This window comes from Pelodiscus sinensis, chromosome 1 (genome assembly GCF_052426305.1).
Source record: "Pelodiscus sinensis isolate ZL-2025 chromosome 1, ASM5242630v1, whole genome shotgun sequence".
Taxonomy (NCBI): domain Eukaryota; kingdom Metazoa; phylum Chordata; order Testudines; family Trionychidae; genus Pelodiscus; species Pelodiscus sinensis.
Window position 1 is genome coordinate 94,804,969 of NC_143052.1, and position 55,691 is coordinate 94,860,659.

The 55,691-nt window shown below is 52.3% G+C and overlaps 3 protein-coding genes across 6 annotated transcripts; all 3 read left to right on the top strand.

Annotated features, from left to right (window-relative positions):
• Positions 1 to 7,541: 7,541 nt before the first annotated feature.
• On the top strand, positions 7,542 to 18,402 carry RAC2 (Rac family small GTPase 2). 3 transcript variants are annotated; one of them, XM_006118914.5, is made up of 7 exons: positions 7,548 to 7,783; positions 11,379 to 11,450; positions 13,053 to 13,170; positions 15,096 to 15,158; positions 15,956 to 16,115; positions 17,320 to 17,456; positions 17,553 to 18,402. In XM_006118914.5, exons 1-6 carry the CDS (start codon positions 7,749 to 7,751, stop codon positions 17,448 to 17,450), a joined length of 579 nt encoding a protein of 192 aa, XP_006118976.1. In that variant the 5' UTR covers positions 7,548 to 7,748; the 3' UTR covers positions 17,451 to 17,456; positions 17,553 to 18,402. The 3 variants fall into 3 exon arrangements, with proteins under 3 accessions (XP_089637526.1, XP_006118976.1, XP_006118975.1); XM_006118913.5 differs by having other exon boundaries at positions 7,549 to 7,783; positions 18,085 to 18,402; XM_089781400.1 differs by lacking the exon at positions 17,553 to 18,402 and having other exon boundaries at positions 7,542 to 7,783; positions 15,956 to 16,119; positions 17,320 to 17,395.
• A 134-nt stretch (positions 18,403 to 18,536) lies between these two features.
• SSTR3 (somatostatin receptor 3) lies at positions 18,537 to 34,012 on the top strand. The gene is made up of 2 exons (XM_006118912.5): positions 18,537 to 22,254; positions 25,633 to 34,012. Exons 1-2 carry the CDS (start codon positions 22,236 to 22,238, stop codon positions 26,895 to 26,897), a joined length of 1,284 nt encoding a protein of 427 aa, XP_006118974.2. The 5' UTR covers positions 18,537 to 22,235; the 3' UTR covers positions 26,898 to 34,012.
• A 1,240-nt stretch (positions 34,013 to 35,252) lies between these two features.
• Positions 35,253 to 44,142, top strand: C1QTNF6 (C1q and TNF related 6). 2 transcript variants are annotated; one of them, XM_006118911.5, is made up of 3 exons: positions 35,253 to 35,397; positions 38,143 to 38,392; positions 39,691 to 44,142. In XM_006118911.5, exons 1-3 carry the CDS (start codon positions 35,380 to 35,382, stop codon positions 40,236 to 40,238), a joined length of 816 nt encoding a protein of 271 aa, XP_006118973.3. In that variant the 5' UTR covers positions 35,253 to 35,379; the 3' UTR covers positions 40,239 to 44,142. The 2 variants fall into 2 exon arrangements, with proteins under 2 accessions (XP_006118973.3, XP_075793661.2); XM_075937546.2 differs by lacking the exon at positions 35,253 to 35,397 and adding an exon at positions 36,730 to 36,941.
• The last annotated feature ends 11,549 nt before the right edge of the window (positions 44,143 to 55,691 follow it).

The window sequence follows — 55,691 nt, forward strand, 5'->3', positions numbered from 1 at the left end:
AGATCCTCTTGCAGGGCAGGGGGCTCCCAGGGCTCATTGTAGAAGTGATCTGGTGGCCTGAGCACAGGATTCTTCTCACTTACTCTGTCAGGCTCATGGCTGAGGCCAGTAAGACAACACCGCCCTTCCTGAATCTGAGTGCAACGTGGCAGGTGTTTGACAGGCTTCCCTTCTACCTACCCTCCAGCCTTGGCAGAGCACTTCGCTCCTGACGTGCAGTACTCCCTCTGTCTTCAGTTCTGCCCCCCAATTCTGCCTGTGCCCCTTGCTCCAGCCTTGCAGCACTCCCTGCTATTCTCATCCTGTGCGCACCCCTGCTCTGCCTATGCACCTCCCTGCTGCATGCTGTGCTATTCCAGTTCTGCCCCCCACCAACTGTGCCCTTGCCCCTCAGTCCAAGAGCACCCCCTGCTACTGCCATAACATTAACTCTCCTGAGCAGCCTGCAGAACCATATTCCCAATTCCTGCCTCCCCTACTCACCTCACTGTGTACAGGGCAGGCCTTAGGGTTATGGGGAGCAACCCCTTCCCCAGCCCCGGAAGGTTGAACACTTCCCCTTGAAGTAATATTTGCATTGAGTTGCCACGTCTATTGTACACGTCTATTGTCCTCGTCACAAAAAAAAGACACTAGCATTAGAAAAGGTTCAGAGAAGGGCAACTAAAATGATTAGGGGTTTGGAATGGGTCCCATATGAGGAGAGATTAAAGAGACTGGGACTTTTCAGCTTGGAAAAGAGGAGACTAAGGGGGGATATGATAGAGATCTATAAAATCATGAGTGGTGGGGAGAAAGTGAATAAGGAAAAGTTATTTACTTGTTCCCATAATATAAGAAGTAGGGGCCACCAAATGAAACTAATGGGCAGCAGGTTTAAAACAAATAAAAGGAAGTTCTTCTTCACACAGCACACAGTCAACCTGTGGAACTCCTTGCCTGAGGAGGCTGTGAAGGCTAGGACTATAACAGGATTTAAAAGAGAACTAGATACATTCATGGAGGTTAAGTCCATAAATGGCTATTAGCCAGGATGGGTAAGGAATGGTGTCCCTAGCCTCTGTTTGTCAGAGGGTGGAGATGGATGGCAGGAGGGAGATCGCTTGATCATTGTCTGTTCGATTCACTCCCTCTGGGGCACCTGGCATCGGCCACTGTTGGCAGACAGGATACTGGGCTGGATGGACCTCTGGTCTGACCCAGTATGGCCGTTCTTATGTTCTTATGTTCTTAATGCTCCCTCTAATATTTTCCATCCATGTGTGGAATTATTTTATGTGCACCATCAGGAGAAATACAAACCTAGCTGTGGGCACTCTGCTAATCAGCTGGGCAGCATTTACATTTCTCCTGAGTGGCTGCATAAGCACCCAGCTTTTGGGGAACATTGGTGAGGAGGGTTTGGAAGCTGATTCCATGGGGCAATCTCAGAGCTAACTGACTCATTTTATATAAAACAAGCAGAATGGAAAGCTCCTCAGGTCACCCTTGGCCTCCTGTGGCACAGCCACAGGCTGGTCACTTGGGTGGATTCTGTGCACAACCACCACCATCTAGAGGGCTAGCCCTCTGACACATTTTATCCTCTACAACAGTTTTTCAAGGGACATATCTCCCAGTGCACTGAAGGACTGGGGGTTAGTGAACTTGTAGCAGGCCAGGTGGCATCTGGGGTCCCACCCAAAATCCAAAACCCCACAGCTGTGCACTACAGGCACCCCAAGGCTAAATCCAAGCAGCCAGAGAATTGGGGGTGGGGGAGGGAGGATCATGAGTAATCTATGATTTTTAGGAAGAAGCAGTGACAAATCCCCTTCCTCAAGTTTACATGTTCAAGGCCGTTTTTCATCAGGAAAAAAGCTAGAAACATAGGGTATGTCTAGACTGCATCCATCTGTCAGCAGAGGGATGCAGAGTAGGCAGGTCAACATTGCAAATGAGGCAGGGATTTAAACATCCTGTGCCTAATTTGCATAAAATGGCCGCCACATTTTGCCGACTCAGCACTTTGTCGGCAAAAAGTGGCAGTCTAGAGGGGGATCTGTTGAGAAAGAAAGCCCTTATGCCTCCAGCAAGGAGGTTTACAGGACCCGTCGAAAAAGGCTTGCTTTCTCGACAGATCCCCCTCTAGACTGCCATTTTTTGCCAACAAAGTGCTGAGTTGGCAAAATGCGGCGGCCATTTTATGCAAATTAGGCACGGGATATTTACATCCCTGCCTCATTTGCAATATCGACCTGCCTAATCTGCATCCCTCTGCCAACAGATAGATGCAGTCTAGACATACCCTTACTGTTTGTAGATGTATTAAATTCAAGCTGAGATTTCTAGGACCCCCAAAACAAGGGTGGAAACCCTGCGTGAGACCCACACATCACAGGACGCTGTTCAGGGGATGACACTGAAGTAGCAGGGAAGGGCAGGGATGACAGTTGGGCAGTGGAGCAGAGTGACATCTGGCATAGCAGGAAAGGGAGCAACGGGGTAATTCAGGTTTCTCCTCTCCCTGGGATTTGCAGGCTGGGAAAGCCTCCTAATTTGAACACCATCTTCTCCCTCTGACACCTGCTCCCTTTTGGGTTCAGTAGCAGTCCCGCCTCCCATGGGTCACTAAGCTGTGGAGATAATAAAGCAAGGCCTTGATGAGCCTGTCCACATTCCTTCCTCTTCCTTTTAGCTTCTTCCTCAAACTCTGTGAGAGGAACAAGACGTGTACCTCACTCACATACAGGGCAGCAAACCCTGGCCAAGAGCACCCCGTGGTGGCTAGAGAAAGGCAGAAGGCAAAGCACAGCTGGCTGACGATACTAGGTTGTAAGCCTTTTTCGCCTGTGGGCCTCCAAACTCCAGGCAACTGTGTTAGTAGGTCTCCAGACAGTGGATGCCACCAGTTTCTCCTAGTTGAGTGTTGGCCTGTCTTAACACTGCAGTGCTTGACTTTGCAACCTTAATGGTCTTCTAGCAGATTTTTCAGGATGTAATATGCTAAGTTTTTTCAACATTTAAAAGCCAATAATTTCATCCCATGGAACTGCATTGGCTTCCGTCCCCACCACCTGCTCTGTCATCAGCAGGGCTGGGATCTTTAGCTCCACAGCCCAGTCCTCCACCCCTGGAATTAATGGCAGCAGCAACAGGCAGTTGTCTTCTCTGTGGACCTGCCACCAGAGGGGGATGGAGACACCTACTTTGTCACAGGGTTTCACAGCTGTTTGCTAGACCACAGCAGGATGCTGAAACTCTAGACTCCAGGGTTCTGTTGAACTTTCCTGTTCTGCAGAGGAGTGTGCTGGTTGCTTTCCATATTTTCTATTCTTTTGCATATTGGGATGGATAGCAGTGTGGCCAAAACGTGGCCTGTGAATGGTATATGGCAATTTTACCATTAAAATGTGGCTTGTGGAGCCTCACACGCCCAACCCCATTCTCCACCTACCAGACTTAGGGTACGTTTACACAGCAACACTATTTCAAAATAACTAGTGCTATTCCAAAATAACTTAGCCTATGTCTACACAGAAGGCGGTTATTTCGAAGTAGTGTCAAAATACTGTCAAGCTACAGGACTTCTTACTCCGACTTCTGTAACCCTTATTGTACGAGGAGTAAGGGAAGTAGGAGGAAGAGTGCTCTATGGCGGAATAAGTGATGTGTAGACACTCTCTATTTCGAAATAAGATACACAATTAATGTAGCTCAATTTGCGTAGTTTATTTCGCAGTAAGCCCTGAAATGTAGATGCATCCATTGGGTGTGTCTACTCAACAATGTTATTTCGGAATAACAGCTGTTATTCCAAAATAACTATGTGAGCGTCTACACAGCAATTCCATTATTCCAACTTCTGTAAACCTCATTCTATGAAGAATAACACCTATTTTGAAATAAGGTATGTGAAGATCGGGTATGTCTACACACAATTTTTATTTCAGGAGAAGGATGCAAATAGCTCTGCGTATTTGCAAACTTCCTCCGGGTTTTTTTTTCGGAAGATGCTCTTCCGGTATTTACCCATGTCTACATGCGTCCAGATTTCAAAATAAACCCCTATTTTGAAAGACCCCTGTAAAGCTCATTGTAGGAGGAATAAGGGATCTTTTGAAATAGGATTTTATTTAGAAATAGGAGTTTATTTAGAAATTTAGACACATGTAGACGCGGTTAAATACTGGAAGAACGTCTTCCAAAAAAAAGAAAAAACCCTGGAGAAAGTATGCAAATGCGCAATGCTATTTGCACCCTTCTCCCAAAATAAAAATTGTGTGTAGATATACCTGATGCTCCACTTCTGTTATTTCGAAATAGCCCCTCACCAGAGCCACTCTAAGTTATTCCTCCTAGGGCTCTAAATTGAGATAACACGTCTATATTAGGGAAGCCTGCCTCGGACTAATTTTGAGGCTTCCCTGCAGTGTAGACATGTTATTTTGAAATAAGCTATTTTGTAATAACTATTCTGGAGTAGCTTATTCCAAAATAACTGTGCAGTGTAGACGTAGACATAGTAATTTAGTTGGAGTCGGTCCTGGTTTTGGTAGGGGGCCGGACTTGATGACCTCTTGAGGTCTCTTCCAGCCCTAGGATTCTATGAGACTGGGATGTGGGGAGCTAGGGGCTTCTGCCTTGTGGGGAAAGTAGTCTTGGGCCTTCAGCTCTGCAGGAGACACCTGCTGCGGCTTCAGCAGGACTGTAGCTGAAACTGCAAGCCCTGCAGGCCTGTAGCCCCACGCACTGGCTGGCGTGTCCCACAGACACTACTAGCCCTGAGCCCCAGCTGGTGCACCCAGCTCTCACACTTCTGAAGATTTTTGTATTCAGCTAAGAGATCAGTAAGTTTGGCCAACCCTGTTATATAGCTAGTGAACTGCTATCTCCTTCTCTATTTGGTTTGTTATATTTTCTCTGAATGGCTCATAGTCTGGCCATCCATGGCATGTGCGTGTTTCCCAGATTAAGCTGCTTTTCCCTTTTGTTATATAACCACATCCCTACCAGCCAGCTGAGGGTCCCATGGTTAAGAAGAATGCGGGCTGATTGGGTGGAAGGGAGGCCATCTGCTCAGGAGTGCAAGGCAAATTGGCTGGAAGGAGTCTGTAATGATCTGTGTGTGCTTGCATTTATGCTGTTCTGCCACTAGATGTCTCTGTGGATTGCATAAAGTTCCAGGCAGGGGGTGATCCCTGAAAACCAAGGAGACAAAGCTGGGACTCAAGCTGTGCGGAAGCCTGGTTGTCCTATAGTTGTAACTGACTTGTTTAATAATGTCACCAGTTTAAGATGGACTGATACTCCATATGGTATGAAACCAGCCAAGGAGGCCCTTCAATCCCACAGTGACAGGCAAAATATAAGAACGTAACTGGGACACATAGATCTTCCTTTAGGGAGGGGTTGTCAAACTGTGGGTCAGGATCATATTTTAATGGGGCTGACAAGGCTGGCTTAGACTGGCTGGGCCCCACGGCTGAAGCAGAAGCCCTTAGGCTTTGGCTCCCCATGTGGAGTGGTGAGACTTGGGCAAGCTCAGGCTTTCATCTCTGCTCTGGGGGTTGTGCAGTAATTTTTGTTGTCAGAAGGAGGTTGCAGTGCAATGAAGTTTGAGAGCCCCTAGTGTAGGGGAAAGGAGATGAATAGGACTTTTCAGGCTGGGGCACCTCTTCTTCCTCCATCAAGGGCTGTGCCTGCTGGTCCCCTACTTGTATATCTGAACATATATGGCTACATCTACACAGCTTCCCTCTTCTGCAAAAGCCTATGCAAATGAATCGTACATTAGCATATTGCTGTGCTTCATTTGCATAATTAATTAGGAGCCGTTTTTGCAGAAGAGGTTTTTGCGCAAGAGCCGTTCTTCCTCATTTTTTCAAGAAGAATGGCTCTTGCACAAGAGGGGGGTTTTGTGCAAAAAGGTGCTGTGTACATGGTGCCTTTTTGTGCAAAAACAGTGCCTAATTAATTATGCAAATGAAGAGGGGCAATATGCTAATCCATGCTTCATTTGCATAAGCTTTTGCAGAAGAGGGAAGCTGTGTAGCTGTAGCCTGTGTGTTGTTTCTTCACAGCACCAATCTGGGCAGGAGTGGAGAGCGGGGAAAGGTCTTCTAGAGGCAGAAGCCATGCAGAGGGAGAAGCAGAGTAGCAGCAGAGATAATGCTGCTTTCCTGATTCTAAGAAAGTTCCTTGTTCAGCTGTCTCTGAGTTTATTGCTCACACCTGACACCAGGAAGGCTGGGAGGCCCTGCAACAAATCAGTCAGGAGCCCACTCCTCTTCTGCACTCATAGCAGATTGCCCTGCCTAGGGAGTGCTCACTGCACCTGCCTGAAAGAAAGGGGGCTCTGGGGAAGCCGGAATGCAAAGGGGACCCCTCCCTTTGCAAAGATGAGTGAGTGTTGTCCCCTCCTTCTCCTCCTTAATGTAACCCCTGACTGGAAGCAGCACAGCACCCCCTGCTGCTCAAAGGGGGACAGAAGGTGTAGAAAAAATTGCTTAGGTCATCAGGACATGAAACTGGTTTTTAAACTGCAGGTGCATTAGGGCTGCCAGGTGTCTGGTTTGCAGCTGGGATGTATAGTGAGAAGGGAACCTGGCAGCCTGCCGTCCGCAACTGGCCTCCACCACGGGGGAGGGGATATGGAAAAAGCAGCAGCTGCAGCTGGAGGCACATGGAGGCGCTGCTCTCTGCTCAGTGGCTGATGCCTGATAGAGAGCAGTGGCTGGCTTCCAGATCTGGCTCCAAGAGGTAGAGGAGGATCCGGTCTGCTCACCCCTCCCTCCCCCAACTGTTACTTGCACAAAATGTGGTCAGCCTCACACTCTAGGGACACCCACTCTTCTCTGTTTCTATGGCTCAAGAATTACCTTCCACTATAGGCACCCATCCTCAGCCTTCCATGGGCTCCGGCATAACCTAACACTCTGTGGGTTCGCAGGGTCTTTTATCCATGGAAGAGCCTCACACAGTACTATCCTATTTAACAGTCCTACAGTAAGACAGATCAACTTTTCCTGTTGGCCAAGCAGGATCAGGTCCGAAGCTCCCCCTAAGCAGCGCAGCTGTGCACTTTCCCATTAAGCCCCACTCATATCCCACTATTTTAATGTAATTTGGGCGGAATGAGGATGTGACTTCCTGCGTCTTAGCTAATGGCTGCTGCTCTTTCCATCTGGCTGCAGATGAGGGCTGTAGGCCTTACAACATGGCTACAGAAAAAGGCCTTGTTCTTACATTTACACTGCCCTGCTGTGCCCGCATTGCCCTGGCCCCTCACTATGGGGATGATCCCTGCTGAGCCCCAGGCAGGCTGCATTTTAGTTTCTCCCAGTCTCACTCTGCGAGCAGCAGGTAAGTCCCAGAAGAGGTGGGACTGAGCTGGGGGTGGGGAGTGGAGAGCGAGTGGTAGAGGGAGGCGGAAGAGCAGTGAGCAGGGGCGGGGTCTCAGGAAGAGGAGGGGTGGGGCTTTAGGGAAAGAGGTGGGGCAAGCAATTAAAAAGTCGGCAGTCTTAACACTGGCACAGGCCCCGCCTTTTTAGCTGTAGCCTGAACTACTGGGTGGAGGGGGGACTGACGTGGAGGGTTAAGTAACATTCTATCTATCTTCCACTTCCTCCCTCCTCACAATCTGCTGCTTCCTTCACGCTAGGTTTGACATTACATTTGTACAGGTCTTTCCTCTGGTCACCTGAGAGCATTAAGTCTGCCTGACTTCTCCTGCCCCAGGAGCCATCCTCCTCCGTGAGGCCTGAGAAATGCAGGCCATCAAGTGTGTGGTGGTGGGAGATGGGTATGTACCTTCTTTTGTGGTGGAGGGGGGGGCAAGAAGGGGGAAGGTTGGTTCTTAGTGAAATGTCACCTTCTTTGCTTTCGATTTCCTCTGAACGGCTTTCCCTTTTTCTGTCAGGTAGGGTGTATGGGGGGAGAGGAGGGGGCAGCCTGTGATGGAGGTTGTGCATTATGTCCGGGTTGGGGAAGGGCACTTTTCAGAGCAGGTGGAAAAGAGCCGCAGAAAGACAACCTATGTGGCTATTCTCCCCTAGATGAAGGTGCCCCCTTTACAGTGTCTCCTCCTCTGCGGCTATTGATGGTGGAAGGGGAGCCAGGTTTAAAATAAGGTGGGGGAGACTAGTTTCCCTTCTACTGGGCCACACCACACATGACTGGGGAGGGCACCGACACATGGTGGCAGTGGTGAATGGAGAGCGCTGTGGGTCCCCTCCTGTGGATCTGAGTTCCCATGCCTTCTCTGGGGGGGGGGGGGGGGTCCAAGGGGGCACTCTGGGGAATTTCCATGGATACAGCAGCAAGATGTTCCTTTCCCTTTTGCCGCTGAGGGGCACAATGTGCTCCGTCTGCCTGGGCTGTGCGAGGCGATGAAACCCAGGCAGCTGAGCATAGCATAATCACCTGATTTATCCACTGCTTGGGCAGCATGTATGTGGCCTTGCCAAGGCCTTCAAGAGCAGCAGCTTCCTCAGGGCAGTACCCAGAGGGCTGCTGCCCCTGGGCAGGGAAACAAGCAGCCAGGGCCCAGGAGAGTGTCTGTGAGACCGGAGTCACGTCTGGCGCTCAGAGTGAAGCCAGTTTCAGGCGGGGAGCTGTTTTGATGCTGTTATCTGGGGCAGATGAAGTGACATTGTTAGAGGCCCTGCACCCCACAGTCACTTCCTCCTTCCCACTGGCCACAGGAGGAAGTTTGCAGACAAGTGATTAAATTTTAGAAACCACCTCGGAGGCGGAGGCAGGGGCAGGCAGCAAGGGTGGAGGAAGGGCAGAGAACTACAGTACAAAGAAAACCCCAAACAAATATTGCTATGGGTCAGGAAAGTACCATAAAGATCAGAAACTAAGGATTATGGAGCTGTACCTGAAACAACTCGCACAGGAAACACCCTGGGACTAACCCCACAACTGCCCCCACCTCCTGTCCCTTAACCCTGCTAACCTCCAACACAACAGCAGTATTCTTCCCCAAAGCTCTACCAGCCCCAGAGCCCCCTCCAAAACTGCTATCCCCATAAACTCACCATAGCTCAATGGCTGTATCCCCGTAATCAGTCCCCAGCACAATCACCCGTAACTCTCCTTCCGAACTGCTAATTCCATCACTTCCTCCACTACTGGCACTCTGCTAACCTCAGAGCCTCCCCCACACCTCTGCTTTCCCTCCCCTCCGGAGAGCCTCACTGGCCCTATAAACCTCCCATCCCTTTCTGCTGAGAGGCTGGAGCCAGGCATACAGTGATGGAGAGTGTGGGAGAGATTGAGGAAAGGGAGAAGAGAAAGGTAGCAAAAGTAGAAAGGAGGAAATGTACGGGAGAGGCACAAGAGGCACTCCAATTCCTCCTGAGTCTGCACAATGCAGCAATGGGGGCTGTAACCCTGTGACTCATGCCTGCTCTCTCTTGCCCTCCAGGCCACCTTGCAGGGGCAAACACTAGGGCTGGGTAGAAAGTCTTAGAAAGATTTTGTCGATGAAATTGGCATATGCTAAGCAGTGACTCACGTATCCTGTGTGGAGAGAGCAAGCCAGCCTTCCTCCCTTACCTAATAACCAGATCTGATTTCTCATCAGCTTCTTGCAGGACTTCATGGTGCTGCCTCCCACCAGATCAGTATTGTTATCTCCATTTTACTGATGGGGAAACAGAGGCAGGATAAGATTGAATGACTTGCCCTACATCCCTTTAGCTTTCCTTGTTTGTCTTGGCTGTGATTCCTGGTCCTCTCTTTTTTCCTTCATAGTTGGTTCCCTGGCTCTCCACTATATATGGTTGGAAACTTTTCCATGAAACTTTTTTTTTTTGGACAGAAAATGTCAATGCATTGAGATGGTGTCTCGGGTCCACAATGAAATTTCTGGATACGGAGAACATGCCTTGGAGCACTCAGTTTGACTGTGGGGGACACAGGTTTAAATCCCTGCTCTCCTGGCATTTCTTTGTAGTGCCTTTGGCCTGGTCTCTCACACACTAGTTAGTGTCTTCTTCTCGTGATTAGAATGTGTTCCTGTTCTGCCCACCATGGTCCACTGAAAGCTGGGTGGTGGTGGTGCTAGTCACTTCGGAGTGTTTGTCTGCACAGCAAAGAAAAACCTGCTTGCTGTGGGGCTGTTTCATTGCTGTTTAGATAGCTGGAGCCCAGGCTCTGGATTCTGCCACTCTGAAGGATTGTAGAGTCTGGCTCCAGCCTAAGCCCGGAAGCCTACCTAGCAATGAAACAGCCCGACTCAGTGAGCCTGGCATGGGCCAACCACAGGTGTCTAGTTGCTGTGGTGACATACCCTGACATACAGGAAGTCAGAGTAGATGATCTGGTGGCTTTTCTGACCTTAAACCTTATGACTCTGTGAGATGTGCAGAGAAGGAGGGTGAAGAGAACTTTGACTGTCAGGAGCAGCCTCACTGCAGGCAGCCTGGCTCGGAAGTGCCATTTCAGCTGGAAGGAGTGTGTGGTGACTATGAGGCTATGTCTACGCTGCTGGCTTTTGCCGGCAGAGGGTATGCTAATGAAGCGCTCATTAGCAGTGGTTGCACTGTCATTTGCATATTCTCTGCTGATGCTTTTTGTGCAAGAAGTTTTTGTGCAAAAACAAGCAGTGTCGACGGGTCCGTTTTAAGCTGAAAACTCCTTTTGTGTAAAATCCTTATGCCTCAAAAAGGAGGTATAAGGATCTTGCGCAAAAGGGGTTTTTTTTGCGCAAAACAGACCCGTCGACACTGCTTGTTTTTGTGCAAAAACCTCTTGCGCAAAAAGCATCAGCAGAGAATATGCAAATGACAGTGCGACAAATGCTAATGAGCACTTCATTAGCATGCCCTCTGCCAGCAAAAGCTTTCAGTGTAGACATAGCTTGTGTGGGTAGGCCCAGGAAAGCCAACCTGGTGCGGTGCTCAGACACAGGTGTTATTTCCCTGGTACTGCCGTTATGTCCCAGTGTGGCATTAGAGGGCACTGTTCTTTTGGGGGGGGGGTGACATCTGGGCAGTTGCAGTCTGTTACCCTACATTTTCACTGCTGTATTCAAGGGATACATACACTCCTCCACTCCCTGTGGGAACCTCTGCATGGCCATGCACTGATAAATAGCTGCTGTGCTCCACCCCAGAGTAGCTGCATTTCAGCTAAGTGATCCCAGTGTAAGGACTGTCAAATGCCTTAACCTTCAGGCCAGAAGGTGCTAGAACAATGTGACATCTTCTCTCCTTCCTTTTCCCTCTTACACTCTCATCTGGTTGTGAAATGTTTAGATCTGGGGATCTGGATTCTCTGTTCTCCTCCAGCCCTCTGCTATGTCTGGCTTTCTGACCAGGGAAAGTGGATACTCCCCAGCAGGACTCTCATCAGTAACAGGTCCTGGGTGTGTTTTCTATCTCTTTCAGAGCCGTGGGTAAAACCTGTCTCCTCATCAGCTACACCACCAATGCCTTCCCAGGCGAATACATCCCCACTGTGTGAGTATCCAGCAGCCAGGGCTGGGGGGCCAGGCAGAGGGCAAGCGAGCAGGCAGAGGGACACAGTCAATGGGAGGGACAGCTCTCTATGCCCACAGTACTTGGTCAAGTCTCAACACTAGAAAAATAACTCATCTGGAGGCCATGAGGCTGTCTGGTATCTGGATTGGCACAGCCTTCAGTTCACCAGCTGTGAAATGGCCTTTAGGGTCCAGCTCCCTGGAAGACACAGGTGAGTGGTGCTGTTATACTACAAAGTAAAGCATCCTGGGAAGCTGCGTATAAATCACTATGCAGGCAGAGCGTGGAGCACCTGAAGCCCTCACCCTTTGGCATGGTCAATTTAAGCCAAGCTTTTGGCCACGAAAAGCCACCTCTCCTCAGCAGCCAGCCTGTGCTGCAATACTGTGTCCTCCCGTGTGCCAAATGCTGTGGCGTGCGTAGCTGTGCAATGCCTTTGACTTGCTGTGTGCCAAGCTGGTTTGTATCTAGGACCCCTGCGCTGTGTGCAGAGAGAGGCAGCCATTTTGTTCCCTGAGGCAGCCTGTTACAGAGAAGGCCTGCACACAGTGTGCTCCCTCACGGGGCTTTCTTTTTGGCTCTTTCCTTCACTTTACACTGAGGGCTTGTGGTTGTTCTCTGCAGAGGGAAAGGTATATTGCATACGTTCGGGTTGGGAGGCCTATATGGAGCACCCACATGGATGGCAGTGTTCCCTGAGCTATCAGTGAGCCTGTGTCCCATCAGGACGCCAGTGGATGCTCTGCTCCAAGACACGAGAGCTTCCCTGGCTGTAGGCACTAGACAGGGGTGGGCAATAAAACAAAAGCAGTTTGCAAGGGTTAATCCCTGGCAGGCTGCCGCCATTATATTTACCTGCGCCTTCGCAGGTACGGGCGATTGCAGCTCCCATTGGCTGCAGATCGCCATTCCCAGTCAATGGGAGCTGTAGGAAGCAGCACGGGCCAGGACACTGCTTCCTGCAGCTCCCATTGGCAAGGAACAGTGGTGGATGGCCAATGGGAGCCACAGTCATCCATACCTATGGAGGCACAGGTATATACAGTAGTGGCAGCCTGCCAGGGGCTAACTCTGGTGGACTGGATCTGGCCCACCCGCCATAGCACAGTTTGTAAGAGAAGGGGTACAAACCTTGGCACTCTCCTGACCAGTTCCAGTGGGGGCTTGGCAGGCCATATGGTGCAGAGTGATCCAGAGAAGGCAGATGGCATGAAACCATTGAAGACGGCAATCTGGCTTCTAAAACCAAAGAGTGCAGACCAAGGCTTAGGGAGCACAGCGCTGGAGCAGAGAGTGGGGAGGGCTTTGAAAGGGGGGCTTCGCAGGCAGGATGGAGCCCCACAGGCAGTGGGAGAAACTGGAGCTGGGACGGAATTTGGGACAGCTGGGCTATGGGGAGGGAGGTTGCGGTGGGGCGGGTGCAGGCACTCGATGAGCCCGCAGCCCTGAGAACTGCAGGACTGTGTGTATCTTTCCCCCAACATGTGCACGAGGAAGAGGTGGCCTCTGGCCATGGCCTCGTATCCGCTGCATGCTCTTCTCTGGCGTTTGAGGAATCGACTCCCTCTTTTTGTGTTGCAGGTTCGATAACTATTCTGCCAACGTGATGGTTGACAGCAAGCCTGTAAACCTGGGGCTGTGGGATACAGCTGGGCAGGAGGATTATGACCGATTGAGGCCCCTCTCCTATCCTCAAACGGTGGGTCACTCCTCGGTGCCTTTCTCCCCCTCTCATGTCCCTTAGTAACATGTCCTGCCTGTGCCGGAGGACTGGGACCTCCTATCTGCCCGTGATGGAGCTAGAGTTCCTCTCCGAATTTGCCCCTCTCTGAGAGCTCACCAGCCCCCCGAAGCCCCACCCCTGTTATTTATTTGCTGTGCATCTGGGGATCCAAAAAGGATGACAGGAGCATGGGGAATATTTTGGAGATCCAGCTACATATTGTATGGTATCATTCAGAATTAAGGTGTCCCTCTGAGGCTACGTCTACACTGCAGCCTTTGTCGGCAGAGACAATACAAATGAAGCGCTCATTAGCATTTCTCGTGCTCTCATTTGCATAGTCTCTTCTAATCCGTTTTGTAGAAGAGGTTTTTGCGCAAAAAACCCGCAGTATAGACGGGGCAAAAAACCCTTTTGCGCAAGATCCTGTATACCTGCTTTTTTGAGGAATAAGGGTTCTTGCGCAAAAGGGGTTTTTTTTGCTCAAAATGGCCCTGTCTACACTGCTTTTTTTGCATAAAAGCCTCTTCCACAAAATGGATTGGAAGAGACTATGCAAATGAGAGTTCAAGAAATGCTAATGAGTGCTTCATTTGCATTGTCTTTGCCGACAAGGGCTGCAGTGTAGATATAGCCTCAGAGAAGTAGAATGACTCAGCATATTTGCGAAAGAGGCATGGGGACTTTTGTGTCTTATTGTGTCCTGAGTGTGAGCCTGGAGGGTTCTGGGTCCATGAAACAGAGCTTCTTACCATTAAACAGAGTCTGACGGGTGAGGAGAGAGAGGGATGGTGGTATCCTGCTCAAACTCCAGCCACAATCACAGAACAGCTGGATGTATCTGCTAAAACAATCAGCAGTGAAATAGCTACTTATATTCATTATGACCATCAGTAGGATTCAGAGTTAACACACACCAGTGCTATTGCCCATGCTGTCTGGCTGCAGATTCAAGAAGACAACCCTGCTTCAGTTCACATTGAATAGGTTTCCTTCACAGTTTGGAAGGGCTAGAAACGTAGCATCTGGTTTGTTTGTTTTTAACTAAGGTTTACATTCTGAGGATATGTCTACACAGCAGTGTTATTTTGCAATAACTAACATTATTCCAAAATAACACAGTGCACGTCTACACAGCAAACCAGTATTTCAAACTAATAATAAGTCGAGCTGGAGGACTTCTTACTCCGATTCCTGTAGTCCTCATTTCACGAGGAGTATGGGAAGTCAAAGGAAGAGTGTTCTTTCTTTGACTTCCTGCTGTGTAGACAGCGCCAAAAGCTGAATTAAGTTATTTCAAATTCAGCTACACAATTGGCGCAGCTGAAGTTGCATAGCTTAATTCGACTTTTGCCCTGCAGTGTAGCTGTGTCCTGATGGAGCTGCCAGAGAGGTGTCGTTCTGAGTACCCACTTGGTCTCCCTTCTGCATTTATAGTGACTCATTTGAATCTGGCCCCATCTTGGTAGAAACCAAAATTGCCTCTGTTTGATGGTTGTTCGGTGATCTGTGGGAAATGAACAAGGGGGTGTCAATCCATTTCCTCACAGAGCCAGAGTCCACATCACAAAAGCTCTATGGCCACATTTATCAATGATCGAGTCCCTTGTTAATCATGTCAGTTGTTACCAAGATCTGACTGGCCAGGAGACCAAACAACCTTCTCTCCCCTCCAAGCAGCTCACAAATGTCAGGCTGGAGTTGCACCGATTGGGAGGGATGGAGGGAATGTGCACAGCGCTGCATCTTTTTTTTTTTTTGGTGGGGAGGAGGATAACAAGAGAGCAGGAGCTCCCAGGGTTGTCAGTCCAGCACCTTTCACTAGCCTGCCCCTCTGACGCTGGACAGAATGCGACAGGATGCCTACAGCCTAATCCCCAAATGCTGCTGTGTGCTTACAGGATGTCTTCCTGATCTGCTTCTCTCTGGTCAGCCCAGCCTCTTATGAAAACGTCCGTGCCAAGGTAAGAGCGTTGCGGCTGGCGTGACAGCATCTCTGTAGAGCGGTAGAGGGGCCCGACTTGCCACATGCGGCTCAAGGAGCCAGCGAGAGCCCTACGCACATGCAGCGGCCTTGGAAAAGGAATGCTGGTGCAGTGAGCATGGGCGGTAACAGCTGATGGATTATCTGGCTCCTGCAAGCTACTTTCCTTTGTGTCTCTCTCAGGAGTAGCTAGAATATTGGCCTCCCACAGCCTCTGGGTCGGCCCAAGAGAAATGAATGAACAAACCCGGCTAGATTCTAGGATCCACCAGCTGGGCTGCTCCAAGGCATGAGATCGGGCAACACTTGGTTCCCCGTTCCCACCTGGGTGCTTCCCCACTCTTGCCCTTTCACTGCTCTGGCCCCAGCAACTTTCCCTGCTGCAGCCTGCGAGTTCAGAGGGCATCTTTCAGCTGAGACCAACTTGGCACAGCTCTTATGCATGGGCAATATATGCGGGGCAACGGAGTGTTACTCCCCAACTGTCAGCTGCTATGTAAAAGGACGGGAAGCAGCGGGGGGCGTAGCCTGAGGCTGTTGCATAGCATTCTGCTTTCACCTCTTTGGTGGCCTTCCTGGAGGAAGGAAGTCCCACTGGGAGCTCCCTTGTCAGGGGCGTTGCCTCTGGACTGCACTGGAGAGCTGGTGGGAGTCTGGGCTGCAGTTGTCAACACGACCACATAGGAGAGCGTGGGAGGAAACTGATTTTATTTGGCGTGTGGGTGGGTGTGTCTTTCTCTCACTCCACCCTGCCCCCGGATCTCCACCTGCCTATAGTGGTTCCCTGAGGTGCGACACCACTGCCCCAGCACCCCCATCATCCTCGTGGGCACCAAGCTGGATCTCCGTGATGATAAGGAGACGATTGAGAAGCTGAAGGAGAAGAAGTTGTCGCCCATCACGTACCCACAGGGCCTCGCGCTGGCCAAGGAGATTGGTAGGTGAAAGGCCATATTGGCCAACATGCTGAGACTTCTGGGGGAGAAGAGAGGGGTTGCGTGTCGGCCGGCAGCCTGGTGTGTGCTTCCTTGGCACGGTCTGGCAGGAGAGGGGAGCATGGGATCCCAGGAAGCTGTGTAGGAGCTGCTACCAGTCACGAAGCCTAGCTCTGAGGGAGTCTGGAAGAAATGCCAAGGGCTATGTGCCAGGCTAGAGGGTTGGGGGCTCAGGAAGGGCAGGCCCGGCCTTTTCTTTCTGTGACACCCTTTGTGAGGGAATCCCACTCTCAGCACACTATCTTTCTGCTCCTCTTTCAGCCAGGATCACTGTCCCCCACCAGCGGTGCCTCCCCTGCCTCTCCTAGCTGGTCAGTCCCTGCTGTTAAAGCCAGCACAGCTCTGCTGGCAGAGCCCTCCTCCCCAAGTCCGGAAGTGGGAGGGACAACGAAACCTCTAACTTGTCTCCGAGAGACCCAACCGCTGCTTCCTCTTCCTGTCCCCGTGATCTGGGGTTCGTGCAAGCTCTGCTCCACCCTTTTTTGTTCACCTCTGAGCGCCTTTTGTTCATCTCTCTCTGCAGTACAGTATACTTTTCTGGCCTTGCGTAGCCCCTCAGCCGGAGGCACAGCTAAGTGAGAAGAAAGGGGAAGACGTAGGGGCACAGAATAGGGGGAAGTAAGGTGTATTCAGCTGGGATTTCAGAGAAAGGGGGGCTAGTCACAAACACTCACCCCCCAACTAAAGCTCATTATCCACACAGCCACCTCATTCTCCCCTCTCAGAGTGGGGATGCTTTCAACTTCACCGACCTGGCCTTATATCTTAACAGCCTGACCGGAGCTGGGGATCCATCACATTTGTCTCACATGGCTGTGAAGCAGCTTTTGCATGGCTGGGCCACCTCAGTCCCTCTGCACCTCAGGGGTTCCTGACTGCAACATGGGGCGGATAGCACTGCCTTACTGCACAGGAGTGTTGTGGGGGGTCAGTAGGTTACAGAGGGCAAGGGGCTCAGCCCCTGCAGTGAGGGGGGCCGGAGCAGACAGACAGAGACAGAGGGATGCATGTGTTCTGGCTGGCACCGGCCCCTGAGATTCATCGATGGTGTCTCTTCTGGGTGAGGACCCTTCACAGTAGCAGGGCCTTCTGTTTTTACCACCCTTCCCCCACCCCCAGTGATGGTGCTGTCTTTTCTCCTGGCAGATTCTGTGAAATACCTCGAGTGCTCGGCCCTGACGCAGCGCGGCCTGAAAACAGTGTTTGACGAGGCGATCCGAGCAGTTCTCTGCCCCCAGCCCACCCGACCAAAAAAACGGGGCTGCAGTCTCCTCTAGGGTTAGGTGAGAAAGGGCTCTCCTCCCTTCCCGTCCCCAGGCTATCAGCCCTAAGGGGACTGATCTCTGTTGATAACCCCTCACCCCTTCTCTCTCTGCCAGGGACCCTGATTCTGCCAGGGGTAGCCCTCTGCCCTGAAGAAAGACCCCTTGGAGGACTCCCCTTCCTGCCACACCAGTTTCCTTCTGTACTTCCTAATTTTACCCCAAAGAGAGGCTGCTGCTGCTGGCTTCTCCCATTGGGACTCCAAAACTTGCCTTTGAGCAGGAAACCCAGTAGTTTGTGTGTGGGGGTGGGGGTGCTTAATCCCCTCCCCTTAAAAATTGACTCACCATGCAAAGAATATTGCAAAAAGTCCCTCTCCCTACATTTGTCCTGCTTGGCCACTTCCCACTGCCCATCACCAGCAGCCTGGCTTATCTGCCCCTTCACATGCCTTCCCCTGCTCTTCCCACTGTGCACAAGGCAGCAGGGAGGCTGGAGAGTGGCCAGGGGGAGGAGCTGCAGCCGATCTGGGCCAGGTGAAGGAGAGAAAAGGCTCTCCTCTCTCCACAGCTCAGCTAGTGGGGTGGAGATGCCAGGGTGGAAAGTACGAGCTGGCTTTACAACTGCCTCCCTTTGTTCTGGGCACAGATTCCAGTCCCACCTCCTGGCTCACTCCCAACACTTGGCTCTGCCGATGCAACAGGAATTGAAGATTTCAGCACTTGGACCTTGGTACTACTTGGTGGTCACAGCGCTTGTTTGTTTCTGCTGCCTAGAAGGACCAGCGTGGGTCTGTAGAACTAGTGCATCCATTTGCACAATTTCCCTCATTGTGTTCATTTTTTTTATTGTATCCCTTTGGCATATATGGTCATGCCAATTTTCTTTCACAATTTGATCTGAGGAAGAGGGTCTGGCCCTCGAAAGCTCCTCACCTAATAAACCATCTTGTTAGTCTTTAAAGTGCTACGTAGTCCTGGTTTTTGTTCCTTGTTCCTCCTGTCAATTTCTGGGTAGGCAATGAGTCAATAAACCTGACTGTACCCTCCTGCCATGGGTGTCCTGTGTCCCTTCTCTGGCTGGTATGGATCCCTTAGAGTACGTGCTAATACTGTCTGTCAGAACTCGCACGGTTCCCCCAAGACACACAGCAACCTAGACACGCCGTCCATTATGCCTACACTCGGGCATCCCCTGGCACGCACTCCCATCACCAGACACAGCTTCCCACTTCAAAGTAGGAATAAGACCCTCCGGAAAAGGGCACTTTTTCCGGAGGATCGGGGCCAGTGTAGACGCTCTTTTCCGGCTTTTTTAAAAGCCGGAAAAAAGCGGCAGACATTTTTATTTAAATGCCGCGGGGGATATTTAAATCCCCCGCGGATTTCCCTACGACGACTGGTGAAATTTACATGCCCCTTCCGGAAAAGGGGCCAGTGTAGACGTAGCCACAGAGAGGTAAAGCAGGAAAAGGTGGGGGGCGGGAATGAGTCACCAACCAAGGCAAATAGCCCACGAGTTTCTGAAAACCAATAGATGAGAGCTGGCCCAGCAGGGCGATAGAGTTCCAGCTGCCAGCACCTGGATGACTGATTCACTGCAGGGGCGCTGGGAGCCTTCGCAGCTGCTGCGACTAGGGAAAGCAGCATCATGTGATGGCTGTTAGGGCAGATTCCAGAGCATTACTTCTCTCAAGCAACCATACATCGTGGCTCACCCAGGCTTCCCTTCTCCATGCGCCCCCTCACCAGGAGCCTCACAGGATGGAGAAGGGCTCAGGACAAAGCAAATGGTAAAGAAAACTCCAAAGGCAGTAACGGGCTGGACTGAACCCCCTTTCCTCTCTACAACACAAGCCTGTGTTTGAGCTCCACAAGTCCTACCTTGCTTCAGGGAGTTTCACAGGTGAATGCTGGCAATGGCCAGTAACAGAAAGGGTTAAACCCTGGCGGTGGTGAGTTCCACAGGTTAATGTTGGGCAGTGCAGAGAAGCAAAGCTCACCTCAGTGACAGCCTGTGGCACTATGTTTCATGCATCAACCCCTGATAACATTCTGTGGCAGTGGGCTCCACAGGTGCCTGCAGTGTGAGGCTGTGAGCAAGGTGGCAGGGCACAATTCACAGCTGGTCTGAGCACGGTAGGCACAATTCAGTGGAATCTGGCCTCAGATTCCTGGCACATGCATCAGAATGGGGTGGAGGAGAGATAAGTGCCAGAATCTATCACCAAACTCAAACGTTCAAAACTCCTCATGAGTCAGGCCCCCCAAAATCCTGAGAGTGGCTTAAAAAATCGGAGGCCCTTTCCCAGGCTAAAAGTGTTGACAGAAAAAGTTTTGGAACTAATTAATCCATTAAACAAAGGCTGGTTCACACCCCTGAGTGACACTGCTAAATGGATCTACATTTTAGGTATAAACCAGGCTTAAGGCAGTATTGCAGCCCAGTTGGCACAAAAAGGTTCCAGCAGAGCCTGGAACTGGGCTCCCAGTCTGCAGGCTGCAAGAATGTTGGGAGGGGTTATACGTCCTTTATAGGCCAGGATTAGCATTAAAAAAGACCTTGACAAATTGGAGAACTGGTCTGAAATCAACAAGATGACATTCAAGAAAGACAAGTGCAAAGTGCCTCACTTAGAAAGGAAAAATCAAATGCACAATTACAATGTAGGGATTAACCGGCTAGCGGACAGCCCTGATGCACAGGCTCTGCAATTATAGTGGACCACAAATTGAACAGGAGTCAACAATGTGACACAGTTGCAAAAAAAATTCCAAATGTCATTTGGGGGTGCCTTGACAGAAGTGTAATAGAGAGGTAGCCATGTAGTCTGATTTTGCTAAAACAAAAGGAAAAACTATGCAGCAGAAATGGTGTGTGTAAGACATGGGAGGTAATTGTCCTGGTGGGGGCCTCAGCAGGAGTAGTAGGTCAAATTCAGGGCAGCACACTTTAGGAAAGATAGGGACACACTGGAGAGAGTCCAGAGAAGAGCAACAAAAATGATCAAAGGTCTAGAAAACCTGATCTCTGAGGGATGGTTGGACGAACTTCAGAAAAGAAGGCGGAGAGGGACCTGATAATGTGAAGGGCTGTTATAAAGAGGACAGGGATCAGCTGGCCTCCATGTTCCCAGAAGGTAGGCCAAGGAGTAGTGCAGCAAGAGTGCAGCAGGGGAGAGTTAGGTTAGATATCAGGAAAAGCTTGTGAATGAAAAGGGGGGTTCAGCTCTGGAGCAGGCTTCCCAGGTAGGCTGTGGAATCCCGTCACTGGAAGTTTTTAAGAGAGGCTGGAGAAACACCTGTCAGGGCTGGTCACTTGGCCCTTCCACAGGGGACTGGACTTCATGATTTCCCAAGGTCCCATCCAGCGCTACGTTTCTGTGATTCTACGGTCCGCCTATGGAGTTGCACCCTTTCGTATTGGGTCTGATGCGACCTTGGGTGCTCAAATACTAAAGGGGGGGAGGGGGGAGTGGCAACCAGCAGGATTTCAGAGGCTGAGAAGGAGGGAAAGGGGCCCTCAGAGAGGAACAGGAAACAAAGAGAAATCTCTCCATGACGGAAGTGAGGAAAGGCGCTGGGGCAAGAGAAGCAGTTAGTGGGAGGACCTCAGTAGGAAACATGCTTAGCAATGTGGGGTTATTGCTTTTATCCAGAAAGAGGTGATTGTGCAGGGGGGCTGGATTTCTCCCCTTGCCACTAATCCCTTTCTGTGCCATAGATCAGACCCCAGGTCACAAAGGGGTGAGGTGGGGAGAGAGGACTCAGTCCCTAGGAGAGCTTCAGGGAAAGGGGATTGTGCAGACAGGTAGGAGATGAGAAGGAAGGAGCCCTGCTTCCCCATTCACTCACACTTGTCCTATGGGATTTGCTTGTGGGACAGAGGAAGGGAGAGGGGTGCAATGGAATCTGGGGTTCACCCCCCCAGACCCTTTTAAACACCAATGTGCTGTGATGGTGATGAAGCCCCAGTTGTGCTTGTCTAGTGTGTAAGCTTCTCGGGGCAGGGAAGGGCTCTCCTGCATGTCTGTACCCTTCATCCCATGCAGCCCTATAGAAAACTTCTCCCTAGAGTGCGGGGCTCAGCCACCTGCTCCATGCAACCTGCCTCCCCTGCACTGCGTTCTCACAGTGCACAGCCACTCTCTGCTTCTCTCCTTCCCAGCTTTTGCTCTCCTCCACTCCCCCTCATTCTTTCTCCCTCTCTTGCTTGCCCTCCGTCACCATCTGTCACAGCCGCCCCCTCATTCTCCTTTTCTCCCTCCCTCCCCCCCCCCGTCTCCCTCCATCATAATCACTCTGGCCCTCCCCTCTTTTCCTTCTCCCTCCCCTACCATTCATTCTCTCTTTCTCTCTCATTCTCCTGCTCGCTCTCCCCCCCTTCCACCTCCCAAGTCTCTTCTGATTGGCTAGTGGGATCATTCCTGGGAGTAACTGACACACTTGATCTACCTAACCCTGTCCGCCAAGCCCCCACTTCAGCTGATGGAGAGCTGGAGAGGGGAGTCCCGGCTCCACTGAGCAGAGCTGGGTCTAGTCCCTGCAGCAGGTAAGCTCCAGAGACCAGATGGGAGAGCGTGATCAGGCAGATGTGGCAGTGCTGGAGGAAGGCAGGAAAGTCCCACCAGCTCTGGAGCTGCAGAAGAGGTGAGGGCAGCAAGCGACTCTGGAGAGAAGTGAGACAAGGGATTTCGGCCCCACGAGGACTCAAAGCACACAGGGATTTCATTGCTCGGGAATTTCTTTTAAAAGGGGAAGAAACACTATGACACACATTCTCCCGGCGCGTGGAGGAACATGTCAATCCCGTTGACGCGTAAGTACCAGGCAGATCTGCCTCCTCTTTCCGTCCTCTCCTCCAGACGCTGTCATGTGCAGAAGTTGGCGCTGCAGCCAAAACAGAACCTGCTGCTTCCTGTGCTCTGCTCTGTTCCCACAGACTGGGGGCTGGCGATGGCCATGGGATCTCTACCCATGCAGGGAGTGAGAAAGTCACAAACTAGAGGAGGAATGAAAGGGTGCAAGGCGAGGTGGGAGGGATGCAGAAGGTGCAGGAATCTAGGGGGGTGTTATGTACATTGCTTAAGGGAATTCTAGCTGGATTTCCCATCACTTACCAAATGGATCCATTCTCTTTTCCACTGACAAAGATGGGGGAGAGGAAGGTTTCTTATTCCTAAAGGCTTTGGATTTCTTGGCTGAAGATAGGAACTGGCATTTAACCCACAAACAATCCTCACCTCCCTGGGAGACCCCAATCCCTAAGCATAACACACTCCTACCATTGTGACTGTTTATTTGAATTCCTCCAGCACTTAGCGCCTCCATCAGGTGCCACAGTACGAAAAGTCTGGGTCCCAAAGGGCTTATGATTTCATACCCCAGGCATCTCCCAGTTGTTTCCTCAACCCCACTGAGTCCACCACACCTGCCCCCTCCCCCCTCCTCAGAGGTCCGGCTCCAGCCACACTCCCATGAGGCTCCGTGCCTGCAGTGCTCTCTCAGATCCCTGCTGCTCTCTATGGGAACTTACAGTTCTCCGTTCCTTACTTCCTGCCTTAAGCCTCTCCCCAGCCTCTGTGTACATCTATACAGCACACTAAGCATGGGCTCCCATTCAGGTTTGACCCCAAGTCCCCATCCAGCCATACACAAATCAGCATGCCTTGGGCCAAGGAGCATGCAGGACCTGGTGGGTCCAAGCCGAAGTCCCACTGGGCCTCAGGCCCGAGCCTCGTCATTCAGCTATGTGGAGGCAGCTCAAGCTGCAGACCTGAGCCAGGAGTAATGAATTATGGATGTGTTGGCCCCACTACAAGACTCAGGCTCAGCGATTGTGGAACCAGGCCTACAATGCAGCGTGGCTAAAGTGTGGGCTTAGAAACAGAGTCCACAAGCCTGGAGATCTGGGCTTTACTGTGTAGGGGGGCCCCATCAAGCTACCTGGCCCCATGCCTGCTACTTCTCTGAAAAAATGCACATGTATGTACATTACTGAGATGGCTCTGGGAAAGCATGGAAAAGAGCTCAAAGAATCATGGAAGTTAGAAACTGGAAAGGACTGAATTATAGAACCACTGGGTTAGAAGAGCTCACAAACGTCATCTGGTGTAATCCCCTGCCAAGTTTGCTATTCAGTCCCTTTTTCCCAGCCAGCACAGGGCGGCCCCTTGCAGTGTATTCTCAGGGCTTTGCCTGCCTCCTGTTAAGTGGCCCAAGTGATGGGGCTTCCATTGGTGGGTCATTCCGCAGCCAATAGACTTCACCGTCAGGAAACCTTTCCTGTTATTCAGCCTGATTTTCCCATTGTTCAATTTCATTCCCTTACACGCTCCTGGGACTTCCCTAAACAATTCAGCTCCTTGGGCATTTCCACTCAACCCCTGTCATAAACCAGCAGCTCATTCAATGCAAGAAGGACAATGTAAAGAGGTCCCACCTATGTGTGATAGAGCCTCAAAGCAAAAGGTGCCCACTGGAATGCAGATACAACAGCGAGTGTGATACATGTGAGGCACAGTGGTGATCCGAGGAGGCATCTCCGTGGGGCTCGTCAGAACATGTTCCAATAGAATAAGAACCAGCCCAAACCTCAGCCTTTGCCTGAGGCTTCCAGAAATTTGATTAATTTTTTTTTTTTAGATTTTTAATATCAGATCTTTGCACGTCCTGGTTTTGTACAATTTGAAAAACACAATGAGGGAAAACAGTTCTCGGTGTATTTCTGAGCTGCTGGAGGTGGTTAAGACTAGAAGTCATGTTCTATGAGACCCCCAGCCATTGCTACTAGAGAAGAGAAGCCGGGCTAAGCTTTGGAACTTGAGGGGTCTTATGGGCCCAAACCTTCGAGTGAGACTAGGGTGAAGAAGGTGCTGTCTATTCCTGAGGCTAAGCATGCATCCTTTCCATGCAAGTCCTCCCCACTTACAGATGGCTATTTGAGGAGATAATCAGGCAGCAGGATCAATACGCCAAGGGGTGACAAAGGCATGAGGCTGCCATTTAACATTTCAGAAGGTCCCTTCCAGATCTCTGATCATCTAAAAGCATCTCAGACATGCCACCATACATAGACTTCCCAGTGTAGCTTGGGGCCTGGGACTGTGTCTCCAAGTTTTGCCTGGGCTTGGCTGTAGCTCCCTAACCCTATCCCTAACCCTAACCCTGCCCCAAAGAGATGACAGATGAGAATCTCATCCCTTCCATTCCCTGTCCAACCAGTGCTATTGTCAGTGCAGAGCTGGCACACACACAGCAGTCTGTTTGTTCAGGGTTTGCTCTGAGCGAGCGAGTGCCGTTTCCATGCCAAAGCCTGGTGTGATGGGCATCAAAAGATTAAGAGGGCTTGACGCTTGTTTTGGTGCTATGGAGTGGTAAAGGCAGGGGTGGCCCCTTCCATTAGCAGGCTGGATTCGAGCAGGCTGGGAGGTGCTGGGGTGCAGAGAGAGCTAGAGCAGACGGTGTCTGGATATATAAACCCACCTGCCTCCAATGGGAACATTATAAATATTCCTTCTCCCCCTTTCTTCATGTGTAGGGATGGTGCAAACCTGCCTCTCCCTCTCCCCGGGCACTCACCCAAGCCTCTGACATTTGCTCAGGACTTCAAGGGGATTTTGCAGGTAGTGGGGGCGGACAAGAATGTCATGGCGACTTTCAGTGGGATCCAGTCCAGTTGCTCCAGCAGCAATGATGATACAGACGGCACATAGGTACCAGACAGTCAAGGGCTGGGGAAGGGAAGGGGTTCTGCTGAGGGACCTTCCCTGGGAGCTCTTCCCCAGAATGTAAATAAGGAACATGCTGCTGAGCTAGAACAAAGAGAGTTGAGCATACACGAGAATCAGGCCACTGGAGATTAACTTCACCACCCCCTGAGCCATTTGCACTAGGAAACAGAAGCCTGTAATTGCTCCCTTGGGTCTTTTCCCTGGGAAGTCCCTTGCTTTATTTCAGGCCATTTTCCTGTTAGTCTCAATCTCCCAATGGTCATTCTTAAAACAGCTGGTCATGTCTGACATTCTCTCAGCTGCTCTAGCGACTCCGGAATCTGAACCCCACCCCCATCTCCTTCCCAGCTGTGTCTGTGCCCACATGCCATTACGTCTGTCCTTTTACATGTGGCTTGTTTGGCTCTGATTTTTACAGTGTAAATTCCGTTTTTCTTCCTCTCCTCCTGCCTCCAACTTTCCAGCTGATCTTCTGCTCGATCCTTCCTCTGCCATGGACTCTTCTGCTTTCACCTTCCCCACACCTGTGGCTTCGGAGGAGGGGAACACCTCCACCAGCTGGGCAAGTTCCATCCCAGGGAACCTATCCACAGCTGCCAGCCCTGGCATGGATGTCAGTGGAGTCCTCATCCCCCTGGTCTACCTCATTGTCTGCGTGGTTGGGCTGGTTGGGAACTCCCTGGTCATCTACGTGGTCCTGCGCCTCTCAGTGAGCGAGTCAGTGACCAATGTCTATATCCTCAACCTGGCGCTGGCGGACGAACTCTTCATGCTGGGGCTGCCCTTCCTGGCTGCACAGAATGCGCTGTCCTACTGGCCCTTCGGCTCCTTCATGTGCCGCCTGGTGATGGCTGTGGACGCTATAAACCAGTTCACCAGCATCTTCTGCCTGACTGTGATGAGCGTCGACCGCTACCTGGCTGTGGTCCACCCAGGGAAATCGCTAAAGTGGCGGACAGCCCGGGTGGCCAAAGCTGTTAGTGCCACCGTGTGGGTGCTGTCGTCAGTGGTGGTGCTGCCCGTGGTGGTGTTCTCCAACGTCCCCCTGGGGATGAGCACCTGCCATATCCAGTGGCCCGAACCAGCTTCTGTGTGGAGAGCTGGTTTTATCATCTACACAGCCACACTGGGCTTCTTTGGGCCGCTGCTGGTGATCTGCCTCTGCTACCTGCTCATTGTTGTCAAAGTCCGGTCTTCTGGCAGGAGGGTGCGGGCCCTTTCGTCCAAGCGCAAGCGGTCAGAGCGCAGGGTCACTCGCATGGTGGTCACCGTGGTGGCCGTCTTCGTGCTCTGCTGGCTGCCCTTCTACGTGCTCAACATCATCAATGTGGTCTGCCCATTGCCAGAGGAGCCGTCCCTCTTCGGGGTCTACTTCCTCGTCGTGGTGCTGCCCTATGCCAACAGCTGCGCCAACCCCATCATCTACGGCTTCCTCTCCTACAGGTTCAAGCAGGGCTTCCGCAGGGCCATCATGAGGCCGTCCCGCCGCGTGCAGAGCCAGGAGGTGGTGGCACGTCCCCGGAAGAAGACTGAAGATGAAGAAGAGGAGGAAGAGGAGGAGGAAGAGGAAACGGTGGAGAATGGTGTCAGTAAGATTGCCCAGAATGGCAATGGCGGACAGGAACATCCCCTGACCAGTGGAGCAGCAGGAGGCAGCGAGCAGAAGCCACTCCCGGAAGAGCCTGGGAACTGTGATAAACCCAATGCACTCAACATCAGTTACTTATAGTGAAGGGGTGGGGGAGGCTCTGTCCCTCTGTCTCTTGGACAGTCCAGCCTGTACTGGGGGGGTTGTGGGGGCTGCAGTTGTGCACAGCAAGGCACCAAGGCCCAAGGCTCCACCTGATGAAGGGGAGAGCTGGAGGAGTGTACAGACGGGCAGACATCATGGGAAGACCTGTGACTTCAGACATCCCTGTGGGAGGGGAAGGGCAACAGCATCTGGGTGGGCCTCGAATCGGGGACTGGATTAGGGTGTGTGGCAGGGTAGGAGCTTCAGAGAGGAGTCCAGCACTGAATCCCCCTACAACCAACATAGCGCACGGTTGCTGATTATTCTATTGTTCTTGCTGCCAAGCTGTCCATGGGGACCATACACTCGGAGGCAGAATCATGGGGACAATTCTTCCACAGCCTAACCCCTAGAGCTGTCTTCCCCTCCCTTTCAGCTGCTCTAGTATCCCTTGGGGACAACTCCCCACCGCCTATGTGACCTGACACCATCTCAACCGCATGAGATATCCTGGCTCTTTAGAGGGCTCTCATGTCCCAGGTGCCGACAGATGTGATTGGGCTGGTTTAGAGCAGAATATGAGACATGTCCTTCGCCATCTCTTGATCCCAAGGGTTTTACTATGGTATTATTATGCTCTGATGGATGATGGCAGCAGACCACAACGCCATGGGTTGGGGGCAGTGCAAGCTGTAATTTTCACCACCCCTCTCCATCTTATTGTGAATAAATGCAAAGATTTAGGACTTTATGAACAATTTCAAAGGGTCAGTCTGTGCGCAAGTACGATTGTGCTGGAAGGATGAGGGCGTGTGTGTGAAAAATGGGAGTGTCCGTGGTCAGATCACTATGGGGGACTGAGGGGTAATTTTTTTGTGAACACGGTAACACCCATATAGGTGTATGGTAGGAAGTTGTGTGTGTGCTTGTGCATGAGTGTGTCTTCAGGGGTTTGGGACTGGTTTTTCTGCATGTGTGTGCGCGCACAAGACGTTTGTACAGGTGCAGGGGTTGATCTTGTCTCTAGAGGGGTATCTGTACAGGTACAGGGGGTTGATTTGGCTCTGGCAATGCCTGTGGGGTGTCTGTGCAGGGGTGGGTGTGCATGGGCAGGAAGGTGGATTTGTCTGCATATTTGTGAGGGCGAGGTGGCTGCAAATAGGGTGTATGTGTGAGCGTCTCTCCTTCTGCCTTGCTTCATTCCTGCAGACTCTGTCAAATGCCTCTCCCTATACCTTAAACTTTTCTATAAATGCAGTTGCTAAGCTACAATGATCAGAAAGAGCAACTTTAATCCAGCTGAGCCATCAGTAGGGATCTGGGCACCTTCCACCAGGGGCGACTTTGGGGAAATGGAGGGGGGTGGGGGCGGAGAGTTTAAAGACCAGTCAAAAGGAGAGCGTGCTCCAAGAGACAAGGCAATACTTTGCAGGTTTAGGCGAACCATGTCACTCGGGGGGTAGAAAAGCTCAATGGGCATTTCTGCAAGGGAGGGGCAAGCCTGATGGACTAGCTGTGTTGTCTTAGGGAGCAGCCCCGGGACCAAAACAGCAGAACAAGATTTGAAGCAAACTGCCAAAGGAGAAAAAGGCAGCGGGCCTGGTGAAGAAAGGCAGCTTTAATGATGAGACCAGTAGTCCAATGAAATCACATCCATGAGGAGATGTAGAAGCCACATCACTTAGAATCAGTATGTAGCTAAATGAGAACTTGATGGCCAGGGATACCCATGCCCAGGGAAAGCAGCCTGGGTTGGGCAAGGAGTTTACTAGGGTATCTGTCCTCCAGCTGGGCCAGAGCAGGATTGTCAGGGAGAGTTAACGATAGATATTGGCCCAGCTGTTCTGTGGCTCTTCTCTCTATGAATGGGGGTTGGTTGGGGTTGATCCCCCGACTCTACAGTTCCAACACTGGCCTCTCGGTGAGTAATAACCCTCCTTACACCCCAGACCCTCCTTTCTTCTCCCTGAATTTGGTCTCTTGGTACCAGGCAATCCATGAGTAAGGCAAATCCCCACAAATCCCCTTTTCTGACTCCTGAAGCACACTCCTCCACCCCCCCTTGTGGCAGCTATTGCACATCTCTCTCTGGTGAAATGCAGTCCCTTTGCTTGGCCGGGGAAGGTGTAAATAGATCATGGGATGTGAGATTTCAGTGCCTTAGTCTCTGATCTCTTGCCTTGTAAATCACTTGTTGTAGTGGCTCTTCATGTCTCCTCCTTTCTCCTGTACCCCTGGAGACTCAATCCGTACGGAGATGCTCTCTCACGGCCTCTAAGACAATCTATAGTAGGAGCAAACCCACAGTGGCTAGGCCAAAAAGGCCATTCCGATTGTGGAAGGAATTCCCACCGTCATCTGGTCACCAGCAAGAGAAGAGATCATGGGATCCCTACAGAATTATGAAGAACTTCCAGAGCTCCCATCTTTGACAGGGTGCAAGAGGCAACAGACACTGGGGAGGAACAGGCCTCGATCCCCACAATGCTAGATGCATTGCAAATATGACCGTAATTAGGTAGATGTCTTGATCCTGCTATTAGATGGCATCACAGCCAGTAAAAGGGAATGCTGGGTAATTCTGGAGCCGAGTAAACCACTGGAGGATGTAGTAAAGTATTGGCATTGGCCTTCTGGGAAAGGAGGCAGCTGGCGGCTTATTCCAGAGCAATGAGGAGCGAGTGTGGCAGCCGGGAGAGGATGCAGCAGGAGAGTGGCAGCTCAGAGTACATTGGGAGCAGACACGAGGGTTTTCCATTTCTTCTTAGCTTGGCTACATCACTGCTCTAGCTCCTGCCTTAGGGGGATGGGGTCCCTGGCTGTCAATCAACTTGTTAATGTGCGAGTCTCCTTGGCCATAGAAAGAAGCCCTTTCAGGCTGATGAAGGGGAGCTCACAGTCAGCCTCTGCAGCCCCCTCTGCTACAAGAGATCAGGAATGAACCCTCAAAGACATTTTTGCTTGCAACACCCAGGTACAGAAATGCTAGTCTGCTCAGCCCCACAGGCAGGAGGACTCAGAAGGCTGTTGATCTCACTAGGCTGCGCCCACTGGAAAGGCAGCTCTTCTGCTCCCACAGTGGAACTGGTTGAAAAATGATATATTCTGGAGAATTGTTCATCAGTTTTTATTTTTTCAAGGTATTTTGTGGAAAATTGCAACAGGTTCTAAATTTTGCATGGAAACAAGCATTCCCTCCCACGCTTTCTGTCTCTCCCTCTCTGTCCCCCCCTTTATTCCAACTGCAAAATATGGGGGATAAAGAGGGGAGAAAACAAATAGAAAATGGAAATGGGGGAAAAATCATGTTTTGTCTTTTTTCCTCAGAGTAAGAAAAATAATGTAATACCAAAAATCATCTGCAGAATTGTTCCTTGTTGAGGAAAAGGCTGTTTTTATACTGTCCCTGAGTCCCACCTACACCCTTACTCCTGGTGAGTTCATGACTGCAGTCTGCTTGTGGAGCTGTGTGTAAATGGCATTCATGTGATTGGCCCCGTGGAGCCCTTCTGATTTATGTCCTGCAGTGGGCTCTGGGAACAACAGGGGCTGAAGTCATGCACAGCAGCTAGTAGAATTCCGGACGTGTTCAGGGGGATTTGTTCTAATCAGACGTGGAAATGGATTTTTCTATTCTGGCAGCACAAACACTGAGATAAGGGTGCCATCAAACCCTCTGCCACACAAAGGGTTTCATTCTTAGCACGTACAGACCAGAGCTGCAAGTCTAGCAGAGGCCACAGTGCTTCCAGCCGCCCCTGCAATGCCTCTCCCCTGCTTGTTTCTAATCACAGGCAGGGTGCTTATAAATGTAAGGACCCCATGCTGCCAGCTCTGAAAGAGTGTGTGTGTGTGTGTGTGTGTGTGTGTGCACATGCACACACCCAAAGGTAGTATATATTGAAAGCCAGACTTTGATTACTGACCTTGAAAACATACTCACAACACAGCACCCTATGTACCTTCACAAAGCCAAATACAGTTGGCACCCACACAACCACTGAGTTGTACTTGATGGCTACTTGACCATAACCTGCTGCTGCAACTTCTTTGAAGAGAACTTTGCAGAGATGAAAAGGGCCATGGGGGAGGGGTGTCAACCTGACTGAGGGTAGAGCACAGTACAAGGCTGTGCTGCTTACACAGCCTGCACTAAACGTCCTTGGGTGTTGTCAGGAAGCCATTGTTACCATATGATCTGTATGGTAAAACAGTGGCTCCGGTGAGGTGAATGGCAAACCTACGCAGGGCACATGGCATGTGACTTCGCTTCAGAAATGTTTGCGAACATGGATCAAGGCTGCAGGCTGGAGGTGGTTTCTAAATAGCTCTTGATGCACGGGAACCAAACAGATAAAAATGCAGAGATGTGAACAGATTAGATGCTCCCTACTCTCCTGGGGATGCAGACGCGAACTGAAACCTTTCATCTGCTTGAACAAGTGGAAAATATGCAAATATTTGCTCATGAAAACTTAGTGTTCTTTGCCTTGCGAGGCAAAAGATATGCAAATGTCCACATAAGGCGCCCACCTCACACAGAACTCACACCCAGACACACAAAATACCCAGCACAGACACACAGCCCATCTGAACACACGGACACTCAGCGTAATGTGTACCGTCTAATATGTATACACTTTGCCTGTATGACACAGCAGCAAACCCAAATACATATATACAGATGCACACATATAAAACACACGTGCATGCTGATTCATGTCTGGCAGCTAGGCAGGCATTTAGAAACAGTCTTGCAATACATCCCGTTCCCTTCATATGGCAATATATCAGGGTCTCCTGTCAAGTTAGGAGCAAGGGGCTGTAGATCAGACTGGAGTATTGGAAGACAACTCAGTGCTGGTTGTCAGCCAGAGGTGCAGCTGCACTCGTCTTTTCAAGTGCTGGAGTAGGCAGGGTTACATTCCTTGGGCACCATGGCTTCATCCAGCATGCACTGCAATAAATGGTAGTCTTCCCCTTGCCCTTAGTGGGTTTGGGCTGGATGCCATGTATGCCATTGCTGCCCTTCCTGCACAGAACAGGGCCCAGGATGTGCCAACGTGGGCAAGGCTTGGAGTAGAGGGGGAGTCTGGGGCTTTAGGTGCTGTTCCCTGTTTCATCTGCAGAGGGAGCTATTTGCTTACATTGGCCTCATGCTGCCTGGTTGCACATTCTCCCTACTCCTGTCCAGTTTACCTGTTACCAATCCCCCTTTTCCCCCTCTCAGAGCAAACAAATTTGAAGGGGAGGGAGTAAGGGTGAACTGATCCCAGCACATGAGCTACCCCCCCCCCCCAGTCCCTTGCAGACAGTTCTTAGTGGTGGCCAAGCTAACCCCACCGCCTGTGCTGCTTGACAAACAGCATGCTGAAACCAATGGCAAGACTCCCTCTCCTGCCAGCAGGCTTTGGCCGAGGCCCTTGGTCATTGAGCTACGAGTCAGGCCTGCTCCAGAGTCTGACAGGCCAGTGGAGGGAACTGCATGGGTTAACACTGCCTGGGGGGAGGGGGCACCATTTTGCTGGCTGACCCAATCCGAGGGAGTAAAGAAGAAGAGCTTCTCCTCAGGGTAGGAGTTGGGTTATTTTGTCCAGCAGAAGCGGGGTCTCCTCACCCCAGGGCACCCAGTGCTGGGAGGGCACAGTCTCCTCCTCTCAGACAACGTGGCATTTTGCAGAGCATGAGCATGCTGGATAGGCATGAGGTGAATGGGAAGCAAGTCATGTGACATATTGGGACCCACGTGTGAGTGGCTAGTATTGACCAAACAGCTTAGATGGGAACCCAGACCGGCCCTGCCCTCCAGCCATCCAACTGATTCCATCTGAGAGACCCTTTTATCCAGGTGTCCTGAGCATGCTTCATGCTGGGGTCCTGCAAGCGAGGCACCACAAATGCGGCAGAAGCCATTACCATCTGTGCACCATGAAGCAAATGTCATTGGGCTTAACTGGTAAAGAGGAAGAGCAGAAGCACACATCCACTCAGGCAACTCCTCACATTTTCCCAAGGGGTGTTAAAATCCTGCATCTGCCCTCCACAGGACATGGACTAGTTTGGGGCTCACGTTCTTGTCATTTCAGGCTCCATCCCTCCTGAGGCTGATGTGTGGGTGTCACTGCATTGGGTACAAAGGGCACTTGGTTTGCAGGGTAATGAACCACAAGCCTCTGGGGGGGCTACAAACATGTATTAATTTAGCCTCACAACACCCCTACAGGGTAGGAATTAGGGCTGAGATGATCAGAGGTGACTAATGATCTGAGTGTCCAACCTGTGCTGCCTTAAAGGGGTCTGGTTATCAGAGGACAGGAGCTCAGCACCTCCTTTATGTTGTCTTTTAGGCACCTAAAATCACGGGATACTTTTCAATATCTTGGCCTATCGGCCCATTTCACTGAAACCACAAGAACATTACTTGCCTATAACAATGAGTCAGAGGCAGAGTTGCGAAGAGAACAGAAAATTGTGTAATAGCTCCCTGTATTTTTGTTAGTCTCTAAGGTGCCACAAGACTCCTTGTTTTTATTACAAATCACTCACTCCTTTCCAGACCAGAGCTGGCTCTGCTCTCAAGGAGTAAGCCCTGCTCTAAAAAGAGAATCAGCTATTGAGTTGAACAAGTAAGGGGTGGGAGGAGGTAGGGAAGGAAGGAGATTGCTCAGCCTGGTACAGTCCAGAGTGTGTGGGGGAGGAACTTACAAAGGACCAGACCCTCCTCCAAGGCAGGACAGAAAAAGGCAGTAATTACATAAGAGCCTTGGCCAGCAGCTGCTTTCAATCAGCTGGGTCTCCTCTCACCCTTTCCTCTGGCAGTGCTAACAAGGAGCAGCTGAGGATACACGTAGCTCAGTGCAGGACCTCTCTTAAGGGGTTCAGAGGGAAGGGGTTCCCCACCTTCCACTCACACCTCAAAGCACTGGAGAACAGCAAGGGGTGGAAATAGTAAAGCCACTTAATGATAAAGGTTTAGTGGCTGAGGAAAAAGAAGGAAAGGGCTATTTGCTTGCCTCCTCATAGGCACAATACCTCTTGCCTTGAGAAACACCCAGTTCTGCTTAGTGGCTGTGGAAAATGCAAGGAAGTGGGGGGATGGAGAAGGGGCTGCGATTGGGCCAAGAAGGGGTCAGTAGAGGGGAAAGGAGGGGACATTAGCCCTTCCGGAGGGGCTGGCAGCCACTTGCATATGATGGGGAGGAGACAGTGCAGGGGTCAGGAGTTGTGTCTGTGCATGTGATGGGTAGGGAGGGACAATGTAATAAAAGGGATGTTGGAGAAACTCATTTCTGGCACCCTCCAGCTTCTGCTCAGTCCTGGGGAGAGGGGGAAGCAGCAGCTGCACTTGAGCAGGGCGTTCTCTAATCCAATCTGGCAAAAGCTTTCCTGGGTTGGCTTCAAGGCAGAGACAGAGTGAGAGCATGTGTGTGTGCAATCCCCCGGCCCATGCTCCTGATCAGATGATAAAATAGCCCATGCACTCTTCAGCAAACTGTTTTCACCTACTCTGGTAACTCATGATTGTGGCACAAAGGCTGGAGAGAGGATGGAAGCCAGTATCAAACCTGCTTCTTTTTCAAGAAAATGTAATCCTATACATGAGATGTGGAGCTGTAAAAGGGACTGGAAAATATTCTACCTGGAAATAATCAATAGCTTCTAAAGGAGCAAAGCCAAGATGACTCAGAGACTGGTTTTGCCTTTGTATTCACTCAGTGTTGTGGCTTTCCTTTCATACCTCTCAGGAGGCTCCCATCGCTAAGAATAATTATGCCTAGCACGCCACAAAAATTCACTCATTAAGCCCACCCCTAGTCATGAGAGGTAGGTAATTCAGAGTTGTTGAGCAATAATCTCTGTCACTATCAGCTGGTACAGCTCCATTAGCAGGAAATTTGGCCCAGCATCTCCATTTTACATGTTGGGAAACTGAGGCACAGAGAGGTGACTGGGCATATCAATGGCAGAACCTGAATTAGAAGTCAGGTTATAGTTGTAAATTGCTGAAGAACATCTCTGCCCTGGTGAGACTGTCCTGCTGGCTAGGATGAAAGGGGCATTGTGGGGTTCCAGTACAGCAGGCAAGTCAATAACATCTCCAGAGCTTCCTCTCCCTCCTCCAGCCCACACTCTCTGCACATATTTTCCCAGACTTTCCATTTGCTTCTCCAGTGGTGCTGGGGTGCCTGCCAAGCCCGAGCTACTTCTCGGCAAAGCAGACGGCTGTAACTGCCTCTGACTCCCAAACTAAACAATTGGAAAAACTCAGGCACCAAGGCCTGTTAAATGTTCTCCAGCTTCCCTCTGAAATTACAGGAGCAGAGCAAGCCTGCTGAGTCGGCACTTCTGCAGTGTGGGGGAGGGAGAAATTGCTTTACTCGCCCCTCCCGCTCTTCCACATGAACAGGTTTCCAGGTCTGGCTTGAGAAGTTGCCTGGAAGGCCTCTGGCTTAGCTGCATGGGGAATTGAGAGCAAAGAATGCCATCTTGGCCACAGGTACGTCACATAAGGCCCACTCAGGATGGCATGATAAGATAGCCCAGGGCTGGCTACAAACATTCATATACATGACTGGTTAAAGGGCATTAGTTGGGGAAGAGGTGGTGGCATGGGCTTTCCCTGGTAAGGGCACATTCCAGAGCCTTTCCAGCTGGAAATGCCCTTTCTGGGCAAGCCTTCAGGCAGAGGATGTGACCCATGTGCCCAGCGCCGGACCGAGCCATTCCGGCGCCCTGGGCAGACAGTTTAATTGCGCCCCAGGATGGGGGAAGGCCCATGCGCGGCCCTGCCCCTGCCTGGCACCTGGGAGAGGGCGCACGGAGCTGGCGGCGGCAGGACACACGTGCCCAGCCTGGCTACTGCCGCTGGCATGCAGCCCGGGGCCACTCGGGGCAGGCCGAGCCTGGCTGTGCAGGGCCCCACGGCCACGGGGGAAAGGGCGCTGCTGGCCAGCGCTGCGAGGGTCAACACAGCCCCCGCCCCGGGTGGCTGCTGCAGGGTGGCTGCTGCAGCCTGTGATTCGGGAGCCGGGCAGGTGGCGCCTGATGGCAGCTATAAGGGGCACTACGCGCCCCTTACAGCTGCCATCAGGCGCCCCCCCCCCATAGGTTTGCACCCCGGGCAGCTGCCTGGCTAGCCCATGCCTTAATCCAGCCCTGCATGTGCCAGACAGGGAATAGACTGATCCCTACCCTGTGAGTGTAGGAAATGGAGTAGAAATGAACAAGCCCAATAGGGCAGGGATGGGGGAACCTAAGGCCCGAACACCAGCTGCATTCCCAGCTTGCCTGGATCTGGCCCCAGAGACTCAGTAGCCTCCGCACCCCCAGCATTGGGGAGCCTGTGCTCCAGCCCCCTGCTATCCCACCCTGAAGCACACAAAACCTATTAGGTTGGGCCCAATGGGGGAAGGGAATGCGGGAAGTGTATTCCCCCTTCTCAGTCAGAGGCCACGTCAATAGGGATGTGATTTTTTTTCTTCTCACTTGTGTGTGGCCCCCCACAGATTTTTTTTTTCCGTGGCTCAGCCAAACCCAGTTCCCCACCCCTGCCATAGGCAATAGGGCTAGGGGTGAGCAACAGCACCAGGGACTGCAAGGAGGGCCAGTAGCGAGGAAGGGCATGTTGGCGCAGGGGCTGGGGACAAAGGTCAGGCCTGGAGCGACAGGGACGTGCCTAGCGCCCCTGGTCCCGAGGGAGGCTCCAATGTGTCCCCCCCCCCACCGCCCCGTGAGCTGCAGCCGCGCCCCGAGCTCCACTCTCCCCGGGGACCCAAAGCAGGGCCGGGGCGGGGCTGGGTGGGGGAGGGTCTCTCGCTTTCCAAGCTCCCCCCGCGCCGCGTAAGGGTTAAGGCGGCGGGGGGAAGGGCGGCGCAGGCAGAGCGAGGCCCGCGGTTTGCGGTGCCTTTGCCAGCAGCGAGCTCCCAGCGCCATGGGACGCGGGGCGGGCGGCGCTAGCAGAGGCTGCCCGGCCAGCAGCGGGGAGTGAGCGGCTCGCAGCGCGCGGGACCCTTCGGCGGCGGCTGGTCGCGCTCCTGCAGGGTGAGGCGAGGGCGGACCGGGCCGCCCCTGGCTCTGCGGGCGGCTGCGCCCGGGCCGCGCTCCCTGCCGGGCGAGCGGGGCGCGGGGGCGGGGGGCGCGGGTTTGATCGCGAGCGCCGCTCGCCCGCCGCGCTGGGGCCCTTTGCACCCCGCCCCGGGCTCGGCTCGGCCGGGCAGAGCTGAGAAACCGCACGCGCCGCTCCCGGCTCCCCGTCCCCTGCGGCCCCCTGGAGCTGGACGGGCACCGCAGGGCCGGACGTGGCCTCAGATGCCTCCCCTAGCGTCATGCCCAGGGACAGAGTTGGCTGCTGCCTCCCCCACCTCTTCCCCTCATAGGTTAACATGGCTTAGTTTGACAGGAAGCGGGGGGGCTGACTAGAAGGGGGGGGGGAGTGACTTGGCCAAGGTCATGGGGATCAGTCAGTGGCAGAGGAGCGTGTTTAGTCCTGTGAGCAGGTCACCTGGCCATGCCTTGGCAGCACCCACTGGGATCCTCTTTAGATCCTCTCTAATAGGATTTGGAGGAAGACTGTCATGAAAGAGTTAATGCCTTCTGCTGAGTGAGCCAGAAGTTTGCCTGTGACCCTCCCCCAGTTGATGCTCTCAAGAATGAACAGGTTTATCTTTCCGAATCTGATCTCCTGCCTTTCCTGACAGCTGTAGGAGGTGAGAAAGAGGCAAGTAGGATGTTTTAGTGTAAGGCCACAACCCTTATCACAGAGCTAATCTCTGAGTTCCGGGTTCGTTTTCATCACCAGGGACTCTTGGATTTGCCTCTTCTCCTTTTAGTGCAGTCTGAAGATCCAATCCCCAGATCTAGCGCTCTAGATCTCAGTGGTTACACTGTGAGCTCTGGTGCTGACAGTTCTGAAGGCCCGGCCTCCTCTCCATGGCAGGACCCAGGCTCCACTGGGCCAGGCTCCAGGAAGTCAGGCGCGCCCTAGCCATGACACCACTGCGGCTTGGACTGCAGCCTTTGGCCTCCAAGGACAGCCATGTATTAGACTTCAAAGTAGCAGCTCTCTGCAGAACAGTTCCTCACTCCCTGTCTCTTTCCTTCCCTCTCTGCTCCTGTGATGAATTAAGTGGCTTTAGCCACAGAGAACGGAGGAGCAGTGTCCTTTCCTTTCATGTTGGCCTCTGCCCTGGCTCACTCATCCACTTCTGTCTGTCTGTTTCTCTTCCTTTCTCCAATCTTTCAGGTCACTATGGTAATGATTCAGCTACGAGCTCACGTGGCCTTCCTCGTGCTCCCTCTGTTTGTATTTGGGGCACCTGCCGATGAGCTTGACCCCAAAGAAGCAACAATCCTCCCAAATGGCTGCAGGCGTTGCTGTGACCCACTGGATTCTCGAGGCTCCTCAGAGCCTACCACCGGCTCAGCTGGGCACCATTCATCGTTGTACCCAATGCCAGAGGTCCGTCCATACATCAACATCACCATACTGAAAGGTAAGTGCCAAGCTGGTGTGCCTGGGACCCAAGGTCGTCTTGGGAACCAGGCATCACCATAACGAAAGATAAGCATCTATGTTGGCATACTGGGTGCCCATAGGCTACCAGTGACTTCAGCATCACCATACTGAGAGGCAAATGGTACATGCTAGCCCACTACAATGCATCAATTATACCCATTAAACACCCAGTGGCCAGACTGAAGGCTATGCCTCCAGTATACTCAGTGCCTGATGTACTGACTGATGGATGCCCAGTTGTCTGTTGTTATCAAGGGTAAGGGTCCATGCTGGTACATGTAGATTTGTGCCCAGGTAGCCAAAGAGGTGGAATCAGTCTGTACAATGCCAGTTTTCCCCTGATCCAGCGACTTTCCTGAATTCAGGGGAGCCAGCTCTTTGCTTGTACCCCACTGGCTCCTGTTTATTGCCACTGGGTGAGGAGCATCACTAGCTGCCCCTTGCCAATTTGAACGTTCTTCAGGATCAAACTCCTCTGTACTGTAAAGGGATAGAGCAGCAGGTCTTCATGCAGTCAGGAAGTAGACGATATGCCTGTAAGAATGGCAGAGGACCATCATTAACTTTCTGTGCAGGGAAGGGAGATCATCTACCTGGACCTCATGTCATCTGGGAAAGGGAGGAGGGGAATGCCATTAAGTCTTAACATTCACTTCTCTTCCCAAGCAGCTAGGAGCATGCTTGCATGGACACCCCTGCACTCATATTTGCAAAGAGTGGCTCCCAACAAAGACTTGCTCCAGGCAGCTCCGGCTGGCTTAGCTCAGGGTGGAATAGGGGTGGCTTCCTGTTGTATTTCAGCTTCTTGCTCGAGGGTCCCCATTTGAGTGTCATCTGTGCTGAATGCATAGGATGTGCATGCACGGTGAGTCCTGGCACTGAATAGGAAATTCTTCTCTTTGGGCCCAGTTTATTATTGCTCTGCAGCCCCATTGTGCTACCCAGGCATAAGCTTCCCTCCACTCAATATCCCCAGTATAGAACCACCTCCCCACTGGTCCCAGGTTTGTGTCCCTGTAAAGCCCCAAAGAGGCCCATGAAACAGGGGAACAAGTACATGGTGCCCTATCCTGTGTGGGAGGCTGCTCTGACCCCCAGAACTGCTGAGTAGGGAAGGCACAGATTACCTGTGCTAGTGCTTGCATAGGGATGCATTAGGTCATTTGTAAATAGCTCTAGTATTTGGCCCAAACACTGGGTGACATCTCAGTGCTTGGCAGCTTTCACATCTCACTTGGGTATCTCATGGGCACATCCCTCTGCTTCATTTCCTAGGAGACAAAGGAGACCAGGGGGAGCCTGGGACTCCAGGGAAATGGGGCAAAGAGGGGCCACCAGGAGAGCTGGGTCCCCAGGGTCAGAAAGGCAGCAAGGGGCAGATGGGCGCCCCAGGGGATCCCTGCAAGCACCAGTATGCTGCTTTCTCCGTGGGTCGCAAGAAGGCGCTGCACAGCAGCGAGGGCTACCAGGCCCTGATCTTCGACACCGTCTTCGTCAACCTCTACAGCCACTTCGACATGTTCAAGGGCAAGTTCTACTGCTACACGGCCGGCATCTACTACTTCAGCCTCAACGTCCACACCTGGAACTTCAAGGAGACCTACATGCACCTCATGCACAACAACCAGGAGCAGGTCATCCTGTACGCCCAGCCCAGTGACCGCAGCATCATGCAGAGCCAGAGCCTCATGCTGGAGCTGCGGGAGAACGACGAGGTCTGGGTGCGTCTCTACAAGCGGGAGCGCGAGAACGCCATCTACAGTGATGACGTGGACATCTACATCACCTTCAGTGGCTACCTGATCAAGCCCAGTCTGGAATGACTGCCCTCCTCCCTCTGTCCTTTCTCGCGCTCTCTCTCTCTCTCTCCCTCTTTTCACTGCCCGCAATCACTGCAAACCACAAGGGAGGAACTGGGTGGGGGGCTCCTTAGGAGGGTCATGGGGTGGGAGGATAGCAAGGAGCCTGAAAGAAAACACCTGCTATTCAAATCAGGACCATCAGCATTCAAAATGTGCCACTGACTACCTGGTAAGCCCCATTTGTCTCAAACAGGGGATCCCGCAGGTCACTGCTAACCTTCTTAGGCTGTGAGAGCCTTCCCACGACTCAATCAGCTGTAGGGACACAGGCAATGATACAGAGCAAGGGAGGTACAGGACAGTCCCTGGCTGTGTCAATCATCACTCATCTGGGATGCAGAAGGTCAGATCCTCAGCTTAGGCAACTCAGTGTCGCTCCATTGAAGTCAATAGAGTTACACTTATGGATTATGGATGTAATTGTGTCTTCAATTAACCGATAAGCAAAAACTTATAGGTTAATGCTACAGGCCACATGCATTCCTCCTCCTCCCCAACAGTAAAATTTTTAGCAGGCTGGCCAGCAGCCTGGCTCAGTCCTAGCTCGCCCTGGGTCTAGGACCTACCTCCACTGCGGCTCTACCTTTAAACTGTATTAGGAGCCAGGCAGATAGGCAGCTTGGCTCAGTTCCAGCTTGCGCTGGGTCCGGGAGCTCCACCCCTCCCCACCTTTGCTGCTACCTCTGATACAGAAGCAGCAGCATGGCAGCCGGTCTGCAAAGGGAGCTGGTTTTTAAACTGGCTCCACTTGCAGATCAGGTCCCACCCGGCATCCTGCACTGCTGCCTATGATATGGAGGCAGCAGTTCGGAGTGGAAGGGGCTCCTCAGGAGTGGGGCCAAAGAGCACTGGCTGCACACTAATCCCACCCCCGAGGACTATAGACTAGTCGACTAACCAGTAAGAATTCATGAGGTTAATTGACTATTCAATTAACTGATATTTAACATCCCTATCATGGATGCCTGCTGCAAATCTAGCCCTACCTATTGAAAGGGCGCGAGACCCTGCTGGACCCCAGCAAAACTCCCCTCCAGTCTCAGCAATCTTGTCAGGCTCAGAGCCATCCTGGCTTTGCAGAACCCCTTTCCCGGAGACTGAAAGCAGACTTGCTTCGGCTCCCCTGCCCACGAAGTTTATACCAGTGTAATTCTGTCCACTTCCGCAGAGTTCCCCTGACTGCACGCTGGCGTGAGAAGAGACTCAGACCCTGGATTGAACTGCCGCAGTCCCATAGGTGTGGCTAGAGCAGCGCTGGTAGGAGGCCATTCCTTTAAAGTCCCACCTCCACATTAGAAAGGCTGGGGGTGGGGGATGGCGGAAACTGACTGAGTCAGAGGGTGGTGGAAAGTTATGCTTTTACCACTAATGCAGAGGGTCAGCTCCTGTCCAGTACCCCTCCCAAAAAAACTCCAATGGAAGAGGGTTACACAGTAGCTGCTTGGTAGCTTGTACAAAATGAGCTGAGCATTTCAGTCCCGCTCCCAGTGCCCACATTGAAAATGTCTTCACCTCATTAGCTCTGTCTCTGTTGCCTGTGATCTCTGGTGAAGCCCAGAACGGAGAGCCCTGGAGACTGGGATGTGCACCCAGCCCTCGCAGGCGGGTACGATGTGTTGGCGGGGCTGCACAGCAAAGCTGGTGCTGTCCCTGCCTGTGCATTACAGCTGGGGAGTACAGCAGCCCTCAGCACTCACCTAGCTCTGCTTCTACTGACATCAGAGGCTTTGCCACTGACTCCAGTAGCAGCTGAATCAGGCCATTTCTGAGCACTTTTGAAAACCCCACACGTTGGCTACGTCTACACTGGCTCCTTTTCCGGAAGGGGCATGTTAATTTCAGCTATCGTAATAGGGAAATCCGCGGGGGATTTAAATATCCCCCGCAGCATTTAAATAAAAATGTCCGCTGCTTTTTTCCGGCTTTTAGAAAAGCCGGAAACGAGCGTCTACACTGGCCCAGATCCTCCGGAAAAAGCGCCCTTTTCCGGAGGATCTTATTCCTACTTCAAGCAGCAGCATGGCAAAGTAGGAATAAGATCCTCCGGAAAAGGGCACTTTTTCCGGAGGATCGGGGCCAGTGTAGGCGCTCTTTTCCGGCTTTTCTAAAAGCCGGAAAAAAGCGGCGGACATTTTTATTTAAATGCCGCGGGGGATATTTAAATCCCCCGCGGATTTCCCTATTACAATAGCTGAAATTAACATGCCCCTTCCGGAAAAGGGGCCAGTGTAGACGTAGCCTTTGTGTCCTGAGGATCCTGTAAAGGCGGGATGCCAGGCGGTCACTGGGTCAGTTTTCAGCAGGATTAAAATCACGCCAGAGGTATCCTGAAAAAACTCCGCCGCATCCAGGGAATGCGTTTGCTCTTCCACTTTTTTTTGCGGAAAAGCAGAGGCGCTCTTTCAGAAGGCCTGTCTTCCTCATTCCACAAGGAAGAAGGGATCTTCTGAAAGAGGTGGTTTTTCCGAAATTTGGCCCAGTGGAGATGGGCCAAATTTTGGAAAAGCCTCTTCCAACAAAAGTATCGGAAAAAGGTACACAAATTGCGGGCACAATTTGCGTACCTTTTTCCGAAAAGCCATTGTAGTGTAGATATAGCCAGAGAGACAGACAAGGGAAAGGTAGGGGAGGTGAACTCAAGTGGACTGCAGGCTAGTTTCTCTTGTTCACATTGCTGCTGTGGATTTGCTCACATTGTGGAGCTGTGGAGATAGAAACTAGTCCCAGGCTCTTCCCCACCTGAGTCTCATAACCTCTTAATACAACTGGGCTGTGTCTAGACTGGCCAGTTTTTCCGGAAAATCAGCCGCTTTTCCGGAAAAACTTGCCAGCTGTCTACACTGGCAGCTTGAATTTCCGCAAAAGCACTGATGATCTCATGGAAGATTGTCAGTGTTCTTGCGGAAATACTATGCTGCTTCCGTTCGGGCAAAAGTCCTTTTGTGCAAAAGGGCCAGTGTAGACAGCTCGGATTTGTTTTCCACAAAAAAGCCCCGATCGCAAAAATAGCGATAGGGGCTTTTTTTGCAGAAAAGCGTCCGTGCCAATCTAGACGCTCTGTTCCAAAAATGCTTTTAACGGAAAAGTTTTCCATTAAAAGCATTTCCGGAAAATCATCCAGTCTAGACACAGCCTTGGTGTGGAAAGCAGGGGCCCTCCAAGTTAGGCGGGTCCTCTTAGAAGAGTCTCTGTCTTCTGGAATGCCAGGAGCATGGGAGGAACATTGGAGTCCCCCTCTCCTAGCCTAGCGGAGTGTGGAAACGCTCCAGGGCTGGGACTGATGGGAGTCGTGAGGGAGCCGCATGCTCAGGGTGAGGTTTCGGAGGGAAGGAACTAGTGACTGAATTCCTCTCTCTTTTTAGAAGCCACAGGCTGCCAACCCAGCTGTTGTGTATTTACAGTGTGTGGCGTCCCTGTGTCTCCCCAGAGAGCAGCAGGAATCTCTGGTGCTGAATCACTTCCAGATCTGGGCTCTGAATTCTCTCCCTTTCTTCCAATGTCACTGTTTACTGCTGGAGGGCCAGTGCTAGCTCTCCGGCTAAAACACTCCTAAAGAGCAGTGGGTGCTTAATATGGGGAGGGGAAGCACTGTGGGAACGTGTGTTTCATTGGCCAGCTTCAGCCCATGAAGGTGCTAAATCAGACTTCCATCCTTTGGTGCTAAATAAGATGGCTTCCCCTCGGTGCTAAACCAGGTTTTAAGAGAGCCACCGGTGCTTATTGGGGGGAGGGGGGGTGTCAGGGTAGCCGAGACATAAAGTACTGTGGAATTGATGGTGCTTTAATTATGGAAAACCACCATGAACTTTTGTATATATGTTTTCAGTTTTATTAAAACTTTTTTTTTTTTTGCACTTTGAGATGATTTTCTCTGTAAGGTCTTTTCTTTGTGTCTCTTGTCAGGTTAAGGCAGGGATCCCACTGTCTGAGAGGCCAGAAGACCTGGCTTCTGTTCTTGGAGCAGTCACTCCCCTACTGAGTGACCACGGGCAAGTTACTCTGTGTGCCTTTATTTCTCTGTCTGTCAGATGGAGATAATGATGCGTAACTTCCTCCATAAAGGGTTTTGAGATCTGTGGATGAAAAGCTCTATGTGAGATTTGTCATTAGTAGGACATTTCTAAACCTTTGTTTAAAAAAAAAAAAAGTTTGCAGCTCCCAAAGCTGCAAGACATAGTGCAGGAGTTACTGGAGAATAACTGACTGCTAGCGAAGGGCAAAGTAAAAATTGTTTCATTGGTTCATTCGCAGAACCTGGGGAGGGAGCTGGAAGTTTCTTGTCAGAGAACAGATAATTTTCTTGTGCTGTCGCCAGTCTTGGTCCTGGTTGGCTGCTATGCACAGGAAGAACGGGCTTTCCCTGTGGTATTTCCACGAAGATGTGACGTCTGACCCACAGCAGAGGGAAATGAAGTAATAGAATGAACGTTTACAAGCGTCAGTAGTATTATGGGGAAGAGGTTTGAGAGCCAGGTTGAGGGGAGGGCTCTGGTGAGGGAGATCTGCTGGGGAGAATGGGGGAAAGTGGGGGGATCAGGTTGGGAGTCTGGGTGGGATGGAGAGCCCTTTGATGGGCTTGGGTGGAGGTTTAGGGATCAGCTGAGAAGTTGGTGGGTGGGATGTCAAACAATAGGGCTGGCTGGAGGGTTTGTTGGAGGTGAGGTCAACATCTGGGGCACAGATAAATGCACGAGGTTGACTTCAGCATCTATGAGGCTTGCTGCTGCTGAGTGGAGGCTGTGTATCAACTGAAGTGATGATGGCTGTGGGGGTGGAGCTGGAGTGGCAGCTGCCTGGGGATGGCTCAGCTTTGGCTTTGTGCTAAATGTTAGAGCCCTGCGTGGATACAAAATTTGTATCCACATCTGTACCTGCAAAAATGAGCCGTGGATATCTGCATTGACATCTGTGGATGCAGCTATAAAGTGGGCACCTGCAATTTTGCAGTGTTATCCATAAAAATGAGATGTGGATACTTGTGGATAGCCACAGCTTTGCAGGGCTCTACTAAATGTAAGATGCTGGTCTAAGTTTCATCGTCTGTGCTGGGATGCTGGGATTGGTTTGTAACTCACTTGGGGCAGTGTGGGGAAGATACACTTACATTCTTCCTCCCTCGTCAACAGAACCCCTTGCTCCCAGTTCCAGAGTAGAAGCTGGGCTCTGGCACATCTGGTACTCTTCCAGGTCATGCCCAAGCCACCATGGCTGTTTTCTCTTCTCCTCCCACCCTCCCTCCCCCAATATAATGAAACTGACAAGACATCCTTGGGAAGCACAGAGTCTTGCGTGCTCACATCCCAACACCATTCAATGGTGAAGCTGCTAGAATCAGACATGTCTCTTCCCTGCCAGTGTGTCACCTGCAGGAACCATTTGATAGTGTGTGTACCTGCATCTACAGCTGCAAAAATGATCTGCGGGTATCTGCATCCACCATGGATGCAGATATCCTTGGATATAAAGTGGATATCCACAAATGTGCAGAGTTCTAGATACAAAATTTGTACCTGCATCCATATCTACAAAATTGAGCTGTGTGGCTGCAGGTACCTCGGATATAAGATGGAGATCCATGGGTTTGCGACCATATGCTTTAACCCTTTAGGAGCTTTTGTATAGTGCCCTTTCTTTTGGGGTACGTCCAGACTACATGCCTCCGTCGACGGAGGCATGTAGATTAGCCAGATAGGCAGAGGGAAATGAAGCCGCGATTAAAATAATCGCGGCTTCATTTAAATTTAAATGGCTGCCCCGCTCTGCCGATCAGCTGTTTGTCGGCAGATCGGGGCAGTCTGGACGTTCCCCTGTCGCCAGAAAACCCTTTTGTCGACCGCCCCGTTATGCCTCGTTATTATTTTAATCGCGGCTTCATTTCCCTCTGCCTATCTGGCTAATCTACATGCCTCCGTCGACGGAGGCATGTAGTCTGGACGTACCCTTGGTCTCTTCCTGAATCACCCTACCTCCTTCCATGCAAGGGGCATGTGTAGTAATGGCCCAGCTAGCTTGATCTCCTGGCACTGAGCGATGGGGTCATCCTGAGTATGAAGGAAGGTGCCCAGTGTACCAGTGAGGGCTGGCCTGTGAGCCAGCCATTTTCTAGGCAGTTTGAGGTGCAGTAAGCTCAGGAGGGCCATAGCCTTTTACCATGTGACTCCACATGTGCAAGGGGAATGAGTAGCACCAGGCCTTAATGGGGGGTCACTAACCCACCTCAAGATTGCTAGGCCAAATTCTCAGCTAAAGTAATCCTCACCGATTTCAGTGGCGCACTGTGTGTGTTTAAAGTAACCAAGGCTCTGCCTCACCCTGGTTTTTTGGGATCACATGACTCCGTGGCATAAGGGTTGCAGTGTAGTCTAGTGGCTAAAGCACCACATTGGGGTGCTATCCACCTGGTTTCTGTTCCTGACTGTGCTGCCGATTCACCGAGTGACCTTGAGCAATTCACTCTGGTGCTGTGCCTCTGTTTCCCCATCTGTACGGTAAGGATACTGGTCTCCTTTGCAAAGGGCTTTGAGAAAGGTGACTGAAAAGCCCCGTGTAACAGGTAGGTCTTGTTATTCTTTAGTGTTCAAAGGTGCCTGTCTCAGAACTGGCCCTTTAATTGGCTTCCTGCTGGTTTGTGGTCTAACAGGTGATGAGGGGAGGGAAGGAGGTGCACAGAGGCATGAGGGCAGACTATCTGCTTTCTGGAGGAGGAAATGGTGGTGGGTGTGCACCCCGGCTCAGCTGAAGATCCCTGCAGTAGCTCCTTGCCACGTCTTACTCCCTCGTCCCTCCTCCCGGGAAAGAAAAGACAGATGTAAAAAAAAAAAAAAAAAAATCAAGGGCGAAGCAGGCAGGGGAGGGGGAGAGAACCCAGCACCAAAGAGAGAGTCCCAGAAAGGGACCTGGCCACACGTGCAGAAGGGAGTGGGGGTGGGGAAGAGTGTCCACTGGCCAAGAGCTGCAAGCTAGGAGGCAGCTGGCTAGCCAGCCCCTTTGTCCAGCTGGGCGGAGAGCTAAGCCCCAAGGGGAGCACTGGTATGCGTGCGTGTCAGGGCGTCCAGGGGGCTCAACCCACAGGCCCAGCGGCAATGGAATTTGCTCCTGCTCAGCTCGGCTGAGAGCTGTGCCCAGCACATTCCACTTGGGAGCCTGCTGCGCTGTGCTGTGCTGTGCTGTGCTGTGGCTGGTTTCCCCTCCAGCCCAGCCTGCTCTTCTACCGCCCCTGGAGTGTCAGTGAGAGGCTAGAACCCAAGATAGCTGAGAGCAGGGGAATAATGCTCTGGCCAGCAGCATGGAGAGCGCCCAGCATGGTTCTGCTTGGTGCCCAGTGATGCGCTAGTCAATGCACAGCTCCCATGCTAAGTGCAGATTCTCCAGGACAGATCCTGGGAGAAGGACAGATGTTCCATCGGCAGAGCACCCCCTCCTGGCACCGGGCTGGGCTGTTTGGAGGTGGAACATGGCAGGTTATACAAAGACCATACCTCCCACAGCAGACACACCCCTCACATCAGGGAGAAAGAGTGTGCCTACAGCACAGTCCTCCCATGGAGGGAGGCGGGGGGCTGGAGCATGGCCAGATCACCAGCACCACAGCAGCCTTGCTTCTGGGCTGGGGCTGGCAGGCCTTGCTCAGAGCCCCAGTCTGCTGTCACCCACCCCCAGCTGGACACATCACACTGTTTACCAACGGAAACAGTTGCCCTTTCTGAGAACGGTCTTGCTCTTAAGCTCAGGAGGAGGCTGTGAAGGCTGGGGCACCCAGCCTCGTCTGTACAAGCGCGGTGTGAACGGCTCCACACGTCACTTTGATCTCCCCCTCCCTTGCACAGGTTTGAGTGGCGGGGCCGAGGACACGCACTCAGGCTTGTGACACTTTTGCAGCCCACGGGCTGGTCCTATTGTGCCTCTGAGACACTTGCCTCACAAACAGCCAGGGCACCACTGCAGACTGAGAACCCTTTTCACTCCCTCGTGTCAGTGGTTAGAGCAGATTGAACCAAGATAGGGGACTGATGCCGCACAGGGCTCCTGAGGTATTGAAGCTATTTGGAGTTTTTCCACTGACCTCGGGGGGGTTCAGGCCCTGTCTAAGTGGGATGGGGAGCTTTGGGTCAGTGCCACTTAACCCAACTGGACAGCCCACCCCCTACTTTTAGTAGGGGAGCTTCCCCACAGCCTTTACTTTAACTTGGGCCAGTTCCCAGAAACCTAATGAAATTACTCTGCTTCGGACAATTCTCTAGGGGTATGTCTACACTACAGCGTTATTTCGAAATAAGCTATTTCAAAATAGTTAATTTGAAATAGCTTATTTCGAAATAACGCGTCTACACACAAAATGCATTTCAAAATAGTGTTTTGCTATTTTGGAATAGTGCGTCCACACTGAGTGGATGCTGAATCACATTTAAGGCTGTCCAGAACCAGGTCTGGCAGGGCATCAGGTCAGAATTTACTTTGTGTGGCTGCTGCCTGAGGCTATCTGAGGCCTGTGCTTAAAGGGACCCCTCCATGCCCGGACAGCCAGTTCTCAGGTTTCCCTGCTTGATTGCTGACCTCGATGAGGGACAGAAAAGCATTTTGTCTCTGCGTGCTCTGGTTGCCCTCATTTGGGACACCACAGCACTCGGCAACATGGAGCCAGAGCTGCCCCTGGGCACTCTGGTGCTTCTCTTGGATGTGTTGCTGCGAGCCTGGCTGCACTTTCTGCAGGCTGCCATCCGGGAAGTAGATCAGGGGGCTGTCAGTATCCAGGAGGCCCTGTGGGAGAGCTTCTACCCTGAGGAGCACTCAGAGCCTCCCTGGTCTGCCCCACTGGGGGCTTTGTGCCTCATTCCTCCCTCATATCCTTCCACTTCCACCCTTTAGTCCCCCCTTCCTGATGTCAAATAAAATACACATTTTTTCATAAACACAAACTCTCTTTATTTAACAAAACGGGGGAGGGGGAATGAAACTCTGGTGAGAGTGGGGAAAGGAGGCAGGAGAGGGGAGAAGAGAGGGTGGGAGAGGGGCAGGAGAAACCTGGGAGGAGGGAGCTAGAAGGGGGAAGCAAGGAGAAGAAAGGGGAAGCTCAGGGTTGGGGGGGTCTCGCCGGACCAACTTGATTTTCATGTGAACCTGCCCCTTGGTTCGCATGTGGCATTTGGTGGCCAGGCTGGCAGCTATCCTGCCATAGACAGCTGCATTCCTCTGTCTAGTGTGGAGATCATGGACATTGGGGGGCATTCCCCCCAAACCTGAATAAGGTCCATGATCTCCACCCTGGACCAGGAAGGCTCCTGCCTTCTCTGAGCCCCGGCAGGCTCCTGGGAGCTGGAAGACTGCTCCTGGGGAGCGGTGGAGGGCTGGCTGCCAGTGGCTTGCTGGCTCATGTTTTGGGGCCACTGGGTCAGGAGCAGTGACTGCTGGCTCTGGGCTGGCAGGCTTGGAGCTGGCACAGGCACTGGGGCGAGAGTCTACCCGTGACAGACCGGGCCGTGTCTGGGCACCGCTGAGGGTGTCTGCTCAGGGCGAATTGCTCGAATCCGGGGCTCCTTACAGCCCCCAGACTGGTGACCTCTCCAAACAGGCCACAAACCAGTCCCACAGAGCGCTTCAGCAGCCTGCCTGAAGCCTCATGAGCAAAACCCCTCCGACATCCCAGCAATATCCGTGCCCCAGATGGCCCCAGACCTCATACACAGGTGGGGGGTCCTAGCACCCAATCCCACCTACCCCGAACAAGTTCTATCCGGTTCCAAGAAACCAGCCACAGATCCCTGGTCAATTTACCCTTTGGACCTTACCCACAAATCACGCTGGGCCAATCCTTTAGCATCTAACAACTAAAGGTTTATTATCACAAGAAAGAAAAGCATGAGAGTAAGGTTGTTAAAGTACAGTACGTTACATGCACCGAATCTCCCAGTTCTCGATGCAGGCTCTAGCAGAGATGTTACAGCTGCTGGTTTAAAAGTTCTTATTGCGCATCCTAAGATCAGGATGGGTCCACAGGTCTTTTGGGCTCTTCAATCTCTGCAATGCTGCCTCTGGGATGAAGTGCTGAGCTGAAGACAAAATGGCATCGACCACATGGCCTCTTTATACTCCTTCCTGGCCTCTTCTGGTATGCAGCCGGTCACCTGTCCCTCAGCCTCTCTCTGCTGGCAGCTCTTAGGTCTCCGCCCTCATGCTTTAGGTGTGTCCTTGGCCCATCGAGTGCCATTGTCCCACAGGGCCTCGCTAATCAGCCTGTTCATAGCAATGCTCAACCACATTCAGAGAAATATTCAGCTTCCACACAGATTACAGATTCCTACCTACACACACAGACATTATACACTCACATAAATAGCGTACACAGGATCAGCAAACAACAAGCTCCCATTCAATACCCCACATGGCCCCCTTCTATACCATTGTTGGGGCCAGCACCCCCACCTATGGGTGCAGCCATGATCCGGCTGCTTCCCTCAAATTCCAGTAACGTGACACCCCCAACGCAAAATTGATGCAGGAAGTGGTGCCAGTAACATCACCGAGGGCATCACATGGGTTCCCCCGCCCTGGACAAGGCGTCCGCCACAATGTTCTCCTTCCCCCTTAGGTGGACTATGTCCATGTCGTATTCCTGCAGGGCCAGGCTCCAGCGCAGCAACCTGGAGTTGGTCCCCTTGGCCTTGTGCAGCCAAATTAGTGGGGCATGGTCACTCAGCACAGTGAACCTCCGGTTGTACAGATAGGGTTTGAGCTGCTTGACGGCCCACACTATGGCATAACACTCCTTCTCAATCGTAGCCTAATTCTGCTCCGCGGGGGACAGCTTTTTGCTGAGGTATGCCACAGGGTGTCTCCTGTCCCCCGCCCCGTCCTGCATCAGCACTGCCCCCAACCCAATGTTAGAGGCGTCGGTGCACAACCAAAAGGGCTTGTTGAAATCCGGGCTGGCCAGCACGGGTTCCTGGGCCAAGGCATTCTTTATGCTCTGGAACCCCTCCTCAGAGGCCGCTGACCACACCACCCGGTCCGGCCTCTCTTTCTTAGTGAGGTCTGTGATCGGGGCTACAACCTCACTGAACCCCTTCACAAACCTCCTGTAGTAGTTGGCCAGGCCCACAAACGCCTGGACCTGCTTCTTTGTTTGGGGAACCGGCCAATTCTTAATGGCCTCCACCTTCAGGGGCTCGGGGCACACCGCCCCACTGCCTACCATGTGCCCCAGATAGGTCACTTCGGCAGCCCCCATCCTGCATTTGGACACCTTGACAGTCAGGTTGGCCTCCCCGAGTTGCCGCAGCACTGCCCCTATGTGATTGAGGTGATCCCTCCAGGAGTCACTGAAAATGGCCAGGTCGTCAATATAGGCCATGGCGAAACCCCCCAGCCCTTGCAGGATCTCGTTGATCAGCCTCATAAAGGTGGCCCTGGAATTCCGCATGCCGAAGGGCAGCACCTTGAACTCATACAGGACAGACTCCACTATGAATGCAGATTTCTCCTGCGCATCCACATCCTGACCCCTAGTCAGGTCCAGAGTACTTATAAACCTTGCTCCCCCCCCCCAGCGTGTCTAACAGATCCTCTATTCTGGGGGGGGGGGGGAAGGGGTCAGGCTGCATGACAGCATTTAATTTCCTGTAGTCTACACAAAACCTCATGGTCCTGTCCTTTTTAGGCACCATCACAATAGGGGATGCCCAGGGGCTCCGGGACCTGGTGATTATGCCCATGACCAGCATGCTCTCCACCGCCTCCTGAATTTACCTCTGCATCTCCCCCTTGGCCCTATAGGCTCTGCTGGGTGCTGGACGGGGCCCTGTTGTGTGGATAGAATGTGATATCCTGTCTGTGAGCCCCGGCCTGTTGGAGAACGTTCGCCGGTGATGCTTCAGTAGCGCCAGCAACTCCCCCCTCTGCAGGGAGGTCAAACCCTCCCCCATCTCTATGCTCTCGAGGGGCGTCTCTTCCTGACTCTCCGCCACCATATCCACCAAAGGGACGGACATGGCTTCCTCCTCAGCACAACAGATCATGTTCACATTCACCCCCCTCTCCAGGTACGCCTTCATCCTGTTCACGTGCACCGTTTGCACCCCACCCCGGCTACTGGCCTTCCTCACGTCATAGGTCACTTCGTTCACCCTCTCCACTACCTCATAGGGCCCGTTCCAAACGTCCTGCATCTTATTCCTCCTCACCAGATCCAGCACCAACACCAAGTCCCCTATTTCGAACGCCCTCTCCATGGCATCTCTGCCATACCAGGCCTTCTGGGCCCCTTGGCTGTCACTCAAGTTCTCCCGAACTAACTCCATCATTTCCTTCAGCCTGTCCTTGAACTGTGTCACATACTCAGTCACCGGCTGCTCTGCCACTTTTACATTGCCCTCCCAGGCATCCCGGATCAAGTCCAGGGGCCCCCAGACCTGCCTCCCATAGAGCAGCTCAAAGGGAGCAAACCCCATGGAGTCCTGGGCCACACTCCTGTAGGCATACAACAGGTAAGGCAGCAGCACATCCCAGTCGTTCTGGTGCCTGTCCACATACATCTTCAGCATGGACTTCAGAGTCCCATTGAACCTCTCTACTAGCCCGTTCGTCTGTGGATGGTAGGGGGCAGCCTTCAGGTGCTTGACCCCACACAATTCCCACAACTGCCTGAACACCACGGACATGAAGTTCGACCCACGGTCAGACAGGATCTCCTTGGGGAAACCCACCCTGCTGAACATAGTGAACAAGGCTGTCGCCACCATCTCTGCCTCCACGTTGGACAGAGCCACGGCTTCCGGGTACCTCGTAGCAAAGTCTACCACCACCAGGATGTACTTTTTCCCATTCCTGGAGGGCCTCGGAAGCGGGCCCACAATATCCATTGACACTCGGGCAAAGCCTCCCCAATAATGGGCAGAGGCTGCAGGGGCGCTTTGTAGGGCCCCCTGGATCCCTTCTGCTTCTGGCACAACTCACAGCTTCAGCAATATTCCCTCACCGACCCGAACATGCGCGGCCAGTAGAAGTTCTGCTCCATCCTGTCACAAGTCTTGCCCACTCCCAGATGCCCTGCGAACGGACTGTCATGGGCCACCCTCAATAATTCCTCCCTGTACGCCTCAGGCACCACCAGCTGCCTGCGCGTCGCTGCCTGGGAACCCTTCTTCCCCAGGGGGGGCTCCCTGTATAGCAGCCCCTCTTGTATGAGAAATCTGCCCCTCTCCTCAGTAGCCGGGGCCTGGTTCTGGGCATCCCTTCTGGCTCTCTCCAGGGACTCATCGCTATGCTGGGCCTCCTGGAACTCCTGCTGTGTGCCCCTCAGCGCTGGAGCTGCATCCGCCCCCTCGGGCGCCCTCTCAACCTCCCCCGCCTGGGCCACACTCTGGGCCTGATCTCCCTCCGCCCCGCTGATACCTGCTGGGGCATCGGCTTCACCCCCATATTCCTTCTGTGACCTGGTCACCACATTAACCTGGCTGGGCATATCCGCTATGTCGTTCCCCACCAAGACATCCGCGGGAATCAAGTCCCGGACAGACACCAACACCTGCTCCCTGAAGTCCCCCCACTCAAGATGGACTCTAGCTACAGGCAGGCTCACTGAATACTCCGACAAGGCCACTATTGTAATACTGTCCCCGGGCACCATGTCCTCCGGTCTCACCAGGTGCCCCTTGACTATTGTGATGTCCGAGCCAGTGTCTCGCCAGCCACTGCATCCAACTCCATTGACCTTCGCCTCCCCCATAAACTTCTCACTGCCCTTCCACGCCTCCGTCCTGACATACCGGGTGAGCTCACTGCCCTCCCTCACTCCTCCGTAGGTTACATTGTTAACATTAGCTACTGCATCGCTCACATCTGGACCCAGGGCGGTGTCAGGGGCCTCGCTGGGGTCCAAGCGCCCAGCCTGCGTGCACACTGTAATTGAATTGGTGCTTATAGAACGGCTGGGAGCTGCCGGCCTAGGGCCGCTCCTTAGGTCTGGACAGTCAGGCCTTATATGGCCAGATCGGCCACAGTGATAGCACTTGGCCTGCCTATCCCTGAGGAGGGCACCTCTGCTCTCGGGGCTCCTCTGCGTCCCCTCAATGGATTCTGGGCCGGGTCTGCTCCTGAGCCCCTCCCTCCGTTTAGACTGGGGGGACAGGTGCCAAGTCTTCCCCACGGGTCTGTGCCCATCCCGCGCCCTGTTCTGGATATGGGCATCTGCAATCTCTGCAGCCCATAGGACCAATTCGGGCTCCCGATCACACATAGCTGCCCTGACCTTGTCAGGCACCACATTCAGAAACTGCTCCAGGGTGACCAAATCCAGCAGTTTCTCATAATTCCCATTTACTTTTGCCCCCATCACCTACCTTTTAACAAAGCCCATCAGCTTATGGGCACATTCCACATAAGAACAATCATTGGACATCCTAAAACTCCTGAACTTAACCCGGTGGGATTCAGGGGTAACCCTGAACCGCCTCAGTGCATAGTCCTTAAACCGCCAGTAGTCCAACACTTCCTCCTCCCCCATGTCATTGAATACCTCCCTGGCCTTGCCAGTCAGTTTGGTCATCAGGACAGGCATGCGCTGCTCGTCTGGGATCTGGTTCATGTTGCAGATGCGCTCGAAGGTGGCCAAAAACTCCTCGATATCGTCATTATCGCTGTAGATGGGACAGATCCTCTCCCAACTCTTGTTGGGAAGCGGGGCTGGGCTCGCAGGTTGCTGTACCCTTTGTTGTGCTTCCAGTATCTGGAGTCGGCGCCGCTGGGAACTCTCCTCCGTCGCCCTCTCTTCCATGCGCCGTGCGTGGTCCTGTGCACGTATCTCTGCCAGGGCCCTCTCGTGTTCTAGCTCCCTTTCCCTTTCTGCCTGTTGCCTCTTGATTTCCTCCGTAACCGCATCTGTAGCCTCTGGTGGGGGGCGCTCCTTGGCCCGCAGGTCGTCCTGCAGCAGCAAAATTGTCAGCTGCTGCTTAGTAGTCTTCTGTAGGAAGCCAATGCCCCTCTGTGAGCACAAATCCTTCAGAGCCTCTCTGCTTAGGCTCTCATACGGGCGCTGCTGACTCATTTCGGATGCCCTTTAACCAACCGCACTCTCAGTACTAAAAATCAAATTTAGACAGCGTGGGGTCCTGACCCAAAGCTCAACTGACCAAGATCTGTGGATCCTGCCAACTACGCCACTGTGACAGACCGGGCCGTGTCTGGGCACCGCTGAGGGCGTCCACTCAGGGCGAATTGCTCGAATCCGGGGCTCCTTACAGCCCCCAGACTGGTGACCTCTCCAAACAGGCCACAAACCAGTCCCATAGAGCGCTTCAGCAGCCTGCCTGAAGCCTCATGAGCAAAACCCCTCCGATACCCCAGCAATATCCGTGCCCCAGATGGCCCCGGACCTCATACACAGGTGGGGGGTCCTAGCACCCAATCCCACCTACCCCGAAC

Bases quoted from the DNA above. Each gene is read 5' to 3' on its own strand.
- C1QTNF6 (XM_006118911.5), top strand. The intron at 38,393-39,690 runs GTAAGTGCCAAG...TTCATTTCCTAG, and splicing joins CAACATCACCATACTGAAAG to GAGACAAAGGAGACCAGGGG.
- RAC2 (XM_006118914.5), top strand. From the start codon at position 7,749: ATGCAGGCCATCAAGTGTGTGGTGGTGGGAGATGG. The intron at 11,451-13,052 runs GTGAGTATCCAG...TTTGTGTTGCAG, and splicing joins GGCGAATACATCCCCACTGT to GTTCGATAACTATTCTGCCA. The intron at 15,159-15,955 runs GTAAGAGCGTTG...ACCTGCCTATAG, and splicing joins ATGAAAACGTCCGTGCCAAG to TGGTTCCCTGAGGTGCGACA.